The 72,089-nt window shown below is 39.9% G+C and overlaps 1 protein-coding gene across 4 annotated transcripts; it reads left to right on the top strand.

The window, feature by feature from the left end:
• The first annotated feature begins 21,781 nt into the window (after positions 1-21,781).
• Positions 21,782-68,820, top strand: LOC117290374 (T-box transcription factor TBX2-A-like). 4 transcript variants are annotated; one of them, XM_033771736.1, is made up of 7 exons: positions 21,782-21,917; positions 32,437-33,231; positions 36,568-36,835; positions 54,333-54,482; positions 62,060-62,136; positions 63,438-63,556; positions 65,007-68,820. In XM_033771736.1, exons 2-7 carry the CDS (start codon positions 32,816-32,818, stop codon positions 65,933-65,935), a joined length of 1,959 nt encoding a protein of 652 aa, XP_033627627.1. In that variant the 5' UTR covers positions 21,782-21,917; positions 32,437-32,815; the 3' UTR covers positions 65,936-68,820. The 4 variants fall into 4 exon arrangements, with proteins under 4 accessions (XP_033627627.1, XP_033627628.1, XP_033627629.1 ...); XM_033771737.1 differs by lacking the exon at positions 21,782-21,917 and adding an exon at positions 31,687-31,897; XM_033771738.1 differs by lacking the exon at positions 21,782-21,917 and having other exon boundaries at positions 32,058-33,231; positions 54,336-54,482.
• Positions 68,821-72,089: the final 3,269 nt, after the last annotated feature.

The following is a 72,089-nucleotide window of genomic DNA, read 5'->3' as shown; positions in this document are numbered from 1 at the left end:
CATGAAAACTGTGTGTGACAATGCATCCTCAACGTGTCCATCCTGAAACAATTGATTCTTGTTTAATTTCCTTTTTCCCTCCCTTTTGTTTACGAGATGATAATAATACAGTTTCATCTCTCCCTTTTTGCATGACCGTACAGAGGCACGCTTGCTCATTCCCCATTGCAGAATGCAGTATAATGGGCGCCAAGTGGAACAGAAAACTAAATCCACCATTGCCCATTGTTCCGTCTCACCAATAGCAGTCGCTATCAGCCATCAGCTAGTGTCTTTCAAACCATTCTGTCTAGATAGATTAAAAAATATTCTAATATGATTTTTGTCCGACACCCCCCCCCCCCCTTATTCTGGTCGAGACTCTAGGAGAAACTCAAATGGTGAAATAATTAGGACTAATGAAACGACAGAGTGAATTCATTTTTTTTTTTGCCAATCCATCAGTAAAAAGGTGCAACTGAGTGTAAAGTTGGATGCAGTGAAGCGTTCCCAATTCTCGAGCAATTTTTTTATTTATTTGTTTTTTATTTATTTCCTGCTGGAATTTTTCCAAAAATAAAAGAAAGAAATTCATGGCCGTGGCTGCGACATAATGAACGGCCTCACCGTGTTGATCGGCGAGCCCGAAGGTTGAAGTGACCGGGGCGGACGCGTTGATTATCAGGCACTCGCTACTACCAGAACGAATTAATCACCGCTCGGAAAAGAAAACAAAATATTCCCAGTTTTTCCCCCACGTATCTGGTAGGTCAGGTCGTGATTGTTGAACGCTTAAAACCGCATGAGTTAAATCAATATTTTTCAGTCAAAGTTTGTAATCGAATTTGATTGTAAACTTGAAGTTTTCATCAGCTGGGATTGTTCGGACAGATGAGAGGAGTCCTACGTCAAAATGGTGTGGCGCTACTTGCAACCATGCAATGGTGGCATAGACCTATATGATGAGCCACCATAACGACACTGTGCTCTGTGATCGTGACAACATTGCGATTCAACTAATCAAAACACACCACCATTTTATGGTAGTTGGTTCTTAATAGCTCACGAGCAGCGCAAAGCATACACAACAAAACCCAGAACGTAAAAATCGTCTGTTTTCCAGAAATCACGACCGGGAACAAATCACATTTCGGTTCCGCACCAGTCCCACCACTAAAGAGACGCTGCGGCGCCGACACCAGAAAGAAACAAAACACATTTCATACATCGTTATAATCGCGCCTTTTTTGTCCCATCTTCCTTTCTCTTTTTTTTTTTTTTTTTTTTAACAACATAACGTTCATCCAAAACGTGTTTAACAATGGAAGGCTTTGCTTGAAACTGGTCAGCCTGTAACGCACCTAAATTCACCCTTCTGTCTTGTCACTATTTTATAACAGAACAGATACCGCCTGCTAAAATTCCCGCTTCTCGTCAAAGTCACGTCCTGGCGATGTATTCTCCCCTGTGCGAGACTTAACAGAGCCGTGACGGTACCAGCGGAATGACAATTGGGACATGTCTTGTTCATAATTTGATCCATCAGCGTGTCGGAGTGTGCTTTTAACCACCCGTTCTCCATTGTAAAACCTGTGCTATTAAATTATCGCTCTCTGTTACACAATGATGGCCAAGAAAATCGAAGTGCTATTATTAAGATAAGACAAACTGAGGTTTTTTCCACACTGAAATCAGAGCTTTCGAGGGAGGACGGAATTGTGTAATACCAAGAGTGAGAATTGGTGAAAACTTCTTGCAATTTTGAGAAGGTTTGCGAGATTTGTTTAACATATAGGCCTACGCACAAATAATATAATACATCGAATAGGTTGAGTTTCGAGTTTTAAGTGACCATTTCAGACGATGATAATTTACCTCCAAAGTGAATAACTTCACATTCGACTTTGGTTGGAAACTGGAATGTACGGAAACTCACTGCCCTAAAAATACAAAAATTATACAAAACTTGGTACAAAATCACATCAAATTAGCCCTATCACTGACTGGACTACCCAAAGCAAAAAGTGGGCTACATAATTGAAATAATCTGAACAAAAACACACACTCTTCCAAAACCAACATCAAAGCCTTATATGCAGTCTGATGTAATGTTGATTTTTACTGTATATACTATAAAAAATCATGGGTCCACTGTCATGGCTCTGCTTACCGCGGATTTATGCGCTTATCGCGCCCAAACACAATCATTCTATGTGCCTTTTCGAAACCACGTCATTTGGCTTGGGCTTCGCCATGGGCTCCTTCAGCCTAATTGAAACCCCATAAGGAAAGCGCGCGTCTTGTAAATAACTGATGGGAGCCCAAAAAGACAATTCCATTTCTTCAGCATTACCTCGTTCTTATTCAGGGGAAATAGTTGGGGAAGGGTACCTCTTACTTTTTGTGCTTTTGGACAGCAGCTCTATAAAATTGGGCCCAGGAATCATCAATAAGACTATAGAGACCATGTGAACTTTGTTTACAATAAGTATGACCTTGTGCATTCTTTGGGTATTATGGCAGGCAAGATACTGCGCTGGTCATATGGGAAACTTGATATTTTGTGTCATAATTTCCGCATAAATCAAAGAGTTATGAAAGTAAAAGCTGGACAAGTTTTGAGGTGTGCCCCCTTTCATCATATAATGTTGATAACAAATGGACAGTGCGTGCAATCTCCATAAAGTATAAGATTTTATGTATTTTTCCATTAGGCTGTGTACAAATCGTGCCTGCAGGATGTCCAGGCTTGGTGGCTCTTTTGTATACAAGTGATGTCACAGGTCACATCGTCTATAAGTTACTCTTTGTTGACGATGTTGTTGCTGTTGAACTCATTTTATTTTGAAGGAGATGCAGAGCACCTCGTGTGTGAAATGTCTGTGGAAAAATAACTATTTGTTCCTTTTCCTAACTAAAAACAAAACTCCCATTTTGCATTTCTATCTGTGTGTCTGTACCTCAACGAAAGACACTCCGTTTCGATGTTCAAGTGAAAAAATAAAACACGAAAACTCCTTTACTTAAACTCAAACTTTTTTATTCAGAACAAAGACCGTCAAAGAAACCTAATTAAGATTTTCTCTGCCGATGAAACTAAAATAATAAAAGCCACCCAGCCGTCAAGTCCACTAACTTAATTGTCTGGCTATGCAGTAAATAGTCATAATTGCACACTGGGTATTATTTTTATGTATACACCCTATATTCATCTTTGCCAATCACGGCAACAAAAAAAACAGCTTCCAGTGAACCGGGAGTTATCAGTTGATTTGCACAGCGGTTGCAAAGATCATTTGGTGGACGTCTTTATGCGTCCAACAGCTTCAGTTTTCATAACCTTGATGCACCCAGCAAGCAATGAACTTCAAGTGTCACATGTAATGATAAGAATATCAACAATTCAATTTGGTTAACCAGTGCCTTGCCATGCTCTCACGGCAGACGTAGAAATTACAAATCACATCCGTGGTGTACATCTGAAAACCTCCTGAATGGCGTAATTGTTTTTAGGGGTCTGTCGTTGTATTTGGTGGCGGGCCGGGACTCTCTAGAGCTAGGCAGGCGCCGGCGGGTCGATCCCCTACCTCGGTCGCCTCTCGCGCCGTACGGGTAAAGCCGAGGAGACCTGCTAGGACACACACGCAAACCCCATAGAGCGAGCCCCACAGCATACGGCACCACATTTATTCTTATATAGTGCGGTCGTGGACTCTATGACGTGAGAAGAAAATCGTCGTGCGAGTTCAGGATTTTTTTGTTCCTTTTAAGACATTTTTTTGTTTAAATAAAAGCAAATAAAAAGTTCAAATTTTAAAAGCGAGAATAATGATCAATTAAGACAACCATAGAGAAAGGACCACGTATAACAACATTGCTCTCAACACATCTTGCAAGACTGTTGTTATGAGTGCACGAAGATTCATCATCAAAGACAAAGTTCTCTTGTAACTTTCTGACAATTATTTTTTTCCCCCTTAAAGACCCTGACCCATTTAGTGGCTGTTGATTGTTGTATACGGCCCGACCTTGGCCATGGTACTGATTCCACTGCAGGCAGCCTGGGACTGGTCGACATTAACCACTCGGTGTGAGGTGCAGTTTATTCAAGGTTTAGAACATTACACGATACAAATATGAAGCTCTAACCCTCTCTACAAGAGTCCATCTGAGGGCCTCAAGATAAAAGACCCCGAAAATAAAACCCAAGTGTCTCTTTTATATAGAGTTACCGAAGTGTGTAAAAACTGTTCGCGAATGGACTGTAAAATTCGCAATTAACAGAAACCTCAACGTCTGGGGCCCATTTCAAGCACCAAAACTTACTAAGCACAGAAAACTCTTTAGTAGCCAGTTAGGTTTAGCCAAGACGCATATAGTTTCCATTGCTGTGACATGGTATTTTATTCAAATGAACTGGGCCCCATTTCATAAATCCCGTAAGCACACACACGTGTTAAGCACAGAAAACTCCTGCTTGGCAAATTAGGTTACCAACCAAGATGCCATACATATACCATTGCTGTGACCTGCCCTACTCACTTCGTGCTTAGCAAAGGAAATTATTAAGCAGAATCTTCTGCTAAACAGCTTCTGCTTATCGAGGCATTTATGACATTATTAGATATTCATTTTTAAATTTGATATCGACAATTAATGAAAATCCTATCAATCATGAAATTTTTCTTTCCTGAGAATCCAACGTCTTAAGGCCATTTCATTCCTTTAAACTTAGATATAACTTCTGCTGCTTAGTTTTGCTTCTTTAACCGAATTGTTTTCAGTCGTAGTGTTAAGGGTTCTCATAATTCGGTTAGATCGATGTTTTGTTTGTATTGTATTTATTTATTTGGGATTTTGTCTTCTTCTTCTGAGTTAGCGAGACGTGGAATGGTGTCTGGCGTAAGACATCTCGCCTCGCCGACCAACGGTCTCAATGCTTCCCCGCCCGTCCTTCCCCCACTTCCCCCCTTTGTCGTGCTGTACTTGATAACATGCGATTAGCAGCATGCCACTCTATCTCTCAACTCAAAAGGAAAAATCTGTTCACGAAATAAAAAAAATTGAATCAAACAGGGAGGAGGATGGTAAGAATGATATCCACACAAAAAAAAAAATACTAATAAAAGCCTGAGCGCTTCTGTAGAGAAATCTCTCAGACAATAAAGATAGTCTTATGGGGATTGAAGTTTCACCCCATCTTCGCCATCGTCGGGCCCGAGCCATTTCCGGTGGCGGGGTTCAAGCAGCTGTAGCCCCCGGTGAGAGCGCCTAAAATTTCGTCACATCGGAGGTCTGTTGAGAGCGGACGACGCGAGAGAAGAGAGGAAAGCAGATATAAAGGAAAAATATTGTCATGAGGAACGACCCTGGATAATCGCGTTTATTTCTTGTTTGTCCCATCTTTTCTGAACAGATGCTGGGGACTAAACCGCCGTGTCACGGCCTGTCTCTATCACCCAAGCCCCCCTCGTGTGATGGGCCCATGAGCGGTCTCGTGAAAATGCCCCCGGATTAGTCGACCGTTCACTATTGCAAAATGAATTTATCCAGTTATGTCAACAAACTCTGTATTTAATAGTTACTGTTACAAATTGAATGGCGCGGCGAAATGGGTTTGGTTTTTTATTAGTGGCGTGTTTGAATTGGGACACAGACGTAGTGTAGGGTCTCATCAGATATCCGTGAAGAAAAAATAATAAACAACAAAAAAGAGAGAGAAAAAAAAGAGTGAGACATTTGGGACAAGGCCGGGCGTCCGTGAGGCCATTATTTTCAGCATCTTCTGTTCTCCGTAAAGACAGTGTTAAGTTATCATTGAATAACAAATTGAATCTGCATTTTGTGTTCCTTTGTGTTTGTGGTGCAATGGTGTCATCGGCTTCAAGTGAAGGGCCATGTCACACGCGGCAACTTTTGCAGGGCAACATGGAGGCAATAAACTACAGTGCATGCTACAGGAACACTTTGAAAACACTAGAGTAATTTTTCCAAACAATGTCTTACAGTAAAAATATGTAAACATTCTAGATTGCCTGGAACTGGTTGTCTGTCAATTGCCAAAAAAAAAAAAAGTTTTGTTTTTACAAATTTGGATAGACCCTACTACATTACTACTGGAGCGTATTGCCACATGAATTGTCTTATCATGTATGTACACCGTGATAACTTATCGTGAACGTACACCGTAACAACTTATCGTGTAAGTACATAATCACGTATCGTGTACACGTGGTGGCAATACGCTTCTGTAAATTACATTAGGACAAACTTAAAAAATTCATTTCTGGACACGACCTTTACTCTGACCTGTTGGTTGAGTGGTCAAATCTTTCGGCCATTTGTGGCCGCTATTTTCATTGTTGGTACATACCCCTCGAGAAAAGTATTGCTTAACAGAAACAGGTTACCAGCCAAAGTTACATTAAGTTATTTTGAGAATTATTTCACTTTGAAGTAATGTGGTTGTTGAAAAAAAAAAATAAAAAAAATAGTTGTTATTCCGCCCAAATTTAAATCTGAGAAACTTTATTGTCATAAACGCCCATTGTGTAAAACTAAAGGTATACTTTGCTTTTAAAGGAAGGGTGTACGTTTGGTAAGTTGGCAAAGCGCTATGGAGAGCTGTTGATTATTATAAAACAATGTTAGAAACGACACCTTTGAAGTCAATGTAGTTTTATAGAAAAAAGGGGTAACTTTCCACCCAAAATTGAAACTTAGAAAGGCTTCAGGCAAGAAGCCTTTCCCAGGCATCTTAAAGCACACAATTCTATATGTAACAATGGTGTTTTTTCCTTTCATTGTTTATTTCACAATTTCAAAGACCAATTGAGCCAGAATTTGTTATAGGTTTGTTATTTTGTTACTTTATGCATGATGTTGGGAAACACACAATGTGAGGATACTGGTCCTTGACAATTGTTAAAAGTATACACTTCCTTTAAGCATACAATGTTTGGTTATAGTTTTCGCTTTTGTGAAATACTATTGCCCTGTTTAACTGCTGTGGTTTTGAATATTGTGATGCTTATAAATTTTCTTCTTGTTCAATGTAATAACCTTTAGTTGTAAATTTTCCAATTAATTGACTAATGTGCGTCCATCTGATGCAATTGAACTGAACTGTTTTGTTGTCATTCTGTTTTGCAGTTGTGCTGTTTTTCAACGCATATCCCCACTATGATAACTTCAATGATTCAAAATTGAGTCAACATTGATGTTTGTTTATGCCGCTATGTTTTGATACACCAAGTGAGAATACTGGTCTTTGACAATTACAGTGCCTTTAAAGCAATTCATTTTGAGTTACACGTGTTATCTATTGCTATATCAACGACACATTGTCCGTGATCTGGGTGTTATCCAAGCTGGTTAACATTCACACAAAATAACAATATTCCGGATATTTTCAATATGCATCCCGGAAATATGGCGAGGCAGTTTAACACCATCGGGAAATCATCAACTCCTAGACAGATATTGGAAACATCGGTCGAGGTGTCACAAAATACTTGTAGTTTTGCTTATTGTGTGTGTTGGTAATCGAAAAACAGAATCAATGACCACGCTCTAATCATCAGGAAGTCCACAAGTTCATACACACGCTACCGGTAAAAGCCACTGAACACCTTCTCACTTGGTGTATCCCAACATATGCATAAAATTACAAATGAAAACTTTGACTCAGTTGATCATCGAAGTTGTAAGAGAATAATGAAAGAAAAAAACCACCATTGTTGCACAAATGTATGTGCTTTCAGATGCCTAAAAAACGGACTTGAAGTATTTTGTCTCAAATACTTCGTTACTTGAGAGGGAGCCGTTTCTCACAATGTTTTATACCATCAGCAGCTCTCCATTGCTCGTTACCAATTAAGTTTTTAAGGTAACATTTATGTTTAGTATTTGCCAATAGTGTCCAGTGCCTTTAAGTACCGGTAATATCGATGAAGTCCTTACATGTAAGTCTTATGTATGACTTGAATATTTTTTTGTTTTTACTTGTAATCTTTTTTAGTAACGAATCTATAAGTGATATTGCAAATATGCAAGGGTCAAACATAGAACTTTGACCTTTATGCCTGAAGATACCTGTTTAATGAGTGATGACGCAGTTTTCAGGGAGGGGAACCACCTCTCGCTTTCTCTCTCTAGTCGACCGAGGTCGGAATCATGTTGAGGTTTGCCCATTCATGTCTATCCCTCACTAAATTTGTGTGATCAGCTGGAAACACCAGGCAACTACATCTGTATAGCTGAGTTTCTGTCTTATCCCTAGTTCTCATTCCATGTTTTGGTGACCAGGTGGTGACAGGAAAACCTTAAAGACACTGGACATTATTGGTATTTGTCAAAGACCAGTCTTCTCACTTGGTGTATCTCAACATATGCATAAAATAACAAACCTGTGGAAATTTGAGCTCAATTGGTCGTCGAAGTTGCGAGACAATAATGAAAGAAAAAAACACACTTGTCACACGAAGTTGTGTGTTCAGATGCTTAATTTCGAGACCTCAAAATCTAATTCTGAGGTCTCGAAATCAAATTCGTGGAAAATTACTTCTTTCTCGAAAACTACGTTACTTCAGAAGGAGCCGTTTCTCACAATGTTTTATACTATCAACCTCTCCCCATTACTCGCTACCAAGTGAGGTTTTATGCTAATAATTGTTTCAGTAGTTACCAATAGTGACCAGTGCCTTAAAATAATGTCCAATTAGAGCTTTACTCAATACCACTTTAGCTCCATATTCACATGAGCATCCGTTTGCTTATATTATTATGGTCAACCTATGGTTTGGTGAGAAACTGGGGAAATCTTCTTTCGCATGCTTGCTCTGTAGTATAATTGAATTAAAATGATTTTGTTGATTGAACAAAGACAGCAATTACTAAAGTAGCACTCGAACCAACGACCTCTGGATTAACGGTCATACGTTATTTTCTTCCATTGAGTGTGTACAAAATTGTACCTGAGTGCAGGAAGTCCAGGCTTTGTGGCTCTTTTTGCAAACATGTGACGTCACAGGTTGTATTATACTTTTTGCATTTATTTGATACCGCCTCATTTCTCCAAACTTTCTTTGATGTTTGTATTTTAGCTTAAAGGCACTGGACACTATTGGTAATTACTCAAAATAATTATTAGCATAAAACCTTACTTGGTGACGAGTAATGGGGAAAGGTTGTTGGAAAACATTGTGAGAAACGGCTCCCTCTGAAGTGCCATAGTTTTCGAGAAAGAAGTAATTTTCCATGAATTTGATTTTGAGACCTCCGATTTAGAACTTGAGGTCTCGAAATCAACCATCAACCAACTTCGTGTTGCAAGGGTGTTTTCTTCTTTCATTATTATCTCGCAATTTTGATGACCGATTGAGCTCAAACTTTCACAGGTTAGTTATTTTATGCATATGTTGAGATACACCAACTGTGAAGGCTATTCTTTGACAATTACCAGTAGTGTCCACTGCCTTTAAAGATTAGACATGAATAAAATAATAACATACAGTTATTTCAATCATCAAATGTTCGTCATAGGAAGAACAAATACAAAGCGGGTTGTGCGCGTTTGGTGCTTATGGTGTGGTTCCTTTTCTTTTTAATTTCGTCTTTACGCCGGATGGAAGGATCACGGCCACAAAGCTGTGCTACGTGAATATAAACATATTGAGAAAGGAGCTGCGGTCGGATTTTGGCTCGAGCCTGATTTCGAAGAATAAAACATTAAAATATGAGAGACAAAGATTCAAGAACGTAAGCAATCATGGATACCCTGCCCTCAGGAGAGATACTGACAGTCTAATTTGATTGTAAATTATCAAAACAGACTCCGCAAAAAAAAGGGGGAAAAAGAAGATAATTCAAGAATTAATTCCATTTTGCTTGGATCAGTCGGTGATTTTCCTCCGCCCACCGGATACGGGAAGTGTCACCCCGTTTGCAAACGGTCAACCGACGCGAGAGCCCCCGGTACCTGCTCCCATGAAGCACGGTCGGCCTGGGGGATTACCCGCTGAAGATAAACGCACAATTTATATTCCGCACTGTTGAGGACGAGTCGGGTCCCGGTAAACCCTTCACGTCCCTAGCGGGTCAAGAGGAGGGAAAATTAGCATGAGCTCCGTCCTAATTTCTGAGAGAAGAAGAAAAAGCAATAGTCGCTCATTTTATTCCCCCTTTCAAGTTCCCCCCATCCTCATGTTTGTGATCATAGCATAAATATTTATGTCCGTATTTGCGTGTTTCTCGATCGCTGTATTTGCGTATTCCTGGAATGAAAAGCAGATCCCCCCATCATATAGGGACTCATAGTTTCATTGACATGAGGTGCACTTTTTCTTTTCTTTTTGGCTCTTCTCTTTTTTTGCCGCTATGACAACAACTTTTTGTTTGACTTAAAAACACAATTACGCACCGAAAGTCCATGAGAGTTTCCAAATCCAATGTACACAGTTGGGAAGAAATGCATGCAAATAATATTCATAATTAATAAAGCGTGGGGAAAAGGTAGGAATTTATTAAATCATCAACTGTTATTAAAGGGACGTGCTCTGCGTCCTAGCCCCCCCCCCCTTGTCACCTTTGAAAATCACTCAGTCCCTTTTCCTTCTTTATCTTCGGGTTGGCATTAGTGGTATCCTGCCCTGCCTTACACCCCACTGTGGGCCGTGGTTGGAATCCCACCACTGACGGAGCCGCGCTAGTTGGCACTGCTTACCACGAAAGTCTACGCTCACAGATCCATGTAAAATGTGTGTGCTTTCAGATGGCTAATAGAACGGCTTCAGGCCTGAAATATTTTAATATTTGAGTGAGATATTACCTCTTTCTCAAAAATTACGTTTCTTTTAGAGGGAGCTGTTTCTCACATTGTTTTATACTATCAACATCTCTCCTTTGCTCGTTACCAAGTAGGTTTTTATGCTTATATAGTATTTTCGAGTAATTACCAATAGTGTTCAGTTCCTTTAAACACTACAAAGAATAGCCCCGTTGACTATACGATTTAGCGAAGTGAGTCGTGTTTAGCTTGCTCGCACTGTGACCTTCACCTTAGGTGACCCCCCAACTACAATTCACAACACCACGGCATCACAATATTGCCAGAAGTTCTTCTCCTTCTCTACTCTCTCCCTCTCTCTGAAATATAAAATACAAAAGAGCCACCATTCACACCAGCTCTGCAACACAATGACACAATACACCACACTGCCCAATCATGTCTTTTACTAGACACCAGTAAACGGAACAAAAACACCAGGCCCCCAGCCCGTCCGTTGTCGACTCTCTTTGTGCCGCACGACATAATCAATTGTTTTGTTATAATTTTATCCGTAAAAAGGAAGAACCGTACTTGACGATAATAAACACAGCGCCACTGCGAGACACGCCCCAACTATCCGTTTTCTTTTATTCATTTCGATCGAACATTTTTCATCAGAGAATAACTAAAGGACAAGGCGAAAGAAAACAAAATGTGTAATTGGCTGTAATCTCTCGCTCTTGTGTACAATAACACGCTCGGTGATTTTTCTGAACATCAGTTGAGCAACCAGACATATTAAGATTTATTCACAGGTTAATGACCGCAAATTCTTAAGACCATAAAGAAGACAGACATAAAAGATGGGGGAGACCAAAGAGGGTAGACAAAAAATGGGAATTACCCTCGAGAATGGCTTGAAAATGGTATGGAAATTTCAAATGACACAGACCGAAAATCAAACACTTTAGAATGCTCTAATCCCTAGGCTTATTAAAAAAGGGAGTACATGGATAAGCCATCGCCTCAATTAAGTTCCAACTTATGAATAATTTTAACATGCTCATTTTGATGTGCACCGTCTGACGTTGGTACATATTGAAATAGCTTTAGCTATTTTAGAAATGCATGGATAACCCTTGCTTGTCAATATAAGGAGTAAAGGATGTGGGAATATATTTTTAAAATGCATCGCCCGCTTGTTTGTTTGTTGCTGCATTTTCAACATGTCATTAGGAGTGTGGAATGTTTGTTTTGGTCTTCTTCAGAAGACTGGAAGTTTTTCCCGAAATTCCGGAGGAATCTTTTCACTTTTGTTGTACTACCTATTTCACAAATAGTTTTAAAGTTTGTGGCCATTTTTAAAGGCAGTGGACACTATTGGTAATTACTCAAAACAATTATTAGCATAAAACCTTACTTGGTAACGAGTAATGGAGAGCTGTTGATAGTATAAACATTGTGAGAAACGGCTCCCTCTGAAGTAACATAGTTTTCGAAAAAGAACTAATTTTCCACGAATTTGATTTCGAGACCTCAGAATTTGATTTTAAGGTTTCGAAATCAAGCATCTGAAAGCACACAACTTCGTGTGACGAGTTTTTTCTCCATTATTTTCTCGCAACTTCGAGACAAATTGAGCTTAAATTTTCAAAGGTTTGTTATTTTATGCGTATGTTGAGATACACCAATAGTATCCAGTGTCTTTATTGTTAAATTATTTGTTAGTATGCTATTAGTGTTAAATAACTGCATTTTTGTTGTCTTTCTCAAATTTGAATCATTTGAACTTTAGTACAACGTACCAAGTTATATACTGGCACCGAGAATGCATCAAATTACTCAACAATTCTTGTTTTGTGTGATGAGTGAATAACCCCAACCCCTTATTGGCCTTCTTTAGCCTTTCTTAACCCTGAACATCTTCGTTATCTTCTGGAAATGTGTATGATTTATGTAGTGTTTAAGTGCCCCAACTTGTCATATAATATTCTGCATAGGGATCCTTGATTGATATGGTGACACACACTTATCCCGTACTTTGTATGTGATTGATTGTGTTTATGATTTAATCTGGGTGATTCAGACCGATGTGTGTGTCTCCTTCTTCTCCTCCTCCTTATTCATCTTATTCTGTGAGAAGGCGGTCCTTAGGGGAGGCAGGCAAAATCAACTCGCTCAGCATTTCTGAGAGCCGTGAATTTTGGTGCGACCTTTCACAACCTCAAAGATGCACATCCCAAGAGTCTTACACTCGCTGAGTCGCAAGGGGAGGATTTGTAAGAAAGACTTATTTTTGTTCTCGGATTATCACTTATTTATGGCAAAGGATGCCAAATCTTGAGAGCAAAAACATCTGTATTGTGTTAAAACCCGTCTTTATAGAAGGATTTAGTTTTTGACCAGTACTTCAGTGTGCTACAAGTGAATTCAAATACTAAAGCATCGTCGACCACTATACCATAGCAGCAGTGATAACAACAGCAATTCTTGAAATATTAAGACTATAACAAAACAACAACACCAACAGCAGTAGCAGCAACAGCAACAGCAGCAACATATACAGCAGCGGCAACAATACATACGAAACAACAACGACAACGACAACGACAACTTGCAACAATGACAAATACAACTTACAGTCACAACAGCAGCAGTAAACAACAACTGACACAAACAACAGGAAGGAATTTAAAAAAAAAGGTAAAACAAAATAACCACAACAACAACAACAACAACAAAAGCAAGTTCATTAATAGTCTCAAGGAAAACCGTGTATTAAAAGAAACATACAGCAAAACAAAATGAGACAAAACATCTATTAAAGACAATGCACACTGTTGATAATTGTCAAAGACCAGTCTTCTCACAATAGTGTATCTCAACATATGCATAAAATAACAAACCTGTGAAAATTTGAGCTCAATCGGTCGTCGAAGTTGCGAGATAATAATGAAAGAAAAAACACCCTTGTCGCACTAGTGGTCACACGGAGTTGTGTGCTTTCAGATGCTTGATTTCGAGACCTCAAATTCTAAATCTGAGGTCTCGAAATCAAATTCGTGGAAAATTACTTCTTTCTCGAAAACTACGTCACTTCAGAGGGAGCTGTTTCTCACAATGTTTTATACTAAACCTCTCCCCATTACTCGTTATCAAGAAAGGTTTTATGCTAATAATTATTTTGAGTAATTACCAATAGTGTCCACTGCCTTTAACATGAAACTGATTTCCTTTAGTATAGACTGAATAACGGACCTGGCATAATTGAAGGGTTTGATTCGTGTACTCAAGTGCAAGAAAGTCACCACTTAAAAACCAGTAATGACATAAACTGATTTAGCCATGATCAGCAATTCGCTAACATCCACACAACATTGAAAGCAATTACGGCACAACAATTTCTATTCTCTGGGCAAGGCGCTGCAAAAATACAAAAAAAGTAAAACATTTATGTTATTATTAAAATTGTTAGCGCAGAGCTAGCCACCAGGTTTCTTTAATAATAGCGAGAGAGCCGTTTGTGGGTCACCAATTAACATGCTTACCAGCGCACAAGGCGCCGTCCCTTGTTCTCGTAATAAACGCTCCCTTTTCCAATTAAAAATAATTTTTTCTTGTCAATATTACACTGTTGCTTGCCACAATTTTTTATATCTTGTCCGTTAAATGAATAAAGAAAAATCCTTGATTTGTTTTTTAGCGCCGGCGAGGTTGGCAAAGAGAGAGAGTGAGGCACTGCACGGTCGGCGCCTATGGGGAGGCCATGTTGGATGATGTGTTGGTATTATAATATATAGTGGAGGTAAAACAGGACCTTGGTGGCATATAACCACCAGCAGGAAGGAAGCCTCCGAGAGATCGAGGTTGAAATTTTCAACAGTATCACATTTCATGGATTCTATATATTAGTGGGTCTTAATATGTGTTCAAGGGTGACCTGGGGGTGATTAAGTCTTGATTAATATTTGCGAAGGGGAGAAACTTACCACACATATAGAAAAGACGCTCTATAGACCACAAAAACAAGATGTAATATCGTGATGTGCATAGAGCTACAGGGTAATTAGTGAAACAGCGAAAAGACTGACTATAGAGCGCCGAAGGAAACCGAGAAGGAAATTAAACTTGTCAGGTTTGAATCCCGTGGTCGTGTTTGACTCGTTAACGGCTACGGGTGTTGGCGGCGCAGTGTTAATTAAGAGATAATGCACAAAAACTGTGATTAAATTGTTACACTACTCCGAGCAAAGTACACGGATTTATTAGTTGGGAATCTTGTCTCCTTTGTCCGCAGTAAGGCTGGTCTGTCGCGTGTAATTTCGCATGTTAAAGGCACTAGGGACCTTTGGTAATTGCCAAAGAGAACACTTGGTGTATCCCAACATGTGCATTGATGATAAATCTGTGATCATTTGGACTCAGTTGGTCATCGAAGTTGCAAAAGAATAATGAAAGAAAAACACAATTTGTGCACAAATATTTATGTATGCTTTCAGAATAATGCCTAAAAAAGACTCAGGTCGAAGTATTTTAATATTTGAGTGAGAAATACCTCGTTATTTAAAAAACTATGATAATTCAGAGGGAGCCGTTTCCCACAGCTGTATTCTACCAACGGCTCTTATTTCGGTTGCTCGTTACCAAGTAAGTTTGAATGCTAACAATTATTTTGACTAATTACCAATAGTGTCAAGTGCCTTTAAAGGCAGTGGACACTATTGGTAATTTTCAAAGACTAGCCTTCACAGTTGGTGTATCTCAACATATGCATGAAATAACATGAAAATTTGAGCTCAATCGGTCATCGAATTTGCGAGATATTAATGAAAGAAAAAAACACCCTTGTCACACGAAGTTGTGTGCTTTCTGATGCTTGATTTCGAGACCTCAAATTCTAAACTTGAGGTCTCGAAATCAAATTCGTGGAAAATTACTTCCAAAACTACATCACTTCAGAGGGAGCTGTTTCTCACAATGTTTTATACTATCAACCTCTTCCCGTTACTCGTAATCAAGAAAGGTTTTATGATGATAATTATTTTGAGTAATTACCAATAGTGTCCACTGCCTTTAAATACCGTGTTCATTTGTGCAGTCTGTGATTATGTTGTGTGTCATCGACATGTAAACCTGTGTACAATCTGGACAACATTGGTCTGTTTCACACCAATTAACAAAACTAACAAACACACAATGTCACAACAAGGACACAACCGAGGACTTCCCTTTGTTATCCCATTGTCTGTGCTTGTTTTTTTTTTTTAATGCAGTGGAAACTATTGGTAATTACTCAAAATAATTAGCATAAAACATTCATTGGTAGCGAGTAATGGGAAGAGGTTGATAGTACAAAACATTGTGAGAAACGGATCCCTTCTTAAGTGACGTAGAATTTCGAGAAACAAGTAATTTTACACGAATCTTGATTTCGAGACCTCAGAAATAGATGAGGTCTCGAAATTAACTTGCATTTGAAAGCAAACGTCAACTTCGTGTGGCAAGGGTGTTTTTTCTTTCATATTCGCAACATGCGACCAATTGAGCTCACATTTTCACAGGTTGATTATTTTATGCATATGTTGAGACACACCAAGTGAGAAGACTGGTCTTGACAACTACCAATAGAGTCCACTGTCTTCAAGCGACGTCCCCATTGATTTTTGTACATAACGAAAGTGAATTGGAAATGATTTTTCCGGATCTGTGAAAGTCCTCGGTTTTAACGTATAGACATGTTTACCAAAGCTGATCACCATCGAGAAAATAAAGAAACAATCAAACAAACACACAGTAACAACAAATTACAAACAATTTAACTTGTCCACCATGTCATTATTTCTTGTGCGCCTCATAAAAATGCTTATTGGACTTTACTTCATTATTGAATAACAATATACAATTTTAATTTGGTAAAATATGGAAGTGAGTGTTCTGAAAGAAATATCTCTTGCAACAGGATGACAATAAAAACTTCTCGGATTAAAACACGTTTCTTTATTTTGGTTGGTATAATTAATAAACCATAATCATAATATTAATCATAATATTTCGTATAGGCTTTGTCCTAGACACTTGTTATATGGCTTGGACGGTAGCTGCTAGCTCATGTTAAGGCGGTGTCTCTCTTTTTGCAAAAAAAGCTTTCCGTTGTTGAATTATTTGAGAACAATAAATGTTTTTCTTCATTTTTTTTGGTAACATTAAACAGTCATATTCATAATTTTAATCATAGTATTTCATGTGGGCTTTGCTTTGTCATAGACGGGTATTTGGACAGAAGCTGCTTGCTGGAAGCAGTGTTGAGACGGTGTCTCCCTTTTTCGCATGAGGCTTTCTTGGTTTAAATTATTACAAATAACTTAGTCATCTTGCAGGAAAACTGTATTGGCGAGGCTGGTAGCATTTCCAGTGGACTCCTGGTTCCATAAGTTGGACACCATTATTATATAAAATAGCCTCAAAAACAAAGCCTATAGCCTAAAAACAATGTTAGGTGTAGGCTTCATTACACAACGTTAGACACCCTATCCCTCTGTACATTGTAATGAAGCTGTGATGTGTTTTCTCCGGTGAAACACCTTTTCACTTACGGGCAGTCGTAACAAAATCTCGCACCCATTTTTCTGCCCCGACGTCGTTTGAAACGCGAGCTCTTCATACGCCCCCAACGCAACGGAGAGGCTGGCCAAGCTAACCGTCCAAACAAACCAGGTGACGACAACGAGTTGTTATATAGACCAAAATCGATCGAAAATGTGTAATAATACAGTAAGTTGATCAGGACAGTCCACAAACAACGCACTACTCGGCCTTTCCTCTCCTCACCGACCAACCCCCGGCCCCTCCGGGGATCCTCATGCCACTAGTCCGACAAATACATCGGGTCCATCGCTCCTCTGTCCCCCGTGTGCGCTGCTTGCTTTGCCACCCTACTCTCCCCCAAATCTCCCGTATAATACGCCCGAGATTGTTGATCCTTTATTGCTAATACGCGTGTTTTGCCCTGGGGCCCAAGTCGGTATATTACAAGTGTACACAGTGACATATTGTGGCGAACACAATGCTGCGGTCTGTGATGTGATACAAAGCTACTGTCAATGTAGCTACACATCCAAGCACGCTCTATAGTACATTATCACGTACTATTATGTATACATGTACTCTCTACACTTATTGTACCGTTGTTATTTCTTTCCTGGATTGTTGTCCTCAATCTTAAATTGACTTATGATATTGGATATAATCGTCTTATTATTACTAAAGACGATCAAAATTAAGCAATAAGGCGATTTAGTGATTTGTTTTTTGTTTGGTCAAGATTGACCAACCATAATCACGTGCTCATTTCATTGTCATTAAAAACTCTGAACCAAAACAAAATCAGCAATTTTTGTTATCATAATTTTAGACTCAATTGTAATTTGAAGAAACATATCACCAATCAGTGACCAGTGTCAACATAGTGGAATAGGCAAGATTCAGTCCCACACAAAATACTATGTCCAGTTTGATGCGTTGCCTTCTGCCATACGACAATTCCGCATTCTGGTCGATGTCGCCTATTTAAAGGGTACATGTACTTTTTGTAGGACAAAAACTACAACGTCCACAGATTTACACTAAACTTACACAGTTTGAAGATAATGATAGGAAAAAGCTTCCCTGAAAATATTACTTGCTGAATTGCTGTAGTTTTTGAGAAATGAGTAAAACAAAGATTAAATGTCCTTTTGACGATGTGGTTGGTGTGCCATTTCATAATGGAACACGTTAGACCTATGCTATTTTGTACATCAAATTTCAGACTCCACAAAATGGCAGACCGTATGTTCTGCATGCTAGAAGATTTCAAGAGGCAAAGTTATCATTTATTTTAAATGACTTCCCATTTTTTAATAAAACACTGAATGTGTTTTTATTCCTAAACATCTCCAAAAAGGATAAGGAGAGGTTCCATGCAGCAATTTGAGAGATTTGAAAGCAATGTGCCAACATATACTGTTAATCGATTTGCCTATACATCGGTTAGTTTCAAAATTCAATCTGACAGGTAACTGATAATGACATTTAATACCAGTAACATAGGCCCAACCACAACAAATAGTTTCGTAAACCAAGTAAAACGTTGCAACTCTATGTGGATGAAATATTTTACAAAATGGCTGTATGATGTGTTCACTTGAACCTAGAGGACAGTGGTGGACACTTTATGCCTTCTCGTCTACATAAAACCGATGTGTTCTATTGCAGTATATATGCCTAGTACAATGAAATTCAAATAATTATTTAAGTGGAAAATTACTTCTTTCGCGAAAACCACGTTACTTCAGAGGGAGAACGTTTCTCACAATGTTTTATGCTATCAACAGCTCCCAAATGCTTGTTACCAAGTAAGGTTTTATGCTAATAAATATCTTGAGTAATTACAATAGTGCCTTTAAATTTGTTCTACAAATACTTAAAAATGCATCCCATACAAATAGTGAGACAGGTTTTCATGTCAGATATATCTTATTGTTTTGAGTGAATTTGATGTACGTAGATTTAGACCAAAAGTACTTCCTTTTAAAGTTTCGGTGGTAAATCTAGTCGTATACCTCAAGGTCAATCTGGTAAATTTAATCATAAACAGATGACTTCCTTTATTACAGCTTTTTATATATAAAAAAATGTGACCAAAGGCACTGATCACTAGGCCTATTGGTAGTGAAAAATCACTGTTAGCATAAAAACTTACTTCTAACTATGAATGGAGAGCTGTTGATAGTATACAACATTGTGAGTAACGGCTCCCTCTGAAGTACTAGTTTTCGAGTAAGAGGTAATTATTTTTACTCAAATATTCAACGGCTCCCTCTAAAGTGGAGTAGTTTTTGAGAAAGAAGTAATTTTGCAAGAATTTGATTTCGAAACCTCAGGTTTAGAATTTGAGGTCTCGAAATCAAGCATCTGAACGCACACAACTTCGTGTGACAAGGGTGTTTTTTCTTTCATTATTATCTCGCAACTTCGACGACTGATTGAGCTCAAATTTTCACAGGTGTTTTATTTTATGCACATGTTGAGATACACCAAGTAAGAAGACTGGTCTTTGACAATTACCAATAGTGTCGGGTGTCTTTAAAAGTATTGTGCGCGATCGGGAAAATTTAAGTTTTTGCTTTTACCCTTATGTCGATGTAAGCACTGAATTGTAAGTGCTTCCTTTGTGCGGGGATCTACAACAAAAAGGACAATACATTTTGATGATCAGTTGTCACGGCAGCGCAAATGACTTGAAAAAGGCTGTTCAATATGTGGTAATTATTATATATAGGCCTACGGTCGGATTCGCTAGGAAAATTTCCTGGCACCGTAAATTTGGGAATTGTTTGTTCATGAAAGCAGTTTCAAGATTCACTTAAACCAGTTTCGAGTTCATACACATTATATAGACCTTGATCACGGTGTGGTCATTTTGATTTTACTCCATTCCAACTCATTGTAACCAAACTGAGGCTGGACGAAATAATAGTCTGGTGCCGTGCGCAAATAATGTTAGCATTCATTACTGTCATTGTAAACAGGGAACATGACCAATATGGTGAACGCGTGAAAAAGGTCTGTACACTTCAGATACTAAATACTAATTAATAATTTGTTTGTGTCTACCTACTTATTTGTCTATTATCACTGGTCAATTAAAGCATATCTTTTTAAAATGTCGTCCGGTCTTCTAAACAAAAACAGGTGGATTTTAATAATGCTCTGTGACTTCTAGATGTTAATTTATGATCTGTGACTTGTTTTCACAATTTCTGCGAACAGTGTATCTTTGCAATTGCAACCTGAACATTCGAAGTAGGATGTACCCTGGAGGAAGGACAATACATGCACTACGTTCACTAGTTAAAAAAAAATACGTACACAAGTAAAAAATTACACGCCTGGGTACGCCTACCCCCAGAGTGGGCTGGTTCCTTGCGTTTCGTCAACAATAGATCAATACAGACAACACAAAGTGTACACGGCCGGACAAAACAACATTATGGTATGATATCTGGAAATCGAACCTCACATAAAAAAAAAAGGTAATTTGAAAACAATGTCATTCACAGAGAACGCTGGTTGTTTTGTAGTGGTCCCAAATTGCATAAGATTGTCTACTGCCATGTGCCAAGTTTAATGAGACAATGACGTCATTTCTACCAATTAGTCTTGAGCACGTGTCGTTCTTCTCTAAAGCACTCTCACTAAAGCACACACACACACACAGAATTCACTGTCACCTTCCAAGGTTTAAGATCGTCTGGCTCTGGCAAGCATGCCGGAATGGCGCGCAAAAAAAATATACAAATGAAAAAATTGCACTGGATGGAAAAAGCGCGCACAGGAAGCAGACGGTAGTCCTGTACCAATCTATTTTACTCTTTCTATTATATCTCTTTTCTTTTTTGGGTAATGGCGTGTTTGTTGTGAAAACATCCCGGGTTGTCGAGACTAACGGCCCGCTGGTCTTGACATTTGACTTGAAGCCATACATAGACAAGAATGAAAACCAGACAACAGAGTGATGAGGGAACTGGAGAAGTTGTGAAATCGGGACCGAAATGGGCGGGCTTTGTCGTGTGTGGTGTTCCTGACTGCTGACTCACTGTTACATCTTTTGGAGGGGGTGGGGTTGAAACGCAGTTAAAGATGAATGTTTCTAAAATTCCTCTACTAAAATATTTACCAATATACCTTTAATCAAATAACTGTATATGAAGACAGATAAATTGTCAGACTCTGGGTGCTGAGTGTTCGATGCAACGTATGGTTTTTACACTGTTTGAGGGTGAGAGCCAATACGGACACCCCTCTAATACCAATGGGATCGTCCGAGGTAACTTTGAAGTGCACCCACAATCCACTGCGAGAAGAAGAGGGAAAAATTATACTCGTACGCTGTGAAGCTTGACGCGCATTGGGTTTTACCCAATGGTGATCAAAAGAGTGAATATTATTGTTCGCTGTCGACTACCATGCGAGTATTTCCCCCGAGCAAAAGACCGATTGCGAGTGCATGCACGAAAACATATACCGGGACTAAACAACAGAAACAAATTTTGGCAGCAGGGAGATCGAGAATTAAGGGTCCACGCTCCTGAAAAAGTGTGATCTCTTTGGTGGCTTGGGTCAACCTACTGTGAGTATTTCTACGTATTTATCATTTGTGAGATAGCAGTAGGATAGGGGGAAATTATTTTAAATGTTTGATTTCAGGGAACGGCCGAGTACAATGATTTTCGGACGCAGAGCTAAAAGTCGATCGACTTGATTTCGATGGGATGGAGATCGTTATCGCGGATTTTAATTCTCGCGTGATTTGTTGCCGTTTTGACGTGGGTTTTTCTTTCGTAAATAATCAGTAAGCTCTCATTACATGAGAGGTTTTATAAAACTGTGCCTTGGTCCGGTTTTTTTTTATTGGGCATGTTTGCTTAATGGTGTTTTTTTTTTTCCCCCTAAAAATTTCATCTTTAACCCAAACATTCAATACTTCGTCCTCTGTCCTTCTGTGTTGGTAAATATTAAAAATATATAATAAATAGTAAGAAAATAATAATGAAATTATTTTGTTGGTCCATATCTACTCATTATTTTTAAACAACCAGAAAAGAAAGACAAGTTTGTATTGAAGTAAACCATTGACATTACTGCTAAAAATCCTTGCAACGAAAAACATAAAAGTTGTTGATATTTTCATTTTCATACAAAAATGACTGACGAATAAAGTAATTATTAATCAATCAATAGGGCCGAGCCAAACTTTTGTATTGATTGTCAAAGAAAAATAATACAGAGACATTGTGTTTATTACGATAAATGTCTTTATAAAAAAATGCTTGTATTTGAGCGATGCCTATTTCAATAAGACATTGGGCACTATTGGTAATTGTCAAAGACCAGTCTTCTCACTTGGTGTATCTAAACATATGCATAAAATAACAAACCTGGGAAAATTTGAGCTCAATTGGTCGTCAAAGTTGCGAGATAATAACGAAAGAAAAAACACCCTTGTCAAACGAAGTTGTGTGCGTTTATATGGTTGATTTCGAGACCTCAAATTCTAAATCTAAAGTCTCGAATTCAAATACGTGGAAAATTACTTTTTTCCCGAAAACTATGTCACTCCAGAGGGAGCCGTTTCTCACAATGTTTAAACCATCAACCTCTCCCCATTACTCGTCACCAAGTAAGGTTTTATGCTGATAATTATTTTGAGTAATTACCAATAGTGTCGACTGCCTTTAAGCAGAATGAAAAACAAAATATTTCTGATACTGGACAAGATTGCTTGACAGAAAAATACAACAGACACCATCTGTTCACAACCTCGGCACTACATTTGATTTTATTTTTAGAAACAAAACATTACATAAATCTGATTGTGATTTAATGTTTTGCAAAACTAGGACATATCTATTGGAAGAGTTTATACTTGTACTCGATCCTAAAAGTCTGGTTGCAATTATTGTGAAGAAATAAAATGAAGCAATTTGCAGAGTGTGAGAAGTGCCAACAACGGCACCGAATAACTTTTCACAAAGGTTATTTGCCTTATAACCGAATTCAAAGTAAAAACAGATAGTTGCTGATTCAGAATTTAAGTACTATATGAATCGGTGGAAAGAATGTTATTTCTTTATTTGTATGGGCTGGAAACTTGTTTAAATTTTTGATGGCTTCAGGTTCGAAAGTGACTGAGCATGTACCATTCTTATGTAGTGCAGTTAAACTCTCAACTAGATCAACGGAACTGGTCCAATTAACTCTTTTAACAGTAATGATGTTATAAGAGGACGACGAAAAAACAAAGAAACAGAAATGAGATTAGGAGTATCAGAATGCACTCTTTATAAGCAAACTAAATTAAGCTGTGAACAAAAGGTCACGTTCAAGTAATGGGGCGAAAAACGGTTGTGGTTTTACCACGTATTGATTTGAAAGACGTCCATATAAGACTTATTTCGATTGTAGCAACTAAAACATTTGCTATTAACTCTTTTAACAGTAATGATGTTATAAGAGGACGACGAAAAAACAAAGAAACAGAAATGAGATTAGGAGTATCAGAATGCACTCTTTATAAGCAAACTAAATTAAGCTGTGAACAAAAGGTCACGTTCAAGTAATGGGGCGAAAAACGGTTGTGGTTTTACCACGTATTGATTTGAAAGACGTCCATATAAGACTTATTTCGATTGTAGCAACTAAAACATTTGCTTTGTAGGTTCTCAAGAATTACCAGATTTAAGAATATTTTATGTGGACATGTTTCTGGGACGCGTCTTATACCAGTCCCCTATTAATGCATGTAATGAGCTCTTATAATTAAATTAATCAATGTTCTGTTTAGGAAATAACCACCTTTGTATTGTCTAAGATTCCAATAGATGCGTGTGGGTTTGAGTTACCTAGAAATGCTTTCTAACACCTTTGCTTTCTGGAACAATACAACGGGCTTTCCTCTCTGTGAAAAAAGCTCGGCTGATTCTGTTTTCTCAAAAAAGCTCTACTTTTGAAAAGGTGCGTCCGACATGGTTAGATAACCACTGTAACTAAAGACCTATTTTTTCTCAATTCAAGAGGAAGTGTACTATAAAGAGGTGCGAAGATGATTCACTTAACCCTGAAACAGTTGAACAATCAAATTAGAAGAAGCTTTTCTTCTTTAGCAATCAAATTAGAAGAAGCTTTTCTTCCTTCAGTACCAACATGTTGAGGTCACGCCAGAGGTGCAAAGAGTGTCTTTTGTGTGGTTTTGCTAATCACGTCACTTGTGGCGTGGGGAAAACAATGCAAATTGAAATACACGGCTACTTAACACCTTGTTATAACAATGGTCAATGTTGGCTTATACCTGTATGGGAAATCTGGTTAAGGTGCAATGGGGGTCTGGACATGGAGTGCATTGGTTGGGTGCTGCTGGGACCTTCATGTAATGGTGCAACGTGAGTGAATTGTGGTGACTGATCAAACATAAAGGCATAAGGGGTTCCAAACATGAAGACGTTTTGAACAAATGTGGAGTGGATTGGGTTAAACTGAAAACATAACAACTGGTGACATTGGAAAAGTATGAACCTTTAATGGCAGAACAGCCTCACTCGAACATGTTGGTGACTTCATTGCTGTGTAAATTTAAAGGCAGTTTACAGTATTGGTTATTAGTCAAAAATATAATTAGCAGAAAACCTTACTTGGTAACGAGTAATTGGGAGCTGCTGAAAATATAAAACATTGTGAGAAACATGTGGCTCCCTCTGAAGTAACGTAGATTTCAAGAAAGAAGTAATTTTCCACGAATTTGATATCGAGACCTAGATTTAGAATTTGAGGTCTCAAAATCAAGCATCTGAAAGCACACAACTTCGTGTGACGGTGTGACAAAGTTTGTTTCTCCATTATTATCTCGCAGTTTCGACGACCGATTGGGCTCAAATTTTCACATGTTTTTTATTTTTACCCTTTACCCTGTAATTTCGGCTGTTTGCAATGGAAGGGCTGAGCCGTTGGCAGAAGGTGTGCACAACTTTATGTCGGGTGCGCGTCACTGGTTTTTGAGAGAGAAAAACTCATGAAATATTTTGCAGAATTTTTACCAGAAGAATTTCACCAAACATTTTGTAAATGAAGCGTTTTATTAAGGCTACGTGAAGCAAGACGAATTTCTTTACACAGTGAGTAGTTTTTTAATGTTTCTTGAGTATTGACCATTCCAACCTGTTTGTAGGTCACAAAACGGGAAAATAGAAATTGTAACATCGCCACGAGCAAATGAAGTATAATTTCGTTCTCAGTCAGAACAGTGACAATAAAAATGGTGGAACAATAAGAAGTGGGTCCATCATCGATTGTCATTCCAGTTGGTCTTGGACATTCACACAATAGGAACGGATAGGACTGGCAGGTGACGTCCACAATAAACCAATAACTGAATAAAACACAGCTTCATCATGATAATAGGAGCATGGAAGCAACAACAGCAGAAATACACAACATTGGCCGTTAGGCCTTAATGCCAAAGTTATAAGGAATCTTTCTACCACTACCAAAGCGCAACCCTCTCCTTTCATCTATTCTGCTCCTATCAAAGGGAGAGGTGTAGAAACGTGTAGCCTTCTCGTTTGGAAGGACATAGGGACAGACATGGGTTTTGAATGGGCTTGGTGAAGTCCTCTGGCAAAGATAACACAAACACGGGATGATTCAATCAATATTCTCTTATCTCAATACAGGAACCATCTATCTCGGTTGTTTTTCCTTTCACAACAGTTACCGGGGGATGATGCACCCTGGCCCGGGCGCCACCTTGTCGCCAACTCCTGCTTAGGGTCCATTCAACGCGGGCGTTTCCCCGTGGCCGACACAGCTCAAAACTGTCGTGGATGAACGCGAACAAAAACAAGAACACAACTTTGTTTTGGGAACTGAAGAAGGGGTGACAACTCCGAGAATTGCTCTGTTGTATAAGTGAAAGGGGTAGTAGTCCACGCCATGAAGGTGCTAAAATGATTTGGGGGTGTTTTCTGTCTCCCTTTTGAACACGCATCGATAAGAGTGAATGTGATCGGGGTGGACTTTCAATAGAATCGAGGAATCTTCGTTTGTTACGTCCCTATATTTATTTGATACACATAGCGCCATACGTGTGAAGTGCCACCTTGAGGCTGCTCACACGTTTTGTTATTTTGCGTGTTATTTATTATTTCGGCGAGCGAGAAGATTTTCTTCTTTTTTTGCGATGGGGGGGGGGGGGGGGGGGGGGTAAGTGGAGGATCATGCTTCTGTAGGAATCAATGATTCATTGAAGGGAATGAGTTACAGTTTTATAGCTTTGTCACACGTAATGTTTGTAATAGGAGTTCTTAAATAGGGGAGTTAAATCGATGGGGATGCAGAAGAATGTTCGTGGGAACAAAAATCAGGCAAAGAGCACAAAACAATTTACAAAGTTACGCGCCGTGTTCTGTTTTACCGCTTAGTACGGTAGGGCCGTTAGTGAAGTTGGGACTGCGATTGCATCGTAACTGACGGGCAAGTCGCCCGTTGAAACATGGAGGAAGAATTATCACCAAGTATAGGCCTACGGGCTATTTCTCGTGATATCGAAGTCAACTTAACTTGGCAAATCTGCGTCGAGATCTCAATGTGTGTTGTGAATCGCTTTTCCTAGGATATCACAAACATGGGCCTGAATGAACTTCCAAAAATTTTGTTATGTCACGTTATTTTCGTTGGGCCTACAACATGTCACTTTTGTCGTTCACACGTAAAAAGTTTCCCCTTGGATATAAATTATTTAAAACTGAAATGAGGATAAATCAATAAGAAGACAACTCCATTTTGCAACAAAGATGCTTGTAATAGAACGTCTTGGTACAAAATGCACCATGCAATATGAAAACTGGCAAACATTGTACACATAAAGTACGGGCTTTGCAAATACTTCCGTGCACCGGGCCTAAAGTTCCCCCTGAAAGTATGCCCATCACACGGCGTGTGTCTGGTGCCCCCTCGACCCCGTGGCGCCGGTGTGGTTTAAATACCAGAGTCCTTCTTTAAACACCCCAGTCAAAGGCATTCACTTTTGGTTTACACTCTAATCACTTTGAGCTCATTGATTGGGAAAGTCCAGCCCGTACTTCAGGAGCTCGGCCCCCAAGACAAAACCTCAGGGCAATCCCCGCCCTTTCGTTTACATTTCGCACCACATCACCCTTTGCACAAGCAACTTTGACATCATGTCAGACCAGTAAGGTCACCTTTTTGGGGGTTGGCTAACACTTTTAGCTGGAGTGTTATTTGCACAGTTTGTTGTGTGTTCAAACCTGACATAAAAGCGCAACTGTTGTACTGGGGCCCGTCTGGAGCGTAGAAACAAACCAGTGCGGAATGATGTTCGATTCGAAAGTTTAGGCCTACTGTTGTCGTCGTTTGACTTTCCCGATGTGAACCTGTGTATACTTCGTTTTGTGGCCAACTTATAGAGCGAAAGCAATATCCATCGAATTTTATCACAAATGGTTTTACCGTAGCGCAAGAACTGTCCCAGCTCTATGTTTGACCATGGAGGACGTTTTTGTTTAGTCCGCCATGGTTTGAAACATCTGGTAGAAAGTCGGAAATTAATTGGAGCAACAGTTTTTAACAAGAATAACCGTTAAAAAAGATAAAAAAGGGAAAAAAGCTCTAACCCAATGGTATAGATAATTAACTTAACAACAAAGGACAAATCTGAATTATTCTTTCTTGGAGGGACCGTCAACTAAAAGTCAATCTAATCTCTTCCGAAGTTTAATGAGGTTGGTTTTCGGATTTCTTTTTAAACATATCGTTGCGCTTTGAATTGAATTGAATTGAATTGTAACGCTTTACAAACTTACTCATGTTTTGAAGATAAAGCATGTTATGGAATTATGATGCGTTTTGGGGGAATTTTGGTTTGTTTGTTATTGGAATTTTCTTTGTGTAGGCCTACCATTTTCTTTCCTCTGCTAAATCGCCAGCAGAATGAAATGATAAAGTAGAAATATTTGTAAATTAAATGTATTGATTCGATTGTTTTTCCTTCATGAGAACACAAATTATTTTCGAATATTATTTTGAGAAACCCAATACTAAACTACTGTTAGTTGCGAGACGCACGTTGGCAAGTAATACCGCTGGTATTTTGTCCGAGCCATGAGTTTCACTTTAAAGGCAGTGGACACTATTGGTAATTGTCATAGACTAGCCTTCACAGTTGGTGTATCTCAACATATGCATAAAATAACAAACCTGTGAAGATTTGAGCTCAATCGGTCATCGAACTTGCGAGATAATAATGAAAGAAAAAAACACCCTTGTCACAAGAAGTTGTGTGCGTTTAGATGGTTGATTTCGAGACCTCAAGTTCTAAATTTTAGGTCACGAAATCAAATTCGTGGAAAATTACTTCTTTCTCGAAAACTATGGCACTTCAGAGGGAGCCGTTTCTCACAATGTTTTATACCATCAACCTCTTCCCATTACACGCTACCAAGTAAGGATTTATGCTAATAACTATTTTGAGTAATTACCAATAGTGTCCACTGCCTTTAAGTACGGATTATCTCATTTCATTATTGTTTCGGCTGATCACTCCCTTCGAAAGCCCTCAATACAATATTTCTTTGGTCGAAGAAAACAAAGACGTTTTTTTATGCGAAATTGTGTGTTAGTGGTCTGACATTTCGACCTTATAATTTTTGTCTCATTCGAGAAAGATTAGCAGAGTAATTTTCGTTCGAGAAAGACTCTGCTAGGGTCGAAACGTCATGCCCTTATGGTTTAATGGTTTGCATTTATACCATTGATCGTTTTGGTTGGAAAGCGGTTTGACCATAGAGTAAGGACAGTCTCTGTCCTTACTCTATGGTTTGAAACAAAACACTCGTTTTGTGTGTCGGAAAACAATAAATAAATATATATTTTTTTTAACGACGTTATACTTTAAAGGAAAACTTTAAAATAACACTATACAGATAATGGCTACCTTTTTGAGTAAAGCATGCTCATACGCAAACCAAGTGTTTAGAATGAATTACCAAAAGGCCTGTGCTATTTAATGTGACACGTGCTCTTTATTTTATCTCTGAAAAAAAAAACATCCATTATTCATTCCCATAACATCATGGTAGATATAAAACAACCCAACCAGCATTATTCACTTAGAAGGAAAGACAAATTAAAAACCATATTGAGGAATAATGGCCACAAATAAAACTATTAAAATTATGTATAACAGTTAATGGTGTATGTTTCTTCAGCTGAACATTATATCGGTTGGCTAGAATCATAAATGAGCATACTAAAATAAAATATCTGCAGTTTGCACAACTGCTCACAATGTTAATTTATTTTTAATTATTCGGACAATACAATAATTGTAACAAGCAGAGGCCGTCCAGGGAAAGGTAAAAGTATACAAACTGTCATACAAAAAGATGTGCCCTCCCAGACCTTGCTTTTAAAATGGTACAAACTTGTATACTACATGTATACAGAAACACATACATATAAAGTGATATTGCTATATGAATACTAATAATAATATTCAATTTATCCGCTGGCTTGCTTTAAGCGACGAGTGAGGGCGGTCTTCACGAATCACGGCATATAGCCTCATAATTCTTCACTAATGAGATGTTTGTTTTATGTGCCACTGCGCATACAACCCCAGTGCTGATAATAACACCACCCGTTATCAGCGATCCGTCTTCACCTCGTATGGAGTCCAAGCTATCGAGAAGGGAAAAAACAACACTACCGCTTGACTTGATTACATAAACAGACCACACTGGTTTTGTGTGTAAAAGAAATACTAATGACATGTCCCAATCAGTTAACCAAGATAACGTGGACGCCGTGGAGTGATAGACGGTGCCAGCGGGCCTAGCGACTACCCCGTAAAAATTGCGATAACCCCTCCCCCCACCTCGGCAACTGGTCCGGTCCTCTCTATGCACCCAAGGCCCCCGGCCCCCGCCGTGGTCGCGCAGCAGTAACCCGGCCGGGTCTACCACAGTCACAGCCCGATTGCGAACGCTACACGCCCCCCCCCCCCCCCCCCAACGATCGAAATTCTATTAACTTCCCAATAAAAATCCTTCTGGAGAGGATGAAAGAGGGGGGGGGACCCTGAATGCTCTCTCACTGTCCCCCTGAAAAGACGTGTTTGGAACTGGGTCTGAAACAATAGGTTCTTCTTCACACAGGCAGGTTTGGTCCGGCGGTTGAAAACCATTCACCGATTCCCATATGTTTTCGTTGAAATTAATCACCCATTGGGTAAGGCTGGCGCCAGTACGGTTTAGTGGTTGTGTACAGTGAATAGGCGGCGCAGACCCCTACAAAGGGACTTTCACACCTCGCGTGTTTTCCCCGGCGCTTATTAATTATGTTAACACTTTAGACAGTCAACAACAATTATCTACAGCTCGGCGCTGATTGGCCAGGGGCGGAAGAGTCGCGAGGCAACTGTCAATCACGGGGTGTAATTATTGATAATAGCCCCTCTCTGGGCCACAGACACCCCCTCAGAAGGATTTCAAGTGGTGCGATTTCAGCGACGTTAATACCCCTGTGGCACCCCTCTGTTTTCGGGACCCCGGTATTGATCAGTATTTCTCCCCACCGACACCATCCTTCCTCACCCAACAAAACGATCAATTTAGTCTCTTTTTTTTTTTTTTTACAGAAACATCATAATATAGGTAATATTTTGAACGAAAAATTTGAGCTTTTTGAGCTGACAAAGTCTACAGGAAAAATATTTAAAACTAAAAAAAAAAAAAAACACCAAGCCAAAGAGACCGCCGATCATAAAAAGCAGTAGTCTCTTTACTTTGGCCCCTGAACATGGACAACTACGTTGACACCGCACATGCATTATGCACACACGGCCAGCGATTCACATACCGTAACCTCTGACTATGCAGCCCACCACATGCTATTTCAATAAATGGGCTTGTCTGAATACAAAATGAGGACTCAGTCCCGACCAATCAAGGAAACTTAAAGAGGTTTCTCTGCATATTTCCCTCCTCTATTTTTCACCCCTGAATTTTTGTCCCGGTAGCGTGTAGTAGAACGACACAGAGTAGCAAGTCCTCCCTGAACGCCCGGTTAGCGAACCTCCATGTGGGCGGGTTCGTGTGATTATGCGGACTGCGGGGCCATGGTACAGTTGGGTGAATGACAACAGATACCAGACAGCTTTCATTGTGTGTGCTCACACTGCTGGCGCCAGCGGTACTTAGGCATTTGCGTCGAAATGGAATGCTCCAAAAGCTAATCACCTTTCAAGTCTCAGCATCATTTTCACGCTTTTAACAGGCCCGCCTCCAATGGTCCATGCTATAAATATTACAATAGGGGAAGGGATAACTACAGATCGGTTTAGCCATAGGAAAGAAAATTGAGCCTCAGTATAGACCACTACAACAAGCTTTTAATAATATTGAATCTCCCAAATTTATCAACCCTCCCGATTTTGTGTTCGGGGGAGACAAGTCACAGTGGTGTTGCTCTAACCCGGAGATAATTTGCGTAAGAAGAAGAAAAAAAACTTGCATTGATGATGACAAAAAAATAATTCAAGTGAGTAGACGCGAGCATAAAAGATGGGCACAGGATTTTGACACCTCCCGCCGTCAGTTTCAGAGTTAGGGGCGTGCCAAACAAGCGCCGTACACGGCTGTCCGTGATGACACTGTGATGGTAAATCAACCAGTCACCACACAGATCTAAGCCCGGTGTTCAAAGCTGTATACACGGTAGTAGTTAGTAGTGTGCATGTGTGCGGTGTCTCTACGCGTTGCTGCCGCCTGCCTCTGTCCGATCCGCACATGCTGCTTTATAACAGTATCTTACTAGTAATTGGCTAGCAATTACGTAGTAGGTCATTCGGCCGGGAACGCAGGGACAAAATATAGCCGGTATTTTAACTGAGGATAGACCTACCGTGGATGGAGAGCTCTTTACAGTCCACTGTGAGAGAACACACTTGAAGTTATGCAGATATGACGGCTCTGGATTTTTCCTCGATATCTGTCAATGTTTACGTTTTCATTTCTACTATAGCGAGTGATTTTTAAGCTTTGCTTTTTTATTTAACATCGCTTCACATCTTACTACAGGTCGAGGCCTTTCGGAATAAAGATCTACTTCGACCTAAAACACGGAACATCTCGACTCTACTGAACAGTGGGTTTCCCATTGGACACTTCGTGCCAAATAACCAATCAAGCTGCGTTGCTCATTGCTCCAGCCGGGACTTCGTCTCTCTTCACAGTCAGCCAAAGACTACTCCAGTCAAGTTACGTTGGCTCACAGCTGGACAGTGTGATTTGTAATCTGGAGTCAGCCGAGCCAGCTAGCCGCCGTGGTGTTGAGCTGGCCTAGGCAAGCAGCAGAGAGAGAGAGAGAGGAGAAAGACCGGCAGTTTCCTATCTCAGTCAGCCCGTGCCGTGACGGTACCGGCCGGCACTAAGAAACCCCCACACATCACTGAACTCAATGCCTGGACTTTCCTTTCGCATGAAGCAAGCAGAGTTACCCTCCACCCTTCCAGCCATGGCCTACGCACCGATGCTACCCCCTCGTCTCAGCGACTTCTCCGTGAATTCTTTGCTGACACAGCCTCACTTCTTCCCGGGGGTGTTCCGAGGACCTAACCTGACCGGGGCTACCGCGGCCGGGAGCATGACGGCCGGGTTCCACTTGCCTAAACTCGGCGACCTGCACAACCCGTACACGGCGCTGCAGGCGGACTTACTCGCTGCGCACAACCACCGGCACACCATGCAGCAGATTCACGGCATCGAGGCCCAGGAAAACGACACAGACGACCCACAGGTTACACTGGAATCCAAGGAACTCTGGGATCAATTCCACAAACGAGGAACAGAGATGGTCATCACCAAATCCGGACGGTAAGTTCACACAAACAAACTTCAAATCATAACCACCGTAAACTTGAGTTGAAGTCTCATAAAGCACATTTTCATCAGTTTCACTGAGCCCTTACATAGTTTTTGCTTTAAAATAAAACAGTTATACCGTAGTTAATTTAGCAACCGGACAGAAGTAAGCACAATTTTAAAATTGTAATCATATTTTTTTAAATGTACTCAAAGGGAGACGTTGTTGTGGACAATTCACTACACAATCATTCAGATTTTTCCCACGTGCTTCATGTTTTTACCGTCAACGCACTGAGTTCGCAGTCTATGCACGCCGTAACACAGCTGTTGGCTGTTTAGTTCACGATGTACACAATCATCCATAAACAACAAACACGACCCAAGTGCCACACACATATCCAGAGACAATTGAATTGTGTTGGGTTTTCTCGTCGTACTTTTTGTGTTTCGAGTACAAGAAGTTTCCCGTATCGTTGGTATAAAAGCCAGGGCCAGAATAACCTAGCTTCATCATCCATCAACTCCTTTTCTCTTGCCACGGGTTAGCGTGATTGATATATACCTGGCCCGAGGCAAGGGGCTACGGTGTCTGATAGCATCAGATAGGCGCCCTGTCTATCTCAACCAAACCAACAACTAGTTTTTTATTCAGTTCAAATATATCCTCTGTTTTTGTCTGACCTTCATATATCACCCAAATGTTCTCCTTTTTTATTGTAGTGTTTCTGAATGCTAATTTACAATTTACGATGTTTTAAATTCACAATCCGAAAGTATCAAATGATCCATGAACTTCGTTATAGAAGCCAATGTCATGTGGACTATAAGTTGTGTTTGTTACTGTTGTTGGGGTATTATGTATTCGCTTTACCAAGTGGTTATCTAATGTGGTTGAACCGTAGCCAAACTTACGAGAGATGTAATTCGCAGAAATGTTACACTCCCCCAAAAACTAAACTAGAAATGAAAACTTTTTCTTGTTTTTGTTATATGGAAGATGCATTCATTTATCACATGGATGCGACTTAATGAACGTTTCTAAAGTGACACCAGATACTACTTAAAAATAAATTCCCACTACCGTTGCTCGTACAAATCAATTAAATGAAGGGAAGAAACAAACCCACAAAATATCTCGATTACTCTTGAATGGTGATCTTAATCGAGTTATCTTCAAGGGAAAACCTACAGATGGTTCAAGGGTGTAAAGTTTACCCTTTCCTCCCAACTCGATACGCTGAAAAAATTAAACAGGTTAATTGATAATCAAATAGTGTAAAACAATTTTTTTTTTTGGATAGCATATCTAATAACCATGTTAAATGGAACACTGAACTGGTTTAACTGATGATAACAAAAAATTGCGTTGAGAAATGTTACGTGTGCACAATAATGGGATACGTTCCAAACTTCCCACGTCCCAGATGAAAATGGTGGGATTGCCAAACTTCGGGATTTGGAAATATATATCTTGTATAACCTGAAAGTTGAGCATTTTTGTCCCCAAAAAGTGTACCTTTATACATAGTTTCTTGGTTATGCTGCCTAGTCGCTGTTCGACTGTATAGACAAAAGACTTTGAGTTGGGTCCGATACACTACATTATGAACAAGAATACGGGAATTGGAAATAATATATCTTGTTTAATCTGAAAGTAACAGCATTTTTGCCCCCAAAAGTGTCGCTTGATTTTTGCAGTGTCGCTTTTCGGCTACAGCCGAGAAAGGTATTTTAGTTTGGTTCGATCATGGTTCGTTACGGTACATCGCGAACACGAATTACGGTGGTTAAGACAACTTCAACACACACATCGTTAGTTTGTATATATTGTAAATTACACCGATTACTCCTAATTAAAGCAAAATTTAAATGAGTTATTCTAAACTACGGGGAGACTTCAATTTACCTTCCCGACGATGGTCCCGTCACCCGAGAACAGACTCCCCCTCCCCGGTGAGCAGTTTTTTTTTTTGCAGTCATGGGCGAATTATCTTTTGGGGGTTTGTGTAACAAGCACTCGCCTACGGGGCATGTAATACGAACGTTCATTAGTTGTTTTGCGTTAATATTAAGAATGACTAGCTAGATTATCAACAATGAATTAGTTTAGGAAAAAATTGCAATGCTATTTCAGTTCGTCGCACTTCCATATGCTAATCTAATGGCCATTTCATGTTAATATTTGAACTGCCCGGTTGTTAAATTTGAAATACGATACAGTTAAAACGTTGTTCTTTTGGTTTTGGGGATTTCGTGATTGAAGTGGAAATTTTACCCTGATTAGCCGAAAAGCCAATCAAGGTGAAAGAGATCTATCTGCACTCATTTCACCAATTACTTAGATAAGCAAATTAAATTTAGAGCAATTACTAAGAAATCAAGATAAGTGGCCGATGCTGGTGCCCCCATTTTGTTGTTTTCTCTCCGTATGGACAACATTTCAGAAGTCAGTTACAAGAACTGGGGCGACGACATTGGGAAAACACAATTGATAATTGTGTCAGTTTGGAAAAACAAAACAAAAGCAATCAATTCCACTGAACAATTCAACAGTGTGAACTATTTCTAACCAACAAAACACATGTTTAGAAACTGTGGTAGAATCCATTGTTAGAAATTGTAAGTTTGGCACGCGAATGGAGGCCATTCCTATCCATATATCTCACAACTCTCACGGATAAATATTGCGTCTGATTGTTCTAAATATCATTAAATAAAAGAGACGATCACTCACATAAGAGTGTGACATTGGGGACAATGGATGGTACAGTTATGGTTAGAGAAAGAAACGCCACGTGTAATATATTGTCTTTATTGTGTATTGATAGAGCTTAAAATACGGGAAGGGAGTATGTTGACGTTGGGTGTTGTTCTTTGTTTCATGGGAAATAAATGTCCACAATACATTCAAGGAATATTCTAATCTGTATGTCCTTGCTCTTTGTGTATTGGAACGATATGAATGACCAATTTCTGTCATCACTGCCCAATTTATTTTCATAAAACGTTTCCATATTTATCCAGATTTTTTGAATTAAAAACTAAGTGTTAAATGTATTATCTTAAAGTTTACAAACTTAACTTGTTTTAAGAGTTTGCCCCATCGAAACAAAATATAGGGGAAAAAAAGAGAAACAGTTGTTATGTAGCCAAAAACCAAACTCAAAATCTGTGATTTCGGCACTTCAAAATAATTACATCCTTCACACTTAAACATACAAGTTTTATTTGAAAAGTTTTGTTACTTGAGTGTACAGATAAGTCCCCATTGTGGATGTCGTGTGTCAAACCCTCAATATTGAAGATTCTAACCCCTTCGTTTGTTCTTTCCCCCTCACTTTTTAGGCGGATGTTCCCCTCATTCAAAGTAAGGGTTTCTGGCCTGGACAAGAAAGCCAAGTACATCCTCCTGATGGACATCGTGGCCGCCGACGACTGCCGTTACAAGTTCCACAATTCCCGCTGGATGGTTGCCGGTAAAGCCGACCCTGAGATGCCCAAGAGAATGTACATTCACCCGGACTCGCCCAGCACTGGAGAGCAATGGATGCAGAAGACAGTCTCGTTCCACAAGCTCAAACTCACCAATAACATCTCTGACAAGCATGGCTTCGTGAGTACACAATCTTTATTTTTATATTATGGCATATTATCACATCCTTTGTTCCTGGGTCCCGGTGGCCTTCATGTTCAGGAAGGCTGCGCAGGATTAGGAAATTCCTTGAATAGAGTCTTAATTATGTACAACCCAACGTATTAGTAGTAGTCAGAAATAAGTACGAGGGGAATTTCAAAATCTTTCCTGAGAAATAAAATCTCCCTTAAATCCCTTGTGAGATTCCGAAGAATTGTTAGTGGCTTGTAACATGTCATGCTGCATTAAAACATCAAAATACTTGTGTCGCCTTCTGAAACGACAAACCATGATAAGGCTCGTTTTACCGCGGATTTGCGTCGTTAAAAAAAGAGAGAAATAACCCCAGCCACATTCATGCACGCATCAGTTGAAGTAAAAAGGGCCTGAAAGCAGGCCTAAGCCCGGCGGTGTTGCGCTTCCGTTCTGAGGGTCTGTACTACGGGAGGGCAGCCCCATGCCATCATCGCTGACTTCACGGGACATCCGCGATATGTTTGTAGATCTAAGCTTGTTTTCTTCATCAGGTCAAACTCGTCACAAAAAAGCTGTTCTTTTTCACAATTTGGGGGAAGTAGGGCATCTTTCCTTTTTTCTGCTGTTACTAATAAGTGAACAGATTCCCACGTGTTAGTTTTAAACAGAAAGCTCGTCACCATGGCCCCGTGACGACAGGTTACATATTTTCATATTTTTTACATATTTTTACGATGGATGTTGTTTTTGTACTCGCCCTGTTCATATTTAGGTTAATTAGTAAACCTTTTCAAGAGAAGCGGAATTCCCCAATTCCCACTCGTGCACAAATGGAAGGAAGAAAAATGAGGGATATAGGCCAGGACAGAAACTGTTAATAAAATAATCAGTTTTAAATCCATGGAAATGGTTCTTGAAATGTTAAAAAGTAGTTTGATTGAGTGACGAGATTTGACACCATCGTGTTCAAATAGAAAGTTGTTGATAAATCAAGTGAATAAATTTTGTCTCAGAATATTTCACTTTTTGATGACAAAATAGAAAAAATAATGACACTTAATGTAGTCAATCTGGGGTTAAGTTGATGGACCAGCTGCTCTGAAAAGCTATACAATAAGTCAGTAATTTAATTTACCAAAAAATTGATGTTGGATTTATTTGATCAATCTTAGAATAGCACTTAAATTTGAACAAGTTGTGCACAGTGGAAAATAAACGTACATGTACCATAACTATCATATAGTATAGTATAAGACTCCTTGCGCGATGGTTTGCCGTATGAAGTTTGTTTCAAGTAAGCATTTCTAATTTACTTACCAATAATTCCACTTTGTTTTGAGGTTCTGGCTTGATTAATATTAACACACGTCGCGTACGAAATGCAGAATAAAGATTGGCTGGCCTTTCTGATTGACTGGAATGTCAAACCGAAACGTAACTCCCCTGAAGTGTTCACGCTCACCTGTTTTCTGATCATCGTTTACATTGCAGTTTGTTCTGCTTCGGTTGCTGTTGAAATAGCAAATCACTGCCTAAGGGGTGAGGCGGGGGGGGGGGGGGGGGGGTGGTGGCAGTATTTAAAAGTTGACTTTTGGTAATTTACTCCTTCGTATGTATCGATGTGTTTTTAAACTGAGCGATAGAGGGTATACCTGCCTGCTGTATGAGAAGATTTTAAATTACGTCCATTGATGCGAAGATATATTTGTGTTTTAGAAGCTATTTTTCTTTTGCTAGATAATGTGTGGGTTGTGTGCTAGTGACATTGAGTTCTTGGAAGTTGGGACATTTTAAGTCGAAGGCAAAAACGAAGATTAAAACAAGTATCTTAACCAAGAATGTCCACTTCCGGTTTTCACATATTTTTTACAACCAGTTGGCTTACATTGTAATACTGAAAAAGGCAAATTTTAAGACATCGAAATACATTTTGTGAGATCCAAATAAAAATCTCTCTCTTACCTCTGAGTCTGTAGTAGTTACTGTGTTGAGCATAAGTTAACTATGATCTATCTGTGACATTTTGGGGTTGAGGATCACTTTTTTTTCAAACTGTAAATGCCGGAACTAAGCCTATTATAATACATGATGAGGGAAGCCTTGAGAGTAGTATAGGAGACTACAGTGGTTTTATGTTAGCGTTGGAATTTTAAGTTCCGGATTCGAGAACTTATGTGAGTTTTAGAACTGAAGAAAAAAACACCTGGGGTTTGTGCTGGACTTTGGAGTGTTAGTGGACTTGGTATAGTGTTGGTAAACCTAATAATATATTAGTGTGGGTTGACTTAAGTGTGATTATAATGACTATGAGGCATTCTTCACCCACCTCACGTTGCGAGAGACACACTCTCTTTCGATTTCTAACCCTTGCTGTTTTTTTTTGTATATCGCACGAGCAATCTCGCCTTCCGTGCCACGGGGACGTGTTGTGTCCCCACGATCGCCCCGGTCCCCCAACCCGCCAGTTGTCACGTTTTACGGGTAACTCGACAGTGATAGCGAGTCAATGTACAACTTGGGTTCGCTATACACCAAGAAAAGCGACCGTATCTTTTAGAAATTAGGTCCATTCTGGGGTTGAGATTAAATGTGTTGGGCAAACATGCCAAATTGACATTGGTTAGTGAAAGGAATAAATCAAGATCGCGGGCTGGATGGGAAGGTGGGCAGAAAACTGATGAGGGTTATTACACTATGCTGGTGATTTTTTTCTTTTTATTTTTTTCCCTTCATTTTGATGCGGTATGATGAAGAAAAAGTGTCCCCCAGTTGAAACTAAATTAATGCCTAGCCATGTACGAGTTTTTTTTCTTGTGGCTGATGCAGTGTCTTTGGAAATGGGAAATTTCACTGCTCGGGCGATTTGCCTGTGGTATGTTTGATGACTTTCATGAGCTGGTTGTTCAATCTTTCTGTTGCAAAATCCCCCCCCCCGTGAGAATGTGGTTCTTTATTCCATTCATATAAACAAAACAAAATTTCAGAGAGAGAAAGAGAGAGAGAGGGCGACTGTAGCCAGGATCTTCCAGGCAGCCATGAAGGCCTTTTCCAAACCTAGGTTTAATCTCCGGCTCCTGGTTTTTTTGATGCACTAGTATGCATTTCGCACAGTGCTTCACCCAACACATCAAACTTACCCGGAGCCAGTGAGCCGTGGTTTTAGCAAATGCCCCTAAAGCCCCCGTACAAAAGGCACTAAACTGCTGAAAAGTATTTCTGTCCTTTTAATGAAACGAGCCGACTTCAATTTCAGACCATGACAATTGACAAATCTGACAATTTTCGACACCTTAAACACAAAAGAGAAAAAGTTGATATATATTTTCCACCCAACAAAAGAGAAAATGCCATAAAACATTTTCAAAGGGGTGATTGAGATGCCGCACTGAACAGAAACTGAGAGGGGGGGGGGGGGAAATGGGAAACACCAGTTCCAAACTGTACATGCGAAGCCGGAGGGCGAACGAAAAAGGCAACCCGTGTTTAACAAGTAAAAGAAGAAAAGATTGTTGGGTTTATCCCCGTTCCTAGAGTCGACGCCTGCAGGCCGTCTGGTCAATGATACTGAAACACACTTATTGTTGTGAATGGGGAATGGTCAATATTGTTCACAACAAACAAGAAAGAAAATTGTGAATAAATGTATACCGTGTCATGTTGGATGTCGGATCCCTCACACTCAGAACACAACATGATGGATGGCTATTTTATGGCGAAATAATGATTGCATATTTACGGAGTTGACAGGCGCGGTCTAGCCTTTCCACCCTGCACCACACAAGGTTAGCGTGGATATGGAACGAGATCGCAAAAAAGTACAACTTCACAAACAAAGGCAACAAATCCACCAACCTCACAAAAAAAAACCCTTACAAAATAAATCAGCGTGTGGAATGAAACAATAACGGAGTGTAAGTCTCGGATCAGATCAGCAGCCTGTTTCCCTCATTTTATTAACTTACATTTGCGTACAAAATCGATCACTGTCCATAGACTAACCTCAGGACCTGTCTTTTTTTAATAAAGCAGCTCCATGCCATTCGGGGCGTTCATCATTATCTTGTTTATGATTCATATTTTCACACTTGGGGCGAGATTTACCCGAAGAGATTGAAGGAAGAAAAGAAAAAACACCGACAAAATATTAAGTTGTCTTCTTTTGTCCACTGCCCCTTTTTTTCAATCGGGGCAGGTTTGCTATTATATTGAGTGTGTTAATAAGTAGAGCCGTTGTGCCCTGCTTTGGTTGTGAAATGCCCGCGGTGTGGTTAGTTGTTGTACGTGTTTTTCGAACAGCTGAAAAAGATTCACGGTGAATTTGGTGTGGGGTTATTATTAGTACTGTTATTATTCTTTGTATAATTTTGTATCATGATACAAATCAGTATATATTGCAACTTGACTTTTTAACACTGGTGGGGAAAAATTGCTGGACTAATTTGAGAGTCAATGGCGGTTGCTGTTGAGTTAATGAGAGACAGAAACACAATGGTTTGGCCCAATTGTTTCGTATTTATAATTTAAATGGAATGGTGGCTGCTGGCAAAAGAAGGAGAGAATTTTTAATAAGCATGTCTTGTAAGAACAAACGAACCTTGAAATGTAAAAACAAAAAAATGAAACTGGCTCGATTTGAAAAATCGATTGGAATTTCCTGTCAAAATATTAAATTTTTGTCCAGGAAATTTAAGTAAATAGTCGGCGTGGAATATGCGTTGGTGGTGACGGCGAACCTACTGACTTGTCTATATTAAACGTGAAATGCTGTGCAAATAGATGGGGGTATTTATAAGAAGTGGTTTCGCTACTGCATTGCCCAGTTAGTCTTTGCCTCTGGTCGCTCCAGACATCTCTTTATGTAATATCGTATGTCAATATGATTACCGAAATATGAAGAGAAAACAAATGAAGCACAGTAATTTCAGTTTCCTATTACTAATGCTATACACTAGGGATACACAATGTATTTTGTGATGACTTGAAAAATGCAATGGGATAATTTGTCGCCCGATGAAATTGAAGTGTTGACACACGAACCAAAAATAACAGAACAGGTTTTTGTTTTATGTTTTGGAAACAAAAAAATATTGTTATCTTTGTTTCTGATACAAATGGCGTTATCTTGCTTATTTACTTACGTAAGATTTGTTTCGTTCCCCTCGGCTGCGTGAGTCAACTCATCAGGTTTAGTAAAGTGACTTGGGTTACCAGACTGAAATCAAATTCATTCCTAAAGTATAAAGTCACCACACACAATGTACTCCAGAAATAGTCGGTCCACCTGCCAATGTTCACCGTGTGCCTCCCACCCACCACACGCACAAGTTCAACTGCTCTATAAAATTTCCTAAGAAAACAAAAAGGAAGTCAATGAAAAACGTTTTTCCTTTCAAGCTGCAAAAAGAAACAAAAATCGTGTTGCCGAGCCTGAAATGTTTGACAAGGAATTCTGTCATGATAGATGAGTAGGTTAATATATTGCGCCTTCGGCGTGCGAAAATTAATAGGACGTGTGAAGCGCCAGTTCTGGACCCGTATTTTTGTTTGAACGGTGGGCATGCGGACCCAGTGTCGCCGCTATTATTCCGTACTGTTACAATACCGAATTGCTTACTGATTTGGTGGTGTGTTGGGGGGGGGGGGGGGGGGGGTGCTTCCAAGGTCTGTACGAATGATGTGGAAAGAAAACAAGAAAAGGATTGTAAGTGGGGGTGGATTCTTGCACTTGTGTTTATCCTTCGAAACAAAATGGATGGTGTTTTTCTTTAATCTTGTCGCACAAGTCTTCTCATTTGGTAGTGGTTGACAATGACAAGAGATGTCAATTCAATGGCACTCGTTGTTGTCATTGTGGGAAGGCGTTTCAATGTCATGACTTGTCACTCCCGGTGAGAAAGCCATTCTTGTAAGGGTTGATGATGATGATGAGGTTTTTTTTTTTTGTCTAGGGAGTGAAGATTTGTGATTAAGGACGCTCGTCTGAGAAGCAGCTTCCTTTCTTTTCTTGGTCTTCCGTTTCTTGGGGGGGGGGGGGGGGGGTATTCAGTCCGCGCGAAAACTGCGTTTGAGTTCGACTGATTATACGACAAAAAAAATCACGGTACAATGTGAATGGCTGATTTGTGTGTCATGTTTACCTTGTGTAGTTTTTGAGGGAAAAAGTACACTATTTGTTGTCTTCTTCAATCAATACCCTTTGGGGAAAATCCTTTTCTAAAATTCATTTAGATACAAAGGTTTGGTGAGGTGGAGTGACAACTGTTTTTTTTTTTTTAATTTGATGGTGCTTCGTTAAAGATGTAGAATTTAGAAACATTGCAGAGTAGACCTCCTTTGCCAGAGGTAGAAATGTAGGTCAAGTCAAAATGAATATGACATGCCCTTACTACTGGGAAAACATTACTTATTCAATTAGGCTTCAAGCCTGAGGTGTATTAGTTTATTCGACTAGAAATACAAAATCGAAACTAATTATTGTTGATGTTAGTGAATTTTATATTCGCGCAAATATTTGATGAATCTGTCATGTTTTCTAATGAAATTTTTAGGAAGGCCGACAAAAAATGTAGTTTCTTGAAGTATTTATTTTGAAAAATGTTCACATGTGGGTGTGAAACTGTAGACTTAACTCAATCAATCGTACACCATTCATAAAAACTGATACATCCAGGAAAAACCCTACCTTGTTTTATGTGTGTATGGCTGAAGAACCGACGCAAGCGTGCCTGAGGACGCTCGGAGCCCGGGCTGCAACCGCCCCCGCAGCCCGGGCACAAGTTCCCCCCTCAGTGGTCAAACCCACCGACGATTCCGGTTTGACAATATTTGCATTATCATTTTATTTATTTCAAAAGTACTCTAAGGTATAGCCTTGTTCTGGTGCTAAGAAGGCGCCTAGCTGGATCAATATGCCTTCACCTGCCAAAGGGGTCTTTCTCACATCCATAAACACACACTCCTTCCCTTAAACAAGAAAAGAGGAAGACAAAAAAACCACGGTTTTGTTCTCGTCTTTAATAAGAATGTTGCACTGCGGTCGGTACCTACCTGCGAGTGTTTTCCCCCGTTGAAACAGCCCCCTGGTCCCGGTTGGCGTCGTGCCGGAGTACCCCTGGTTTAACCCCCATGGCTGCTGACAAAGTATTGAAGTTTCCCCCATCCCGTTATTACTTCCTCAGCGTCTCCATAGCCCTTCTGCCGATAATGAACATGAAAAATGTGTCTCCAAATTCGAAGTGATTGGGACATTTTTGCGCAGATCAATTTTGTGTCCATTTATGAAACTTTTATGGAAGTGCTTGAAGGCCATTGCTTATAATTTTGTGCTTCCATTTTGTTTGCTTACGAGAAATCGATCTTTTCTGCCAGTTCAATTTGAGATGTTCATCTTAAATAGAATTGGTTTTGAATGACGTAGTGGTGTAATGTTGATTGACATAATTAATAATGTAGTCTATCTCAATTCATAGCTAAACATTATTGAACTGTATTAGACGAGGTTGCTGTATGATTCAAAACCGTGTATACATTGCTCAATCAATGGCTGTACAATATGATATACAGAACGACGCTAAATGACGAGCACTGAAATCAAAAACCATTTCCACAGCAAAACACTGCCGTGTATTGGATTATTTTCTTTCTTGCCTGCAACCTTCAAACAGGAAAAAGAGAACACGACGTTAAAATAAACACTCGAACGTGTATAAGCGGTTCTGAGGCGTGAAAAAAAATCGAGGGATTCACACAGCCAAACAACAGCAAAGAAGAAGAAAAAATAAAATCAGAAAATGACACATTTCTTAGCCGTGCCAAGGTCGAGTGTGGGCTCTTGCGATGCGTTATCTCTAGCCGTCACTTTCACGAGAAAACACCCTAACGATCGAAGTCGTTTCACAAGTAGGCTGCCAAGACGACAGAGTGAAGAAGAGGGGAAAAAAGATTGTGCTCGAGTATAAAAAGCTGTCCAATCTAGTCATCCCGAGCGAAATCGCTCATCTTCGATTTCTTGAGGAATTTCTGTCCCGACACGTTGTCAAGATTGTCAAACACCGAAAATGACGTCTTAATTCATGCGTTACATCGGAGGGCAGTATAGGAAGCAGAGGAGGGACGGAGAGGACAAAAGAAGAGAATAAAAAACAACAACCTTGCGTCAGATCTGTCGATAGTTGAATCGGCTTCGCTAGAAAGAGCGGGGAGAGCTGTGAGAAAGAAGGGGGAAAAAAACTACCACGCTTGAACTGCCTGTGAGGTTAGTGTAATCTGTGAGTAACTTCGGATTTCCGAACTCACTCTTTCCACTTGTGACGGGCCGTAAACCGGACGTTACTAGCCCATACTTCATCTCGTGTCTCGTAGGTCCAGAATCACACAACGCGGACCAAGCAGGGCTAGAGAAAAAGAGAGGGGTTTCCAGGGCGTCAGGATCCGGCCACTCGATGGTGATTTACTGCTGACGGGAACGGATTGTTTGCCTCATTAAAAAACAACAACTCGCAAATCTCCGCGGGTAGGTGTATTTGGAAACGGCGCGTATATTTAAACGAACTTGTAATGTGTGCTAGGTTTGTTTCTCTTGCGGTTTTCAACCTCCTTTGGTTTACTTACAAACCTTTGCCCTAATTGGAATTTTTTTTTTGGACTCTTGCAACTAAAGTGTTATTGGGATGGATATTTTAGTAGTTGACAAAAACTGAATGTTGGACTTTCTTTTGACCCCCGCAAATAAAGTTTTCACCAAATTATTGCTTATAAGGGATGTTTTTCTCTAAATTTTCCTCTCAATTTAAAAAAAAAATTATTTTTCAGTATAATCAATATTGGATGGCACGACCCAATAACCTCTTTTGACTTAAACTTTTTTTTTAGATCAATAATACTATCTATGCCATGCTTGACACCACGCGGAAGATAAATGCCCGCAGAATCTTGCCCCGGAGTTGGCGGCAGCACTGCTCTGGTTCCAGACTCACCTTTGATCCTTACTAATAGTAATAGCGTCTGTGAATATATACAAAAGGCGACCCCAGATCGTAATTACAACGCTTCTGGTCGGGGCCTAACAAACAATGTCCCAGTTTTTGTGTGTGTCCCCCCCCCCCTTCTTTCTCTCTTTATTTTCCAAGTGGGGCGATCTAATATACACATAAGATTGATAACGTATTTTTTTTTGTCTTCTTCTCTTGTTCAGTGATATATTTGTGTAGCACTAGCAAAACAAATTAAGAGGCACTACTGCCGCTGGTGGTCATAGGGTTCAAGGACCTGGCTGTGGCATTGTTTCCTATACAAGAAATTAATGAGAGGGATGGAAATGATCACAACTTATCACTAAATTTAATTGTCCACAGGAACAAAGAAAGAGGGGGGGGGGTATTTTACACTGCGTAGTTTTTAAATGCGATGTAAGTAAAGTAACACTAGTTTGGATAGTTGGTTATAATGCATGACTAGGCCGTGGCAACCATGGGGGGAAAAACATCGAATCAAACGGCTAGATCAACTTGAGACTTGCGGTGAGATTAAGGAAGGAAACACCTGAGAGAGTAGGTACGTGTGAGGGTAGAAGACCCTGCGTTCAGTGTCACGATGCTGGCCTGTGAACTGGTAGAGTACCCTAAACCATTATTAGCCCAAAATTAAATCACAAAACAGGTACATTAACCCCGTGATGAGACTTTCAAATAACGGAATGTTGCGTCGGAATTGTCCTCTGTGTGAAGACGTGATAGATCAGCTCAAAAGCAAAAAGCAGAACAAAAACACAAAACAACAACTACAACAACAACAACAACAACAACAACAACAACGACAACAAAACAACCCCACAGCATGAAATATATTGAACATTAACAAATACTGAGTTCGACTTTTTTCAAACTCAACTTGATTAATTGTATCTGCTCATTTCGAGAAGGATTTAAACACGGCATTTTTTTTTTCAGTTTGTATTTATTTTTATAAATAACATTTTTGTCCTACGAACATTCGCCAACCGCAGATAGCGTTGGAGTAATCAACATCCTTTCAAAATGAACCATGGTGAAGTCACATTAAACAAAAGCATGTTAAACATTCGTAAATAAATGTATGTCCCCCATCCATGATGTTGATAAACACATGGATGTTAAACATGGGTTGATTATGTTAATTCATTATAAACATATTTTAAATTACAACCTTCAGGTTGGCGTCACCCCTCAGGTTTAACCTTGACAACCCAATAATTATTTGAGAAGACTTGTTTTTACTATTAATGTTGAGTATTGGGGTATCGCCCATTATTGTTTTGAGTGAGTACACACAACACACTATTCATACCATGGTAGTTAAAAACTATTTCTGTGTATCCAATGGTACAACCATGGGTACAATTTGTGTTAACAACAACAGTACATAACATGGATACAATTAGTTAGTATTATATTAGTACAGTTTGAATGTACCATTTAAACAAATTAATGATGGTGTCCTTTTAAACTGTCAAAGCGTTTACACTGTAACAAACCCTGATTGAAATAAGAGTACTTTCGTTTTTTTTGCTAAATAAACTACCACACGGCGGTTTCTTTAGTTGAAACAGCAAGCATTCGTCGGTAAGCGATGTTGATGATTAAAAAAAAAACATGATAGGATTTTAATACAACATTCGGCACGGTACGTTTGGCTTGAGTTCAGTCAGCCGTACTGTCGATAGACGAACATTAATTTGGTTATAAACCACGCACACCACCGTACAACACAGTGTCAGCCGTGCCGTGTGGTGCCGGGGCCAAACTAGCCTAACACAGCTCCCCGGGATTTCATCAAAACCGGCCACCAAACGCACTTCTGTCCCCGCTGGTGTAATAATTAACACCTTAAGAACGGCCCAATGTGGCTTAATTTAGGAAACATATTTTATTATGAATTTTGAGTCGGCGTAACCCGTGGGTTTAATAAAGACCGTGGCGTTGAGGCGTCTGCGAGCCAGCGAAAGCCATGGGGGCTTGGGGACAGGGGACCAGGGGTGTGTGGCGTGATTGTGTTACGCGTTACACACAGAGAGACCTCCCAGTCATGAGTGACGTCATGCTTTAACTCCAGTTGTGGTGGGTTTCCTTTTGACGTGTGAATATATTATTATTATTACAGAATTGTTACTGAGGGTATTATAACGTGCGATTTTCTTGATTTGTGGTAAACCTCAAATTGGATTGGGTTAACTCCACCACTATTCTATCAGTTTTTGAAGTTGAGTTGTAGAATCACGAATGGTGTGATAGACACGTCAGGAAACTAGACCCATATTCTTCATGTTGATTGACCCTTGCATGTGTTTTAAAGCACGATTTTCATATCTGCATTTTGTTTAAAGGCTGTGTATGCAGCCCCTCTGTAAACCCAATATCGGTACGTAGTCCTTGCATTCAAAGAGGAAGACTTCCGTAAATTAATGTATCTATTTGTTGTATTTATTTATTTAATTGCTGAAGGCTGTGCATTGTTTATCCTCCCGTCACGATGCGATCTGTGCTAATACTGATGACATGCCGGAACATGGTTCGCCATTACTCACAGTGTATATAGTAGCAGTATGCCCTATAACACGTCTGCTTCCTCAATGTATATATATACATCACACACACACTCAACACAACCACAGACAATACCAGTATAGGATTTACTCTTAATTAATCACAGCCAAATATACAACCCCCTCCTCCTCCTCCCTCCCTCCTCCCTTTCAAGACAACCCATCGGTTAACCTGTTTGTCTTTAAGATTGAATCTTAACACGCCAGACAAGTGGTCCTCCGTGGAGCCGTGTCTTATTGTGAAGAAGATGCTTCTTCTCTTTCTCTCCTCAATGGATCAGTCTTGTGTAGGGATTATTGAAGGCATCACTCACATCTTACTCTCTATACCGTAGTGTCAGGGCTAATGAAGTGTTATAGCGCCACTGTTTGCATCTTGAGGGATGCTGTTCGCATGAGAGTCGAGCTTGTCACCCCCCTCTCATCCGCAACCCCTGACCTGCCAATGTTCTGCAAAATGTCTCAGTTGCTACTAAAAAAATCATCATTTGCTAACTGATTATTAGCATTCAGTGCAAGGCCTGATACTTCACGGAGGCAACGAAGGCGATTGCCTCCATGCCCCCTTCAAATGCCCCAGTAGAACTGTACAATTTCCTTATTGGATGCCCTTTACTAAGGAGATAGTGCATTGGTGCCCCCTTGCCCTTTCAAAAACAAAGCATACGGGCCTGCAGTGTGCGCAAAACACTCAGTGCTGGACGAAATCGTGCCCTGGTTTATCCTCAATCATTAAAGACAAAATCTGACGATGTTTTGATCCTTCAGCATGACTGCGTGGATTTACTTAATGCTGAGTTTTAGTATTCAACATTATTATTGCGCGTGACGTGATGAGAAAACCACTCTTTGGTCGTTGATCGCCAGTTCACCACCATCCGTGGAGAGTTATGTCTCGTTTTTATACTTGGTGCACAATTTTGAACTCTGACAATACATCTTTTGAATCAAATATCCACATGTACATAAGTTGAACTTAAAGAACATGTTAAAGGTAAACCTTTGTGGGATGAACAGTATTGTGAAAATGTACTTCGACTGAAACGTTTTGTTTGTGATTGCATTTTTATGTGCACAGTTGTTGCATCTACCTAAACAACATTAAATGTTAGGTAAAATTTGTATCAAAAAAGGTGTCATTCAAATCGTACTGGATCACTCGGATTATGAACAATGTTGCAGTTTGTTTGACGATCCGCCCTCTACGTCGACTTAAGATAGCGGCACTCCTCATCAGAGAGAGGTGATGGGTGATAAAATAAATGACAGACAGACAGACGTGGCGATTGGGGGATGGGATTGGGGATATCAAGGGACCCGAGTAAACCACTGAGACGGGGCGGGGCGTAACTGGGATTAGTTTGGGCTTAAAAAGATAAGAGGATATCTGGTCCAGCAATCGCTGTGTAAACACTGGATTCGCCACTGTATAGTTTGTCCACAGATATAGGGGAGAACCATTTTGTTTTATTGGGGGGGGGGGTGTAAAATGAGAATTCGTGTTCATTAGTGGAAAAATAAAATTAAACGCAAAGCCGCAAGACTAAACAATACTAGGCGATAACAGCAGTTTGTCGCTTGATTAAAATGACGTAATGGCCGCATGACGTAAGTTTTTGGCGCCAGTTTGCCTGATCACACTGTGCCGTCGGCTCTCGTATCAGGTCCGATTGCACGGTGCATCGGTGTTTTCGAGGCGTCGTCTCTTTGTTTATATTTGTAGGAGGATGTTGGACATTAGTCAAAATGCTATCTGTATAAGAAATGTTGGGACTGGATGCATTATGTGAATGTTTTTTCTCAGCCGCTTCTAAAAAAATATAGGTTAATTATTTGGACCGCCTCAAAGAAAGATGAAAAGGGAAACCATAGTTGTGGGAGCAAAGTACATTAATGCATGGTTGCGATTAGCTTTGCTGTTTTTTGTTGCCGGCAAAGTTTAAAGGGATGCAGTTAAACACCTCGGTTCCACAGTCCTATCTCAGCCGGTCGAGGTGTACGGAAGATGGCGAAGATTAGACATTGTTCGGGGAAAGAAAATAAAATGGGTCGCACGATCTGGTTGCCTCTTTTGACAACTTGAAATTAAGCTGTTTTTCTTCTTCTCTTCGTTCGTCTTGTTTTTAATTCGTAGGGTCGATGATGAGTAATTTATCATGTGTCTCCACTCGCGCCCTAGTTGAGGGAAAATAAAAAGTACAGTGTTTTTTATTTATTTTTTATGTAGGCCTAGGCCTTGAGACCATCTGTAAGTATAGTGTCATATCATTTCGCTGTTTCTTTTGATAATGTCTGCACTTCCGATCAGCGCGCGCAAAGAAGACAGACATCGCTGTCGTCTGCTAAAACAATAAATAAACCCCTCACACAGTAAACAGTAGTGACAAACCTTAAACCAGTGTTGAGATGTGTGTTTTGGTTTGGGGTAGACTGGGTGCCAAACTTCGATTCTCATCCCAGACAGCTATTAGTACGTAATCGGCGAGAACTATGCAATTTTTTATTAGCCGTAAGTACACCGCCTTGTCGGGTTGACGCCAAACATCGCTGGTGTCCCGCACTCTTCCAGCAAACACCACATGCCAGAATAGGTCAGCCTGGAAACACCTCATGTACCAGTCAGCATCTGTCACTTTTGGGAGATACTTTCGAGTTTGAGATGGGCCCACAGCCCTTTTTATTTCCTCAACCTCTCTCCCCCTTTGGCTTTTTGGTGTTTGAGGGTCCTTGACAGTCCTGATCTTCCCATAATCCAGGATTTCAACGCCCTCTTGAAGAAGAAAGTAGACTTTTAACGGTGTCCAGTTGATCCTTTATCTGTGTGTATTTGGCGACTGTAAAACCTGTGGTGTTATTTGGCGTGAAGTACCATGTTATCTCTCTTCGGTCTGCGGTATCTTGGTGTTGGCAGCTCCCTGTCTACTTATGCACACAATAGAAGAAGTGACACTGGAGACAGCTAGATTCTGTCGTGGGTTAATGATTTAATTACTTGGCCTTTGTTTCAGATGTTAAACACAGTCGCTAGCACCACAACTGCTAAGTGGCGGTGTGGCTCAAAAGAAAGGGAAAGATGTGTGGCTGGACCATCGTGGTATCTACACACACAAAAACCTAGAGACCGTAGTCTACCTTATCAGTCGTATCGCGGGGATAGATCTGCCAGCGCCACCGTTTGCCTTTTGATCAAGAGAGTTCAGACATCAATTACGGCTGCCGCAGAGGCGACACCAAGGCGTGAATCGGCACACGCTGGAAAAAAGGTCCCTTTACACTTTGCCGACTTGTTTAGTATTCGGGGTTGTACAGTGATACACAGGTACACTAACCTGGACCACACTGATGTGTGTGTGTCTCCCACCCCTAACGACACCCCCCCCCCACCACAAAAAATATAATGTTGGAATAAATGAGAGTCTTTAATCAGTACACAGTCGGTTATTTATCAGTCGCTTTTGTATACAGCGGAGCACACACACACACACTCCGCCCTTGGACTCAAGTGACTTGTGTACCGTGTTACAAGCCCTCTGACAATCGCTCTGAAGTACCCCAGTGTCGTCGGCTTGATCGGGGCTTGAGTGGGCCCGGACCACTTGGCCCAGATAAAACACTATACTATCTCTGGCAGCCATGTTGACCCATGACCCTTATTCGTCACCAAAGAATGGAGTTTGATACTTGCCTGCCGCTTTTAGAAAAACTAAAATCCCAGCGATGCTGTGCGTTTCGCTTGTTTCACCTGTTCTTAAAAGTACGAATGGAAGTCTTCGTTCGTGGCTTAAAGGCACTGGACACTATTGGTTATTACTCAAAGTAATTGTTAGCATAACAACTTACTTGGTAACGAGCAAGGGAGAGCTGTTGATATTATCAATATTGTGAGAAACGGCTCCCTCTGAAGTAATGTAGTTTTTGAGAATGAGATACTTTTTCACTTTATTACAAAATACTTAAGGTAAAGCCTTTAATTAGGCATCTGAAAGCACACAAAATAATGCAACAATGGTGTTTTTTCTTTCATTCTTGTTCCTCTACCCTCGTTGTATTTTCCATCATTAAACTGTCAAACGGTTGTATCGCATGGAACCCACCCCCTGTAGTGCAGTTGTTCCTCTATTTCATTAGGTATCATTGATGATGTACCAAACTTTCACCCAAAATAGAGCATTTTAATTTTCATAACTTCCATCCTGCCAATCATTTTTATATCACAAAAATGAAGGTTGTTATTAAAAATTAACTTTTCAAAGAAATAGGCGCTTCCTTATTGTTTCTTCAGATAAAACGGGAGTGTGTGGCACTCGGGGGCGTTGTTAGTGTTTCCACCACGTGTTGTGTTGATAATTACCCGCGAACAATTGGCGCCAAAAACTCAATATTTTAGCACTGCCGGCGATATCAGCACTTAATCGTTTCCACATTGTTTCCAGTGCTCTTTTTTTTGTAAGAGCCCATACAGTGGCGTGTAGCCAATCACCCCATGATTTTAGTCTGTCGTTTTAGCGGGGTCCTGTGTCGAGTTAATTTTGTCAGAATCCATTTCAGAAAATTGTAGGTTTTTTTTTCACTCTTCGTATAGCGGTAATCATCACCATCAACATCAAAACCTTGAAAGGTATTGTCCGTTGAGTTCCATGCGCTCATGCGTGAGGAATCCAGTAGTTGGGTACCACACCGGATTGTTATGGCTTGAAACGGAAGCCAAATTCGTGGCGTAATGCACTAGATTACGGATGAAATAATATTTTACTTTCATTAATCGAAGGTTGAATCTATTTTTGTGTACACACTGTCAACCACGCCGCCCATTGAGGGTCGTGACAGACAGTGATAGTGTTTCTCCTCGCGGGTTTAATGACTACTTAGTCAATTAATGGACTCAGTTTGAAAAAAAAAACAGTAAACGAAAACCCTCAACATTTATAGAAATGTTTGCCTTAAACATTCTCTCTCTGTTTGTTAAACCCATGGGAGTGTATCCCTTTTGCCGCGAAGTGAAACAATACTTTGCAAATTCTGGGTAGGGGGATTCTTTTTTAAAGTTTCAATGGTTTTAGTCGTTTCAGAGCGGAAGTGCAAACAAAATAGACTCGCTGATTGAAATGTGCTAGCCTTGTCACGATGGCATTACACCCTCCATTATAAAAATCACCCCAAAATGGAAATAGACCCAATGACAAAACTCAATGATTTACTGCCAATTGGTAATTTCCTTATGCTTGTTAATCACAAGGTTCAATCCCAGTGAAAAGATTGTAAATTATTTATGTAATAAACACAAATATTGTGGTGTATATGTAGCATGTTTATGAAAAATTGGAATAGAACATTCGACGAACGACGAGGAACTAAGGTCACCTTGCCAGCCCGGCTCACCCCATGGGAGCAAGGGGCTCCCCTTTCCAGGTGGGCCGCTAGTCCTTCGACACCACTCGAGGACAAAATCATTACGAGGCCCTGGTCAAAACAGATAAATTTCTCCCTTGTTTTTCTCGCTTTCATCATAAAACTGCCTTGTGTATTTTAGATGACACGTGCATTTCCTGTTTAGTTGGTAATTTATGTTCACTTTCATTTCAAACATTTTTTTTTCTTCAATGACCTCTTTTAAGAGTTACTTGTTCATTAAAGGTCTACAAACATTCAAGTGCTTTGCGGATCATACGATTTCCTCTTTTACTTCTATGGTTTTTGAAAAAAAAACACCGCTGTACAAATAACGTTCCCATTTAGTGGGCATGAGTGCCGGTTCGGAGTTTTCCTCAATGTATTTTGATGGTTGTGCAATGAATGTAATGGACTCAACTAAACTGTTTGTGTCCAAATTCACCCGGTATTTACAGTGTTTTCTGCCCCAAAAGTGTTTGTTTTCTACCCAAAAGTGATGATGTTTTTTTGTCTTTTTTTCTCTTCCACCAGCAGACGATTTTAAACTCGATGCATAAATATCAACCTCGCTTTCACATCGTCAAGGCAAACGACATCTTGAAGCTGCCGTGGAGTCATTTCCGCACATTCGTCTTTCGAGAGACGGACTTTATTGCAGTCACTGCTTATCAAAACGAAAAGGTAAGTTTCCTCTTAAATTTACCCCACCCGACCATTTCATTTGCATGACCCCATCTGTTACAGGTCCCAATTTCATAAAGCATGTATATAAAGCATACGCATTTGCTAAGCACAGACAAATGTTGCTTATTATAACAGAAACCGATCACCATCCAAAATTCCATAACGTTTACATTGTTGAACTGGTGCCCCACTCAGTTTATGCAAGCAGACCTGCCCACCTGTTGCATGTTAACAAAATAATACTCTGTTATACATTTTTTTAGTAAGGATAAAGAATAGTAAGGATAATTAACAAAGCTCCCCCCCCCCGACTTTGTGAGTTGTGACCATTGTTGACTGGGAATGTTATTTGATGGCATTTTCTTTGGAGTCCGAACAATTAATGGCTCATTATTTCATCAGTCATTCTGCTGCCCTGGCCCATACCTAAATTAACCACCTCGCTATTTTAGTTCTCGTTCATACTCGCGCATTTCTCATAATTAGGGACATTTCTTTTGCTGTCAATGGAGATTTGATGAGTAACTGGCTAGGTTGACTTAATGACTTGACGAAGATAGGAAAGAAATGGAGACGTCATGATCTTTAATGGTAGAGCTGCTGTCGGCCTTCAAAATAACCTAATTTGTTTACCAAGTCATCGGGGAAAAAATAATGTTAAGCATCAACGGGTCTTTGTAGAATGGCTTGGGTAAAAGGGGGTGGGTTTCTTAAGAAATGACACAGGATCATCCAAGAGAGAGTGAGTCTAAGATGTTTGGGATAACAAGCCTTTATGTTTCGTTTTAGAAAGGGCAGGGGCACCCACCCTATGAGGAAATTGTATTTGTAAATTTCTCCTCGACCATTTCAAGGGCACCAAGTCAATGATCATCAGGGGGCACGGAGGCAATCGCCTTCGTTGCCAATGCTTCCGTGAAATATCAGGTCTAATAAAAATTGATACACTGGTTTGCTCGGTTGTCCACGAATCTATGGGGTCAAATTTTGAAGCAGCAAACCACTTAAATGCATTCATTAATCTCAGTTAGTTTAATACCTGTATTCGTTTACAGTCTTGTGCTTTGCATTGTTATCTTAACGTTCGTGTGACTGACAGGGGCAATATTAGTGGTTTTTACAAGCAATTTTTTTTGCTTCTGTTTATACACGGTGCACGGTAGACTGTGTATATGTTTCCTTGGGGAGAACCCGAGCTGTGTCAGGTAGTCTCGTAAATCACCGAGTGAGCTTCTGATGTTTTTTTAAATATTCTTTGCTCTTATTTTCCTTCTCGTTGTCCATCTTCAAATTGAGCTGTTCGTGAAATCTATCGCTTGAAGTTGGCATGTGAAGACTTCTGTATTTTACCGGAGTATCTGTGGATAGTAACCATTGAGATAGTTGACTTTACCCGCCTCCAATTGCCTTTCGAGTTAAACTCTCTCAACACTAGACCACGGAAAAACATTAGCTCGGTTATGAGATATCAACCAATATTGGCCATTTGACAGGTCCGTCATTTCCATATTAAAAAAAAAGTTAATCTGAAGTTTGAAATTAGTGAAGTTTGGCTTGATGATTAAGGTTATAATGATGATCTACCCTAATAACCAAAATTAATTAAACTTCCTGGCAAATTAACAGGCAGTAATTTCATTTTTATTACCAAAATGACAAAAAAAGGAAGAAAAAAAGTGGCCAACCTATCATTGGCTGACAATCTAATGAATGATATATTATTTCATTATAAAACTTACTAATTTGAAAAGGGCTATTTTTTAGTTTGTTTACTCACGCGAAAGAAAAACAAATTGTGATGACTTTCAAATATCCCGAATAAATTATTTATTGCGGTTGTCGGCTCCGCAAAAGCCCCCCCCCCCCTTCCACTCACCGAGAAAAAAAAAGAAAAAAAGAAGACGAATGGGAGAGATGTGCGTCGCACGTCACTTAAGCAATTTTCAGTCAACACTCGGAGGATTGTAATCTTCGACTTTTTCGATCGTAAATCTTCGAGATTGCTTCGTTTGCTGTTTGAGGTTTTGCCAGCTCAATACGGCAAGGTTCAAGCTATAAGGGGAGAATTCTCACCCGTAACGGCACTTTGTCGGTGCTGCTCATTCCAGAGTGTTTGTATCTTGGAAATCAGAAGAAGACAAAAAAGTACAAACAAAACGGAGACGAGGTAGTTGTTAATAACAGTGATAAATCTCACGAAAAAATAATCTTCACGAGAAGTCGTAGGAGATATTGGGATTAAAGTCAAATATTATTTTGTGTGAGAAGTCTTTCCCTCTATAAAAATTGAAAACGAAGTTGGTTTTTAAATACCAAATTAAATTCTTCTTGTTGTTGCTGCTATTGTTGGTGGTGTTGTTTGTAATGTTGCTGCTGCTGTTTTGTTTTGTGTTAATATTGTTGTTGCTGTTGTTGTTGTTGCTGTGTTGTTGTTGTTGAGGGTGTCATTCTTTTCGAAAGTCCTTTATAGTTGTTTTCTTTGTTTAAGGCGAAAATTCTTCTTCCTAAATCATTCTTTGTCTTCCACAATTGTTGGCTTCACTGAATGAATCGCAGTGAAGAGACGAAGCTTTCCTGATTGATACCCAGCGAACCTTAATTAAATGAGTTTCCCAAAGAGCTGATGTAGACACAGTCTTTATATATACCTAACCAGATGAATTTGACCATCGATCAGTAGGTGCGGACACAAACAACCACCAAAAGAGAAGAACATTCTAACGAAATATCTTGTCAATAAAACACAGCACTTCGAAGTTTAACCGAACGATGGGAAAAACACACACTCTCCCTCTCACTCCTAACTGTCTTCACAGCTAGCGCAGTAGAGTGCTACCCTATTGTTAAGTGTGTACTTTTTAAATAAATAAAATTAATTAAACACGATAACTGTATGTGGTCTGATGGCGCGAGAGTGCCTTTCAAGTCAACCATTTAGAAAGAAAAAAAAATTGTCAATAATGACAGTGCCGCCATAAATGGTGAATAATTAAACACCATCGGTCTGGGGGTGAGAAAGTGGTTTGAACAGTTTTCTGCTCATTGTTTGTGGTGGGAAAAGGGAAACGCTCATCAAATTCACCCCGTACCCCATGGGTTCAAGGTTTTTCCAACCCTGTAATCATCCATTAGAGAAAAAGACAGGGACATACAGAAAAGAGACAACCAATTAAACACCCGATTAAAAAAAAAGAATTGGAGTTTGATTAACACAAAAAGGAAATATTACTCTGGCTATTGCTCAGCTCGTTTTTTAAGTCCATCGTCATCGCCAATGATTGAGGACTTCAGCACAAATACAGATGTTGTTTAGTTGGCTTTATATATAGAGTGGGAGTGTGCAGACATATCTCATGGTTGGATGCCACTTTGCATCCTCTTCCCCCACCCCCCCCCACCCTCAAGGTCGGATTCTTGGTACGCGCTCTGGATGTTCAAACCTTGCCGGCGCCAGCTTGGGTAATACTCGGCCCCGACGACAAAACCCGTTAGTTATAATAGAAAGAAAGAAAAAAAGAACCGTGTAGGTAATTAAGGTAGATAGCGTGAACTCCCCACCAGTCAATTGGTCGGGTGTTTTTATCTGTTGTTTTTGTTTGTCTTTTCTTTTCTGTGTTTTATCTGTTTGTTTTTTTCTTCACTTTTATGATATAGGTAGAATTATTAACGATCATTTTTGTGTATATAAACAAAATATGTGTAAAAAATTTACAAATTGCTCAGAATTCCACAGGAGATATGCAATTATTTCCCTTCACTGCCCTCTGCAAATGTTGTGTTCTTTGATCTTCTTCCCGAAGGACCTTTGAATAACTTTACCACTCGGGCCTGTTACTTCACGGACGAAGGTAATTGCCTCCATGCCCCCTGGTCATTGCCTTGGTGCACTTGAAATGCTCCACTAGAAAATGTACACTTTCCTCATAGTCATATGGTGCCCCTACTCCAAGGAGAAAATGCATTGGTGCCCTTGCCCTTTCAAACACGAAGTTATACCTCGGAGAAGAGTGAAATTAATGAATGTTTTATACACCTGCTTGTGTAAACTCCAGGCAATTTATTTTGCCTTTATGATCTGAAGGTTGATTTTCTTGGTAATGGAGTTCACAGGAGCATCTCGTCAAGCACAATGGATTTTTATCACCTAACTGAAAACTAAAACGACCATTTTAAGTGGTCCATGTCTAAGTAGCTCTCAAAAGAAGCATTAGGTGTATTGTTATGATGACGAATTAGGGAAATTGAAACAGTGTATGTTTCTACCATCATGTTGTATTAATGCAAAGCTTTGACGTGGCCATGGATTCGGAGGGAGACGTAACCATTTTTCATCATGCTGCCATTTTGAAAAGTGCAAAGGCGATGGGGCGTGAAGACGCGTGCACTGTTGGAACCGTTTAATGGCATCATAAAAATGGCAGGTTTTACACGAACGCACAAAACAAAAACATTTGAATAGTACGGGAATGAAAAAGGTAATCAGTCCGAGTTGACAGTGATGTGACGGACCGGGGAATCGCAGCTTTGTAACGGCCTCGGTATGACTCTTTCACGCCTTGACAAGATAGTTATATCAATCGCACCTGTGGACCAATCGGTCATTATAGCTCGACCTCCCCCTCCTTTTTGTGTGTTACTTCCCCGCCCCTAGGTGCTTCCCTTCATTCGAGACTCATTACAGACGGGTGAGAACTACGCGCCTTGTTCCGTGTGTGCCCGCAGTGAAGAGAAACCTGTCCACTGCCTGCCAGTGCCTGCCAATGCACGACCCGTCACCTCCACAGCTCCCAGCGGGCAAGGTCTAGGCGCCGCCGTCTCTCCCTCTTCGAGTGTCTGGCAGCAACCTGCAGTGAAAATCACTCCTTATTAGCGGAGTATAGAATCCCCTCCCCCCTCTGGCTTTGGTCGTGGGCATCAGACCGTCAGTCGAATGATGCTCTCTTGCTTTCTGTAATCCTATTTTTGACGCTAATGGAGACGATGTTACCCGTATGATCGAGTTAAAGATCCACCCCCCCCCCCCCCCCCCATCACAACACAAACTATGCACACAACGGGATGACATCACAACGTGTTAAACTGTGGCTTGCCTGCGCTTCAACACTTCTTTTTATACCGCTCTATATCAGCAGCGACGAGTGGAGAAGACGAAGAAAAAAACTGCGTCAAAACTCTCATGCCCGATGTCTGGCGGGATTTAATTATTTTCACGCACGGCTTTCAGTCCGTATAAAAAGGAGAGGATAAAAAAAGAGAGATATTATTCAAACCTCGTATTGTAAACGTGGTTTGTTCACACCTACCCTCCCTCCTCAAACGGCAAATAAAAGATGGAGTGACAGAGAGCCAAGAAAAGTAAGACAACAAATCAAAACTGCCATAGTTAAATAATACAGGGGCGAAATTTGATAAAAGTTTCATCACGCCGGTCAGGGCCTCATCCCCCCTAGAGCCAACCATATGTACGCGCTGTGGTTTGCAAATCGCTTTGCGTGCAAAATGTCGCCATCCCCTACCGCTAGCACCCTGCGATTTTCACACCAGTCGCTTTAGTGTGAAGATGAGAAAGAGAGAGACACAAAAAAATGCTATAAAGATAAAAACAGCAAACCATGAAGGTTGACTGTGCAGACTTCGCTAGACAGAATGTGTTGTATTAACATTATACACAGAGAATACTCGGAAGTTGTTTACCATAGAAAATTCAACAATCTGTGACCAACAACGCGCACGAGCTGCTAATGATTTCTGGTCGCCCGTTCATTCATGAAGTGTTATATTTAAATAGTATGATTATGTTTTTAGGAATGAATCATAAATCCATGGTGTCACACCTCTGTTCTCTTGCACTTTCGGTTTTCATTTTGAGATCGACTGTACTTGTTTCGTAAATGTGCTGTCAGCTAACCCTAAAAAAAAAAATAAATAAAAAATAAAATTTGAGATGAGTGAATAAGAGATCATGAACTGAAAGTTTGTTAAATACTTGAGGAAAATTGACATAGCATTTGTATTCATTTCATATACACAATTGCACACATTCACACACAAAAAACAAGTAAACAGTGCCCAACAAAACGGTGAGTTTTTATCAAATATTTAACGTCAACGGAATCACATGTAGAACACGGTGGGGTTCTGTTTTGTATGGCGAGGTGTTTTTTGTTGCGACTGTTTTGGGGCTTGTTTTTGGGTTGGATTTTCGGTGGAGTTCTTCCTGTTTGTTGTGTAGAGGATCGACGCACGGACGTCCGGTTGAGGCATTGTTCATCGTGTCTGCATCCCCGTGGAGGGGCTAGTTGGGTCGGCACCAAACAGAGCTCCAAACACGGTCCATTGCTCGTGACCCGCGGACAATTTGTTTGAAGCACACGTATATGATATATTTAGATTGCGGTTTTTTCTTTCTTGCATTTTTATTTGCGTAATCGGAACTCACAATAGATATTCATTCTACTACACTTACAATTCTGTTTATCGAAAATAGTATTTCATAAATTAAATAAATAATACTTTTGAAAAACAGATTTGAGTTTCGCACAAACAGTGTTTAGCAAAAACTCGTGGGTTGGTTACATACTTAAACAGAGATTCTAGTTATTAAACCAAATTTATTAATGATTGATTACAAAGTTGTTTTTGTTGTGGTGATTTTGATATGCACTCCGGTAAATGAGACTCATATTTCTCAAAATCACAACTACAAAAAAAATCAAAAAAAAAAAAAAAAAAAAAAAACATCTTTCCCAGAAAATAAAAACATTGAAAAGGAGGAAAAGACAAGATCATACCGGGGGTGAAAACAAAAATCGAAATTGGTTTTGGGTTGTTTCCCTATCTCAAGTAACTTGAGCTCAGTTGTGATAATTTCAAGACTCGAGAGGGGGATTGTTCCGGCGCGTCCTAACCGGATCAGCTCGCTCCGTTCCTCCATTCGAGTAGGTTGGTTTGGAAAGCTGTAGACGTTTGTCTCCACCCGGTCCGGTGATCCGTGAATCGTCTTAAAAACACACAATCCGGAGGAGACGGACCGCTAATACCATGGTGTAATACAAAACCCTATGTCGTCTGGACTCGGATCGTGTTTGGCGCGCGCGTCTATCCGTTTCCGACACGAAGAAGGAACCATGGCGTCTAGAAAAAATAAAACGGCCCCCAATCAAAATGAAATAAAACATTTTTTCTTTCTTCTTTTTGAAATAAAATACAACCACCCCACTTCAACCATGTGTGTGATGTTCTAGCCACTTAAATTTGATATCGCCGGTGTTGCTTCGCTTTAACATGGTGATCAAGCAAAAGTCAGAGCCGTAGCTGATATATTAGAAAGAGCCTAAACGACATGTAGTCATAAGTTCAAATCCATGTGTTTATTAGTTATGGGTATCCCATGAACAATTGGAAGGGGATCAGACTAAAAAGAGTAGTGTCCTTAGGCTAGTTAACTTTGGCCAGTGAAAGGGTCGGTTGGTTTGTCTACTTAATGTATCGTTGTGCCTTGTTTGGGCTCTGTACAATTTACTTTTAATTTTATGTTTATGGACTTTCTTTTTGTGTTTTTTGTTTACTTGCAGGTCACACAACTGAAAATCGACAATAATCCATTCGCCAAGGGCTTCAGGGACCAGGCAACGGGCAAACGAGAAAAAAGGTAGGCAGACTTTTAAAGTAAATTTAATTTGAATTAAACAATTTCCTGTTGAAAGATATGAATATGATTTCATCATTCACTTTCAAAAGTGATGATTTATTACCTAGAACTTCATAAGCCAGTAAACAACAACAAATCAATCTTTTAAAATTGTTCTCCTAAAAAAAAAAATCAGTTTTACGTCATAGTTTTGAATAAAAGGGAGAGAAAAGTTAGTGAGAATCTATACCGTTTGTCTAACGGTAGGCCCGGTGGGTTACGCGTGGGTAAGAACCCCAAGGGCAGGGTGGTGGGGAAGAGGGAAGGCCCACAAAGGAGCATGTTTTTCCTCAAAATCGTAAATCAAGAGTGACATTTCATGGATGAGGGAGCAAAAAGGGATTTGGTTCGTCACGCGTCGCCTACCTTGTACTTTTTCGAACTCTAGATACAACTACGAGGAAACGAACATGTTGAAATCAAATGATAATGATTTGAATATCTGATTTCAAATTTGTTTGTCTCTATTCCTCGTTTTATTTTCGATTAATTATTGAATTGGTTTGATTGTTACTAAACATAAATCATGGTTTACCATCACGGGAATAATGACCCCCTTGATTTGTTGCTTATAAGCAAAATGACACTGATTACAGAATTCTGAACCCAAAACTCTGTTATAGATTTGTCGCAAGCTGAATGTGTGTTAATTTACATCTTCTGTCTAAAATTGACAACTCGAAAAGGAACATAAACCGAAACTTTGCTTTCGTTTTTGTTCGATGTTTGTGTTCTGAGAGTTAACATTGCCAACAGTGATTGCACTGTCGTGAACCTTTGAACTTCACGGTTTTAAGCTTCTCTGAAAACTGTGAAATCATTGTGGGTTTCTTTTGTTTATTATTTTTTTTTTTCGACAGATGTTGAAATGAAGGACTTTGTTTGCCTTGTTCCATTTATGTGCGATAAATCGTACATACTTTGACACTTAAGTTTTCGGTCGTGAGAAATTATTGATCTGTATTGATTGTATTAGCAATAATTATTTCTGTTCAAGAATATTTCTCATAATGTGTTTTTTTTTTTTTTTGGGTAATATTGTTTATGGTGACCTTAAAATTAAATATCATTAGTTTGTTAAAGATGATCCCCAATTTGTTCCAACAATGAGGGGAAAACTTTCTGCTTCATAAAAAAGCAGTAACCTATTGTTTGTCAAATGTACAAGTTTTATTAACAGCTTTAAATTTAATTTCTTCATTAACATTTAACTCAACCCGACTGCTATTTCATCTTGAACTTTGTATGATGACTCCTTTCAGAAAATATCCGTCGGCTAACTACGATCTTGACCACAGGGATCCCGATGACGTAGCAAGCGACCCGGAACCCGAGGCTGGCGAAGTCAGCACGACGAGTTCCGAGAAACACGAAGATAAAAGTAAGTTGTGAGACGACCGCACACTGTGGATTTTATTAAATCAAGTAGTTCGTGGGCGTGTTCTGTTACGGTTTTCAAAGCATGTTGGGCTGTACATCAACTACACGATGGCAATTATGTTGGGCACCTTACTGTAGGTTTTACATCAAGTAGTTCGTCAGGGTTTTCTGTCTAGGGTTTTCAAATGATGAAGGGCTGTACATGAACTACACGATAGCAACACTGTGGGCCTATTACAGCAAGTAGTTCATGAACGTATTCTGTCTAAGGTTTTCAAACCATGTAGGGATGTACACCAACTACACGATGGTAATGCTGGAATCTTGACAGTGGTGATGCATTATACGTACAATTAGCTTGAGTTGTCTACCATCACACATGCGTAACGTACAGACAAGCACCACACACACACACTTCATAATGTATTTATCCTTGGAAGAAGAAAAAAAAACCAACGATGCCTTGTTAGCAATAAAAAAATAGACGGAGCCATATTCCAATTAGTCCGAATTAAATTCGGATTACTCTGGGACCCGAGTATCCGATTATTTCATATCCGATCATTGGGTAACCGATTTCGAAAACATCCGACGGGGGGGGGGGGATCAATCAGTGATTCACTCATGTACACCTCTTCAAGGTCAGGGTTGGATTCCACGTACTCATTGTCAGTGGTGTATTGTTTTATGGTGATTGAGTGCCTCATTATGAGACTGAGAGAAGGAGTAGCTTATGTATTTTAACGGCACGGTGGTTCAGAAGCACTCTTACAGACTCGGTCAATATATTATCATTTTAAATATGAATGTTTGTGTCTGTTCTGATAAAAGAGATTTCCGAATTTAAGCCGACATTTTCGGTTTTGAAATGCTCAGTGCGTCCAGGCCAGTAGATTCAATTCCAAAAGTGTCTACTTTCGCTGGATTTGCCGACAGATCTAGTTGTTTTGTTTGACTCGAAAAGAAGAAAATATTTGTATATTTTCAGTCTTGGGGTAGTCGTCCACTTTTGAAAGTTTTCTCGAAATAATTGCGTTTTCAACGAACAAGAAAACATGAGATTTGACTGTTAGTGGCCTGACGTTTCTACCCTAGCAGATTTCTTCTTGAAGATTGAAGGGCTGGCTAAAATATAGCCTTTGAGAAAGACTCTGCTAGGGTCCAAACATCAGGACACTAAACTATGTTGTTCATTTATATACCTAGCTCCCTTTGGTTGGGAAGCAGTTTGCAAGAGCTAATTCTATTTTCTTAATTAATTATCCATACATCTCACGTCCTCTCGGGCAAGACAAAATCAGTTCGACGACGTGGAGCTGCTGTTGATACCCTGGACTGTTGTTCTTGATAATAATTCGCCAAAAGATATTTTGAGTAATTACCGATGGTACACACACCCTTCCCTTATAAATATTCATAATTTTGTATCCTATTTTTCTCTCTCTCTCCAGTTATTTCACACCACGATCGGGACGTAGCCTCCAGGCTAGCCGCCGACCACGAAGAGGTGACCGAGATCCTACGCCGTAGGGCCGAACACGAGAGGCGGTCTCATCATGAAACCAAGCTGGAGGATGTTGAGATGCGAGATGTGAGCCGAGAGAAGATGCCTTCCTTAGGGGAGAGGCATCACCATCATCACGACGACGGCAGCAAATCGGACTCTGATGAGCGCACGAGTAGGAAACAGGAGAACAGAGACTCAACTTCTGAGAAGAGTGATTTATCCCAGAAAAGCAGCAGCGGCTCGCCCGCCTCTGTCATGAACCCGTTCCACGCGGCGGCCACCGGGCACAGCTCACACCCTCCGGTGGTCACCCCCGTGTACCCGACCCCGCACCCGTTTTTCCTGCACCCGCAGATGGCTCTACCGGGTAGTGTGGCGAACCTAGGAGCAATGTCGCACATGATTCCTTTTGTACCGCCGTCGTCTGGCTCCTACTCACCCTCAACTCATCACTGTCTGGACGCTCATTCAGCGTTTGCGCTGACCGCTCATCAGAGCCTTCTAGCTTCTCAGTCTGGTCTTGCCGCGTCTGGTTTCGGACTCTACTCAGACCCGTCGGCATTGAGCCAGGCCTATGCAAGCAATGCATGCACCGGTGCAATATTCAGCGGTCACCCGCGCTTCAGGTTTTCGCCGTACGCCTTGCCGGCTACCAGCACAACGATGGTCACAACAGCGAGTCCATTGGCAAGTACGCTACCCTATGAGAACTCTCTTCATTCGTCGAGTTTGCTTGGACACTCGACGACGTCGCCAACGATCAGCGTCACGAAGAACGCCACGAGTCCCGTAGCCTCCGTTGTTAGTTCAGCCGCCAGTGAGCTTCAAAATATTCAAAGAATGGTCAGCGGGCTTGAGAAGGAGCCTAAGTGACGCATGAACATTTTAATATGATGTCATCATCTCCTTAATTTAAAGAATAGATTATAATTATTATGAACTTTTGAAGAAAAAAAGGTAAACGAAAATTCGCACCAAGATATTTAAAATGATGAACTTAAAAAAAGAGATGGTAACGCCACCATAAACCAACACTTTATAACGTGTAGATGCTGTCTGGACATGTATTTTTCTTAACCTCTGAAATACCGCCCTCGCTATTGTTCAGTAAGTAAAACAAAAAAATCGTTTCAATTACAAAATGTTACCGATTGATGTGGGCCAATATTGATCAAAAAACTAAATATTGTCAGGAATTTTGATTTCTGTAGAGGTGCTAGTTCACAATACGTCGACCCATCACAAAGACATGGCGACAAAATAATTGTGGTGTTGTTTTTTACCATTCTTCTAGCAATCTGTAATTTTGTGGTGCATTATTGTAAACACTTTATGTCAGGGTTTCATGCAACTTGATTGATTACCAAAAGTCTCAATCGAGATGCGAGCTTTTTCATGTAGATGTTTGTCACAAAAATAACCATGTTTGTTCAGCTTAGAAAAAAACAAAAATCAATTTCGTTTTTAATGTTTTCGTTACCAAGTTTGTCCTCGTCCCCCCGTGTTTAGTTCCAAGCCTTGATTTTGTGTGTGTCGATCCCGTGTTATAAGAGGCGACATCAAACCCCACCATTCGAGGGGGTGATTCGTTTTAATTCCGAGAGATCATGTAAAATCGATGGCTGTAGCTGTGACATTAAGAAGGGTTGGAAGGGGGGGGGGTCCTGACAGACAGAGTAAGTCTGAGATAAATTTGCACAGTCGCCGAATTATCGACATGGGTTTGTTACACGATCAGCAAAGCGTATCGGATCGCTTATATCCTGGGACTCTGCCTCGTCAGTCTACGAACATTTTCTCATCCTCGATCTCTGGGTCAGAAATCTCTTCATTTTGTGGGGTTTAGAATCGATATATTATGTTTATATTTCATGGAATGGGATGAAGTGGGGTTTAAAACTAGGTGTAGAGATTGAATTTCATATTTTTGAGGGCGGTGTGTTTAAATTCTGCTGTACGCACGCGCACTGAAGTCAAATTTTGTCGCCATTAGGTTTGTGCCTTTCTACAAAACAAAAGAAAAAGAAATGTGCACTCTATCCAATATAGCGTCAAAAATATAATTGGTCACATCAAGAGGGAGAAAATTCTTCCTTTTGTCGTCCATAATTTGTGGGTACCATCCAAATTCATGTACAGTGGTAACAACAAATGTGATCTGACTATTAAAAAAATACCCTCGTCCAAAGGAAAAATAATTTACGGGTGTGTGTTTTGTGGCAGGGTAATTTTTACTTTGTGGGTTCAACTATGTCTCAAACTACCTTGGAGTTGTGTTGAGATAGTCGAATTCTTAGCAGATTCAACCCACTAGCTTTTGAATCAATGGTGAAGTTAATAAGTGCAGTCCGGCTATCTATAGTTACCATCTGGCCAGAACAGATCAGATTCTTCTCTTACTAAACACCAGTCTGTGTTCAGATGTAATGATCAAATTGATTGAAAAGTTCCAAATCTTCTGGGATTTGATGAATCAAGTTTGACTTTTTTGCAAATTCCAAATTCTCATTGATCACATTATTTAAAAACCATTGTAAACCATTGGCGATATCTCTGTTATTGTTATTGTTATGAATATTATTATTGTTTCGAGTAGTTGAACAAAATCGGGTATTAACTTGTTTTTTAATCGAACAATTTTGCATTATGCTGCCTTGATTGTGCCGAAGTCATAGATTTTAATTTAAAAAAAAACAGCAAAAGATACGTTCAGAGTGGATTCGTGTTTGATCAAGTGTACATACTTTACGGTGTCGAATATATTTATGTTTTGTAACATAGAATACTTGGCAAATTTTTTGCAAAGTTAAAAAAGAGTTGTTGTACAATAAGGTTATTTATGAAATAGTTCGTAATATATTAATACATTTAATGTTAAAACAAAAAGCTTATGTCGTCTATTCATGACAAATTTTAAACTTGGCAAATTCTTTTTTTTTTTTTACACATACACATCAAAACCGGATGTGACGTCATCATGGAAAGAGGTCATGAACCCAAGTTAAGATCTGGGTCAGAATGATTAATCCATAGCAGATATATACGGGTCAAGAGTGGCCACAACTCCTTCCGGGTCACACTGACGAGTTGTTATGAGTCTGGCGTTTATCACTTGATTGTTTTTATGTAGTTCATCTGTGTGGCATGTATTGTAGATGATATGAAAATGGGTCAAATGACCCAATTCGGCCAGATGACCCAATTCGGCCAGAATGATCAGATACATGTCTGACTACCGAATTGGGAAATTTTGCTCAGTTCGGCCAGATTATCATATCAGGTTTCGGATGCCGCAATTGGGCCATACTCCTCATTTGGGCCAAGTGCCTTAATTGGGCCACTTGGCCGTTATTATACAACTGCCACAGATCTGAATTGTGTTTACTAGCAAGACTGGTGTTGTGATTCTGGAATAAGGAAAGAGTCATATTCCAATTCGACTGCACCACACACACACAACAAGGCAATACAGAATTACGCAGTTTCTACTATACAGTCGTCAGTATTTTCTTTGTTAATTTGTTCAATATTGTCTCTCTGATGTCATACCTCGCACAGAGGTCATTGATTAATTTTAATAGTCAGTAAATAATGTTCGTTTTAGTGTACATTTTGTACTGTAAAAGACAGAACAACCAGAGAAAGCCCCTTTTCCCATCACAAACGAAGGCTTGTTGAACATAGTTTAAAGACACTGAACACTAATGGCAATTGTCAAAGACCAGTCTCCTCACTTGCTGTATGACCTCAAATTCTAAATATGAGGTCTCGAAATCAAACTCTTGGAAGATTACTTCTTTCTCTAAAACAACTTCACTTCAGAGGGAGCCGTTTCTCACAATGTTTTATACTATCAACCTCTCCCCATTACTCGTTACCAAGTACAGGTTTTATGCTACTAAGTATTTTGAGTACTTACCAGTAGTGTCCAGTGTCTTTAAACCCTCATGTGAGGAGTAAAACGGAAAAGCCTTAACGGGCAGTGCCAAATGATAAACAAAAGTAAAACAAAAACTTGGTGTGATTTGTTGTCCATTTATTCCTGTCTCGGTGTAAGATTTGTGTACGACGTTATTTTTTGTAATTTGGACAAAGCTCAGGATGTACCTAGGATCTTTGTCTAGTGTCCTTTGTGCTTCAACAGTCATGAATGCCAGTGATCATTATAGTATACAGGGGGACAGACTGCAATATTAAGTTTTCGTTGCATTGGTTGGGCATTTTAATAAACAAAACTCATTATTTAGCATTTTCGGTGGGGGGGGGGTGGTGATGGCTAAATGAATCCTGTTGAAAACTCTACACGTATACAGCGATCCGCGGTGAACTATATTTTGATGATATTTTGGTGAAGTGTAATTGAGAAAAGGGTCAATGTAATTGATAATGCTAAATCATTGCTTTACAGAACAAACAGAAGCTTAGAAAAACAACATCACTGACAGCAGTGGGGTTTCGTACAATTTAATAGAGCTGCAGAAAATACTGAATTAACAAGTGTCTACTAGATAGCAGAAATGAACAGGATACCAGTCAAAAATTGTACATGTGACATTGGCTAGTTTAGCTCAGGCTGGTAACCTTATTCTTGTATTAAAAAGCATATTTTTGTTGTGCTCGGTTCCCTTTTTTGTGCCATAAAGCAGTTCTATGGAACTGGGCCATGTGCATAAGAATGACAAATTCTTCTTCTGTCGAAGAGCTTTAGGAGAGAGATGGAAGTACTTAACTTGACCGAGTTTCCAATCAACTTTACCAAGAATGTATTACATACCCCCACTCCCCGTAGGTGTCCAAGCGCATTGCAGCAGCGATGACCCAAATCCCTTCAAACAGGCTCAAGTAGCTAGCCCCTTCCCCAAAGCTGTATTCCCCCGCCTAGTCTCAACCCCCAGGGGAACGGGGGTCTTGTCTTAATAGACGAGCCACATTATCACTGTATTATCAATGAACTACGTGACACATACTTGTTATGAATTAAGTGGTCACCGACTCCGGGGGACTGAAGCAGGGTTTTTTTTTTTTTAAGGGGGGAGCTGAGAAGGAACAGAGATTCGAGGAGCCAGTGGTTTAATACTCCGACGAGTGACACAAGCCAATGCGCTCCAATTTGTAAGCGGAAAGACATCGTATTAGTGGTTTGCCTCTGACGGTCGGTCGGTCCTTTCAGCCAGTAGAGAGGGTAGAGCCCCGCTTCTGTACCCCCGGTCCCCATTATGCTCCTACTCGGTGCTTGTGTCCGTGCACCCTTCAACTCCAGTAGAACTTCTGGAAATTGTTTTTTGGGGAACTTATCATAGATGTGTAGGATAATATTCCTGTGGATTACCTGTACATGTGGGGGGGGGGGGGCATAACTGTGCTAACTAGCATCGTGTGTTCAAGGCTGATAGTGGACACGAACAGAAATGCGTATTGTGTGGGAAGAAATTTCTAAATTTGTTTCAGAAATTTAGTACGAACTTTCGGGAATTAGAAGTTACCTGGGTTGATGGTCGCTGTATTATTGGACTCTAAGATAACAATATCAAGCTGTGAAAATTCAATGTCAGTTCAATGTTAAACTTTTCAAACACAAAAAGTGAGTGAAATAGTCACACCGATAAAATGATCTCTTATTCATTTACGGCTCTTTAAAGGCACTTGACACTATTGGTAATTGTCAAAAACCAGTCTTCTCTGGTTTGGTGTATCTCAACATATGCATAAAATAACAAACTATATAATAATAATGGAAGAAAAAACACCCTTGTCATACAAAGTTGTGTGCTTTCAGACGCTTAATTTCGGGACTCAAAATCTAATTCTGAGGTCTCGAAATCAAATTCAAATATTTTAGAGGAAAATCACTTCTTTCTCGAAATACGTTACTTCAGAGGGAGCCTTTTTCTCACAATGTGTTATACTATTAACAGCTCTCCATTGCTTGTTTTTTATGCTAACACTTATTTTGAGTAATTACCAATAGTGTCCAGTGCCTTTAATCCAAGATCAATTTGTGTTCGAGCCTTCGAGAAAGACTCTGCTCGAGTCCGCATGGTCGAAACGTCAGGCCACTTAATATTTCTTTTGCATTTGTTAAAAATAAATAACAAACAATATACAGCATTTTGTACGATTCAATAATTTGCTCCATACGGGTAACCCAACAAACTGAGACACGGGATTTTGTTTTCGTGTAAGTCATCAATTTTCGGTGAATTAATGTTGATGTAACGTTCGATCAACCATGTGGTTCTTAGTTGAAAAGATTTCCCTAAATACTGTGAGTCACGAGAACATGACTGATATTTTAAACTACATGCTTACAGGCAGTGGACACTATTGGTAATTACTCAAAATAATTATTAGCATAAAACCTCACTTGGTAACGAGTAATGGGGAGAGGTTGATAGTATAAAACATTGTGAGAAACGGCTCCCTCTGAAGTGACGTAGTTTTCGAGAAAGAAGTAATTTTCCGCGAATTTGATTTCGAGACCTCAGATTTAGAATTCGAGGTCTCGAAATCAAGCATCTGAAAGGACACAACTTCGTGTGACAAGTGTTTTTTTTTCTTTCATAGTTATCTCGCGACTTCGACGACCAATTGAGCTCAAATTTTCACAGGTTTGTTATTTCATGCATATGTTGAGATACACCAAGTGAGAAGACTGGTCTTTGACAATTACCAATAGTGTTCACGGTTTAAGGAGTTATCGCCTCTCCATTGCATTCAAAGTTACTAACTGTATACGAACCATCCAGTAAAATATGCCGGTCCGAACATGTTGCCATCGACCATTTCACCTTGTTTACAAAAACACTGACCTCGTGGGCTTTCTAGGCATTTCCTGATTGCAGGGAAGATACCACAAAGGGCATAATGAACAAGTTACATTTAGCTTCATAATTAACAAATAAAATTTAAAATGTTAAATTAACTGCTGAACAACATTTTAGAGATGTCCTTCCTTCTTGTCAAAAGTTCACAAGAGTCTTAAAGACACTGGACACCAGGCCTGCTGGACACCTTTGGTAGTTGTCAA

Source organism: Asterias rubens, chromosome 5, assembly GCF_902459465.1.
Source record: "Asterias rubens chromosome 5, eAstRub1.3, whole genome shotgun sequence".
Lineage (NCBI taxonomy): Eukaryota > Metazoa > Echinodermata > Asteroidea > Forcipulatida > Asteriidae > Asterias > Asterias rubens.
The sequence above is the reverse complement of the archived record's forward strand: the minus strand, read 5'-3'. Positions and strand labels throughout refer to the sequence as shown.

Excerpts from the sequence above, each read along its gene's own strand:
- LOC117290374 (XM_033771736.1), top strand. The coding sequence starts at position 32,816 with ATGCCTGGACTTTCCTTTCGCATGAAGCAAGCAGAGTTACCCTCCACC. Across the intron at positions 33,232-36,567 it reads GTCATCACCAAATCCGGACG|GCGGATGTTCCCCTCATTCA; the intron begins GTAAGTTCACAC and ends CTCACTTTTTAG. Across the intron at positions 63,557-65,006 it reads CGAGAAACACGAAGATAAAA|TTATTTCACACCACGATCGG; the intron begins GTAAGTTGTGAG and ends CTCTCTCTCCAG.